The following is a 72,089-nucleotide window of genomic DNA, read 5'->3' on the forward strand; positions in this document are numbered from 1 at the left end:
CAGCCTTTCCCTTCTGCTGTCCTCCATAACAGACGAAGAGCTGCTCTGAGGTCCTGAAGCTTTGCGTTCTGTCTATGTAGGTCCACAGGGAGCGGACCGGACTGAGAAAAGCTAGGGCTGGGTCTGCCTCCTCCGAAGGCAGCGCTTTCAGGCTCACCACCTGGTCCCAGAAGGGAGTGGTGGGAACCTTGGTCACGTATCCAGGCCGGGGTCTCAGGATTACATGAGAGTTACCAGGCCCGAATTCCAGGCACGATTCGTCGACCGAAAATGCCTGCAGGTCCCCTACCCTCTTGATAGAGGCCAATGCAGTCAGGAGTACTGTCTTTAGTGACAGGACTTTTAACTCAGCTGACAGCAAAGGCTCAAAGGGCGCCCTCTGCAGTGCGTTAAGCACCAGAGTTAAGTCCCAAAAGGGTATAGAGGGAGGGCGAGGCGGATTTAGTCTCCTCGCCCCCCTCATGAACCTGACGATCAGGTTGTGCTCACCTAAGGACTTTCCATCTACTAAGTCATGATTAGCGGCAACATATACCTTGAGGGTAGAGGGAGACAGCCTTTGCTCCAACCCGCTCAGTAGAAAGGAAACCACCGAGCTGATCGTACACCTTTGGGGGTCTTCTCGGCGAGAAGAGCACCAGTCGACGAACAGGTTCCACTTCAACGCGTAGAGCCGTCTCATAGAGGGAGCTCTAGCAGAAGAGATGGTGTCTACCACGTTCTGTGGCAGGCCACCTAGAACCTCCGCGTCCCATCCAGGGACCAGACATGGAGTCTCCAGAGGTCCGGACGCGGGTGCCAGAGGGTGCCCCGTCTCTGAGTCAGGAGGTCCTTCCTCAGAGGAATGGGCCAAGGAAGTGCTGTCGCGAGGAGCATCAGTTCTGGGAACCAAGTCCGGTTGGGCCAATATGGAGCCACCACTAGGACCTGCTCCTCGTCCTCCCTGACCTTGCACAGGAACTTGCACAGGCAAACAGGTCAACCTGAGCGGGCCCGAAGCGACTCCAGATCAGCTGGGCCACCTGGGGGTGGAGTGTCCACTCTCCGGGAAGCACCTGCTGATGTGAGAGCTCGTCGGCTGCACGATTGAGCAGGCCCGGAATGTGAATGGTACGAAGCAACCTCAGATGCTTCTGACTCCACAAGAGGAGATGGCGGGCGAGTTGTGACATGCGACGGGAGCGTAGACAACCCTGTTTGTTGATGTACGCAGCGGCCGCAGTGCTGTCCGTACAGACCAGAACGTGCTTGCCTCTGAGCGGCCCCTTGAGGCGGCTGAGTGCAAGACGAACTGCTAACAACTCCAGGCAATTGATATGCCATTGTAGTTGGGGCCCCGTCCACAGACCCGAAACTGCAAGCCCGTTGTACGTGGCACCCCAGCCGGTGGATGAGGCATCCGTGGAGACAACAGCATGCCTGGACACATGTTCTAGAGGCACTCCTGCCCGTAGAAATAAAGGGTCCGACCACGGGCTGAAGGTTTGGCGGCATCTCGCCGTCACTTGGACACGGAGGGATCCGCTGTGCCACGCCCATCTCGGGACTCGATCATGTAGCCAGCGTTGAAACGGTCTCATATGAAGCAATCCGAGCGGCGTTACCACGGCTGCAGATGCCATATGCCCCAGGAGCCTCTGAAAGTGTTTCAGTGGAACCGCTGTCCTGCATTTGAATGAATTCATTGACCCGAAGTCCCAACTGGCTGAGGTGTCTGAGCACCATGTCCTTGTGTTCGCACAACTGCCCTCGTGACTGGGCAAGAATCAGCCAGTCGTCGAGGTTGTTGAGGATGCAAACGCCACGCTCTCTCATGGGAGCAATGGCCGCCTCCGCAACCTTCGTGAAGACACGGGGCGACAGGGCTAGCCTGAAGGGTAAGACTTTGTACTGATATGCTCGTCCGTCGAACGCAAAGCAAAGAAACAGTCTGTGTCGAGGGAAAATCGAGACATGAAAGTACGCGTCCTTCAGGTCGATCGCTGCAAACCAATCTTGGGGACGGATGCATCTTGAACGGCATCCTGTGAAGGGACCGGTTCAAGAACCGCAGATCCAAGATCGGCCGTAAACCGCCGTCTTTCTTGGGTACAATGAAGTACGGGCTGTAGAAGCCGGTCTTCAAATCGGCTAGAGGGACCGGCTCTATCGTGTCCTTCGCCAGTAGGACAGCAATCTCCTCCTGGAGCACAGGAGCGTTCTCCTTCGGCACAGAGGTGAAGTGAATGCCCCTGAACTTGGGGGGACACCGGGCGAACTGAATCGCATAGCCGAGTCTGATGGTACGGATGAGCCAGCGAAACGGTCTGGGAAGCGCTAGCCAGGCTCCCAGGGACCGTGCAAGCGGGACCATCGGCACCACAGACGTACCCGCAGCAGGGCAGTGAGGCGGCATGCAGGGACCCGACTCGGACTGCCTGGTGGCGGCCCGAAGTGGGGTCTGAGTGTGCTGTGCAACACTTACCTGCTTCCGCTGAGGGGGTGTGCGAGTGTGGGAAGGCCTCTGGTGTGCGTCCCCACAGCCAGCACCCCCTGCTGGCAAACAGAGAGGCGTCTGAGAGTGACAAGGCATGGGAGCGTCGAACACTGACAGGCGCGCTCTCTTGGCACCCAGAGATATTGGAAACTGCTCTTTTATTGAGAATTTGGGTACCACTGGCACTGAGGCCGGAGGAGCTCCCGGAGGAGCTCTGGGTCAGGTCTACCCTCGTGCATGTTTATGAGTGCCTGGGCCTGGTGCACCTGGAGCAAACTCATGGCATGCAAAGCGGACACGGCCTGTCCGCAGGACCTGTAAGCCTTCGCAACTAGGTTGGAAGAGAACTTACAGGCCCGGGACGGGAGACGTGGGTCACCGCGCCAGTTGGAGGCGGTCGCCGGACACAGCTGCATCGCGACGGCCCGCTCAACTTGTGGGATTCCCCACGTAACCCTTGGCCTGTCCGCCGTCGAGGGTAGTGAGGAAGGAGGAGCCGCTAGGTCTGTTTCTGGCACTGAACGGCGCCGTCCATGACCTAGTCAGCTCCTCATGCACCTCCGGGAAGAATGGTACCGGAGCGGGTTGCGCTGGTTCTGGTTCGAGAAACCAATCGTCCAACCTGGAAGGGTTTTTGTGTAGGTTTTGTGCAGCTGAGCACGCGGACACACTGATCTGTGCTTTAACGCCAACACCAGCGATCCTCTCTCTTTCGTTCTCTGGTCTGTAGTAGTTTGCTGATACAGCAGTCGAAACTCTGTGATAACGCCTGTTCGGCTCCGAAGTGAATGACAATAGTGCGCTGCTCTCGCTTCCTTTTTATACCCATGGTGCGGGGCGGAGCGCGAGATGGAAATTTCGCACCCCAATGGCCATTGATCCGTTCTTGTTTTAGATGTATTGTGATACACCAACCTTGTGATTCTTCCTCAAACTCCATCTTTACTGTCTGTAGTTTCTCCTGAAGTAATTCCTCCTGCTTGATTCTTCTTCTCCTGTGGGAAGATGGGAATATATCGTTATTATTATTAATATAATATTACTCAGGTGCAAATTATCTACTCTAATAGTAGGGTAACATGGGGGAAGATGCCCCCTTAAGAACAATGTGGATTATAACTATAATATATCCAGATATAAGTGTATCATGTGCAGGATGATGATGCATCAGCCAATGTGTTATTATAGGAAATAAACAGAAACATTTGTTAATAAAGGTGTTATACACAAAATGTCTAATTATTAAAGGGTAAGTTGGCCCCTTGTGCCAGAAGCACACAAATAAACTTTTACAGAATTTATAAATTACTTTTAATATGATTATTTTAATATTTATATATATTTTAAAGCACCATTCATGCAACATACTAAATCAACTGTTCTATTTAACTTTTTATTTTGACAATTTAGTTGAAAAATTGAATAACGGATGACAGACAAAGCAGAATCCCAGTAAAAGAGATTCATCTGAAAGGTAAAATTATTTACAGGCTTATGAATATTTACATATTTAACTGCCCATATTTTAATTGAAGATGTGTCATAATAGAAACACAGTGAAATCAAATGTAATGATCTCACTCAACTAACCTATATTTCAACATAATAAAATGTAATAAATCACTATTTTCCAGAGACACAAAATTAGACTTCAAAACTGTTTCAACTAAATCTCATAAATGGTGAAATTACAACATTAAAAAATAGTGTAGCCATTCGTCAAAAGTGCTGAGATTGTGTGTCAGGACGGGGGTTCATCTTACCCCATGTTACCATAGTTTAGAACCAGTTCTATGATTTTACTAACTTTAATGTTGAGGTGATGATTAATGATGCCAAACATCAAACGAGTGTTGTGTTTGTCTATGATAGCTGTTATTTCTTCATGGTTATTTTCTCAATATTGGTGTTATTATCAGAAATGAGCTCTATATTTCTACATATTAGCTTTTAAACTATCAGTTCTCAGAGCAGTTCAGAGAGAAGCTGAGAGAATATTGATGAGGGTTGATCGCTGTAATCAGACATCGATTAAACGCGTGAATGTGTGCAAATTACAGACAACGATCGCAAATCAGAGATGAAGATTTAACGAAAAACTCCAGTTCTTGTCGAGCTAGTTCAATGCATTAAGGATATAAGTTGTCAGATTTAGATTTCTCCTGATAAAAAATGAAATAAATGTACTCACAGTCGGATAAAACAGATTTACAGTTATGATGGAGACACGATGAAACTTCCCGAGGTAAAAGCAAATGGCGACATCTAGAGGAACATCTGTGGCGCTGCAGAACTCCCGCCGCTGAAGTGAGGGGCGGAGCTTATAGAGTCTGGACTATGACGTGTATTAACGGTCATCACCATCATGAATCCTGCTAAGCTTTTTATATTTTCTTTTTTTTAATGTATGCACATTTATAATAATATAATTTGTATAATATTACCTTTAAAAAAATAGTTAAGGTTCACTGCTGTGAGGGTGTTTCTAATCCAGCTGTAAAAATGATATCTTATCTCTTCTGACTGCCGTTATCAATCTCTCTCAGTTTTTTACTCCTTTTGAAAGTTGTGAGAACACTATTGTGGAGTTTTTCTTTTGCTACAATCCTATGCACATCATTTTATATTATATGTTTTCACAATGGAGTTTTGTTTGGATTGATATAAAAACAACAATACTTTTAAACAAGGTCACTTTATTGATTCATACATGCATAAGATAACCTGAATAAAAATTATGGATCCAAGTTTAAATGTATTAATTTTCTCCATTTGATGTTGTTTTTTCCACTGTTGTACTGAACACATCCCTGAGTTAACAATTGACTTTAAAATCAATATCGTTACACCCCTTAAATGTATTCTGGGCAGTCCTATTATTAAAAATATGACATCAGTATGATGAACAGTCTTTTAATACAGTGATTATAAGAGAGCAAAACAAACGGACAAAACTGAACAAATTACACTGTTTTGTGTAGTCTGCACTTAAACACTTGGTCAATGTTGAGAACAATGTTTACCCTTACAGAAAAAACACATGGATTTTACATTTTCCCAGTGGTGGAGAGAGTACTGAAAAAGCATACTCAAGTAAAAGTACTGTTACTTGTCAAAAAATGTAGTGCAAGTAGAGTAAAAGTTTGCCCTCATTTGTAAGTCGCTTTGGATAAAAGCGTCTGTTAAATGACTAAATGTAAATGTAAATGTAAAAGTACCGGTCCTAAATACTACTCAAAGTAGGAGTAAAAAGTAGCCCTTTTAAAAGTACTCAAGAGTAGTGAGTAGTGAGGATTTTGCTGTGAATGTTATTCCACTTTATATACCCTGCAAATAAAAAATGTAGCTTACTTTTTATGGATGATTCTCAGTAAGAACAAAAAAACCTGAGATATACAGTATTTCAGAATTTCAATATTTCTCCAAGTTTTATTTTTGACTACTAGCACTAAAAATACAGCCATGTAATATTAGAGAAAGCAACCAATCATCTGGTAACATTTATGAGAACCATTCTGTAGAGGTTTCCTTGCGGTTAATTAAAAAAGGTTCAAAGTGTTGTACATTAACAATTTTACGTTAAAAAAGCAGAGTTCTTTTTTTTTCTTGTACTGCTTTAATTTCAATGGATGTTTTCTCTGTAAAAAGAATACACTTCAGAAATCAGAATCAAGTAACTCACAATTTTCACCACTGATTATTTTTGCTTGCAAAAACATAAACCTGATTCAAATATAAATCTGATGTTTTATGAAAGTTATTTGCTATATACATGGACTACCATTTTAAATCGCCATGTGAGAACACATTACATTAAAATATGCACTTGTAACGAGTGTAAAATCAACATTATTATTTTCACTCAAAATCTTTTCTTTATTATTAAAAACTCTGATTCTCTTATTTTTAATCTATTGTTTGATTTTCATTGTATTGTCTTTTGATTTAATTATGCTGGTATGTATATTTTTGGAGTTTTATATATGTTGTAATGAAGTGTACTGCCCCTTTAAGAAACACTTAACTTTGGACGCGTTCGTTCGTTCGCTCAGTTGATGCTAAACTACGCTGAGTCTTGCTCTCCAGGATACCCGTCTCTGAGATCCGGCCTGAGGAGGACACTGCCAGTCCGCAGGACCTTAGTCTGGAGGCTCTGTTCTCAAACAGACAGGGGTGGCCAAGCCGAAGTGTCCCATGGAAGCGGCACCAGGTCAGGCCTCCCTGGTGGCATCCGGTGAAGTTTCCCGAATAGTGACTGGCTGGGGTGCCCTCGGGTCCCCTAACCACATTCCCTTAAAGGAACCCCTTCTGTTGAATTGGTTGGTTCCAGGCCTTTGAGCAGCCTGGGTAGGACCAGGTGCGGACGCACTAAGGTTCCTCATAAGGCTTATAGCTTGGGTTACGACCGTAGGGAATGCTGTCACTGACTGCCCAATGTGACCAGAGGGGGAATGGTTCAGGCATTATGCACAATAATGTGATGAAAGGGTTAGTTCATCCAAAAATGAAAATTATGTCATTAAAGCAGCACCAGGTAACTTTTCAACCTTCATAATATATTTTCAAGACTCTTGTGATGATACATCGACTTACAATAGGTTGAATGACACGTCTGCCATAGCCTGACGGGGTCTGTATCGTTTTTAATCGTACTTTTAAACTTCGGGTTTCGGGTAGTAGCCCGAGAACAAAAAGAACTACAAAATTCGACTGCTTTACGGCATATACGTCACTTCCACCACCACCCCCACTTCCTTAAATTCGGATGTGCGAGCCCAACTATCCTTTGTTTGCCGGATGTTATAGTCATGGCTGAAGCAGCACAGAAAAATCATATTTTAGGATACTTAACATGTCTGTGATATTTGTTTATTTGTCTTGCCTCAAGCTATAATGCAAATCGATTTTTCAAATTTGCTGATTCATCTAGGGTAGCGTGATATTATAATATTGACGATATATGGTTAGTACCTACCACTCAAACATTGAATTGAAGTATCATATAGATTTTGTAAAACGGTAACCAATAGACTAGGCTACTATAATGACGCTGGCTTGTAAACGTGAGCATCGCGATCATTTGGCGTTTGAAAAAAATTAAACCCATGAAATTATATTCATATGACATGCTGAAACACTGTACCTGGGATGAAGACATTTCACACATGACGCAAGCAGAACACCTGAATGTGAACTCCTGCAGTGTTCAGGGCTATTATAGTTGTCATGTCAATAAATGCACGTGCGATGCATCCCCTGATGTAGGATGACAGAGTTTACGACAGTAGTAGAGGACAATACTGTTTCCCAACTGTAGGGGGACCCCGAGAGCAAAACCTACCTGGTGCTGCTTTAATGACTTACCCTCATGTCGTTCGACACCCGTAAGACCTTTGTTCATCTTCGGAACACAAATGAAGATATTTTTGTTGAAATCCGACGGCTCAGAAAGGCCTCCATTGGCAGTCATGCTTGCACTCACAAGACCCATAAAAGGTACTAAAGACGTTGTTACAAAGTCCATCTCACTACAGTGGTTCTACAATAACTTTATGAAGCGACGAGAAACAGCAATATTGTGAAATATTATTAAAATAATGGTTTTCTATTTTAAAATATAATTTATGCCTGTGATCGCAGCTGGATTTTCAGCATCATTACTCCACTCTTCAGTGTCACATGATCATTCAGAAATCATTCTAATATGAGGATTTAATGTCAATGATGGAAACTGTGATACTATTTCAAGATTCTTTGATTATTATATATATATATATATATATATATATATATATATATATATATATATATATATATATATATATATATATATATATATATATATATATATATATATATTTACATATTGCCCCTTTTTTACATTTGAGCCTCTGCCTCTGAAGAACTCTCTGCACGGCCCTGGTCCAGAATATCAGTTAATCACATCTGTCAGATTTTACCAAGACTGACGAGTTTGTGAAAGAGATCGTAAACCCGGCCGGTGCGAGACTCTAAATGTTATCAGAATCTTGATTACTGAGTATAACACAATATAAACAATTTAAATTAATCTAAAGTTAATGATTAACAAAATCATTTAAAACATTTTTCATTAATGGAGTCAGATGAAACAAAGAGGTAAATGCATACAAAGAAATGTATTTAAATCCTGTTTTGTTGTGTAAAAGGAAAGACAGTGACACGCAGATACACCTTCCCTGTGCTATTGGAGACCGGTATTGGACCTGTGGGCTTACAGACTGTTAATTAAAAAAGGTGCGCATGACTTAAGCCACTCAACGTTTTGTTTCTTTATTCTTGTAACAAATTCTACATGCAATGCAAGTATAGATATAATGAACGCCATTAATAATAAAAACACATAAATTCCATCTTTTGATTTATCAGAATATCAAACTATTTACATGAAAGTGATCTGAACATGAACTTTGATCACTTAGGAAACTTTGGGCAACACTTTTTCTCATGAGTCAGTAGATTAGAGGAGCAGCTGAAACTCTTCCCACATGAAGAGCACTAGTGCGGCTTCTCTCCAGTGTGAATTCTCTGGTGTGTTTTTAAGTTGCCTGATGTACTGAAGGTCTTCTCACAGTCAAAGCACATGTAAGATCTCACACCAGTATGAATGCGCTCATGCACTTTTAAAGTGGTCAGTTGTGAAAAACTCTTTCCACAAAAAGAGCAAACGTGAGGCTTCACACCAGTATGAACTTTAAGGTGTTGTGTTAAATCTGATGCCACAACAAATGCTTTCTCACACTGATCACAGCTGAATGATCTCACTCCAGAGTGACGGCGCAGATGATCATCGAGAGAGCTTTTCTGACTGAAACTCTTTCCACACTGAGAGCATGTGAACGGTTTCTCTCCAGTGTGAATCCTCATGTGCACATTTAGGTTTTCTTTACGTCTGAAACTCGTTCCACACTGAGAGCAGGTGAAAGATCCTTCGACTCCAGATTTTCCAGCTTTTTTCTGTGTGAAATTCTCTTCAGTCTTTGAAGCGACTGTGTTTCCATCTTCATTTGTGAGATGATGAGGTTTCTGCTGTTTGTCTTCATTCACTTCCACCGGGTCTAAAATCAACATATTCAATAAAAGAAGAACAAATGAGAAACAAAAAGAAATTTGGTTCAATCTCAATTTAGCACAAATCCAGTTTACTACTGTGTCTGATAAACTCAGCAAAAAAGAAACATCCCCTTTTCAGGATACTGTATTTAAAAGATAATTTTGATCATGTTTGGAAGTTTTTATGTTACATCACTGCTGAGAAACCCTCAGAAAAAGTGCTGCAATTTATTGATTTGTTTGGTTATTATTGATTGACATGCTGACTAGTATACAGTCTTTATCAAGTTTGGACTTTGCAAAATCATGTTAACTACATCTGAGCCAAATTCTGGGTTGATATCTCACAGCAATCAAAAGTTATGGCATTTGGAGCCTTTTTCCAAAAGTCCAAAAACCTCTATAAACGAGATCTGAGTGTTTTACTGAACAGAAGAACCACTTACATGTATAAACGCCAACATTTTTTATTTATAAAATAATTACATAAAATAAGTAACAAGTGATAAGATCCTGGTCGATGAGTGATGATTCTTCAGCACATTTTCAGCGTGTTCTCCTATTCTACGGTGCACGGTAAATCAAGACCTGTCAGGGAGATCAGCCCAATCCAAGAGCGTCCAGCGTTAAGAGAGTGTCCGATTGCTCTCTACACATCGTCCCTGCCCACTTTACATTTGACCATTTTAATAGGATAGACAGTTGAATAGGAACCCAACCTCGTTATACTCAGGGCTCTGAACCGGTTAAAGGAACGAAAATGAAAACCGGAAACAAACTAAATTTTAAGAGGAGCAAAAACGAAAACGAAATCAAAATCAATTTGAATCGTTCTGAACAGAAACGTTAATTTGAAAAGACCATTAACCGGTTAATAACGTTATTTTATCGTTCTCTTTAATATTTTAATTTGGCAGTGACCAATAATGAATAGAGTAGTACAGCATGTGACGTCGACGGATCAAGCGTGAGTGAAATGCACCATCATCTATGAATCTACCGGTAACGCAAGTCAGCCAGAGCGCGCATTTTCATGCCTCAAGTACATTTCTTTCTTTCTGAGGTCTACAATGAAAGCGCAGGTATTGGAGGACATTCTTTTCGTATGTTTAAATAAGTACGGACTTTAAGCTCAAATAGTCTGATTTAGGCTAGTTTATGGATTCCGTTTAAGCCTATCCAAGTAGGCTACTAGCATCTATCAAACATTTTTCCTATAGTCTTTCAGATTGCCAATACAGGACAGGTCAATGTTTTCTATATAGACGGTTGATGCTTCGTATTAAATGGTATGTTATATTGCATTAAATGATCAAGCTTTATTAGCTGACTGAATTTGATTATGTGATGCAAGGACGTGTTGCGCAGTGTTTGCTTTGAAATTACCAGTTGACAGTGCATTAAAAGAGCAATGGTTATCCAGTTTATTTATTCTTTATTCATGCAATTTTTAAAACAAGTCGTGTTGGAAAAAAAGTTATGTACAAAGAATGTTATCACTCTTCTGAAAAGAATAGGCATATAGAGGGCCACTTTCCGCTCCATTAAAACAGGTCAATATTTGTCCCGCTGTTTATGCTTTGTAATTAATGCATGTATTTCTGTTGTGGTTTTAAAAATGTTATGAAATAAATATTCAAGTTTAATTATCATGCGTTATATTATTATTGAGTGAAAATAAGTCTTTACTTATACATATTTGTTTAAAGTATAGGCTAAATTAAAATAACGTTATTAACCGGTATTTTTTCAAATCAAACCGTTTTCGGAACAGTAATGTTTATTGAGGAACGCAAAAACGGAAACGCTAAAATATCGATTCTGCTCGGAGTGAACCGATTGATATTTTATTCCGTTTTTAAGCCCTGGTTATACTTAAATATATTTGCTTCTTCTTAGCCTAAGTGTTCCTGCAACTGAGTATTCTCGTCTCCGGCGTGATGACTCAGATCTTTCGAATATTCCAATCTAATATGACCCCTGACCTGTAAAGTTGCCAGAACAATAATCATATGCTGTTTGTAAATTGGCCAGAGGAGAACGTCTCGGTTACGGATGTAACCCTCGTTCCCTGAGGAGGTACGTAACGTAACGTAACGTTAGTGACTAACGAATGGGGGGTTTCTCTTAGAAGCCTATCATCTTCGAGCTTAGAGAAAACGCCCAATGGCGTGTCAATGCCATGGGCATGCGGAATTTGCATACGTGACTCCGCCTCACTGCGTGAGTATATAAGGAAGTATGTGGCAATATCGCATTATGTTACCTGCTTGAGGAGCCAAACTGAACTCCGCGTTCCAGGTAGCACAGCTGACGTGGCAAAGGGACGTTACGTCTCCGTTCCCTCCTCAGGGAACGAGGGTTACATCCGTAACCGAGACGTTCCCTTTCGTTCAGTCACTACGACGTAACGTTAGTGACTAACGAATGGGGGTCCCAATAAAATCACGCCACTCAGCTGTCTTCCAGTGCCCTGCGTAAGTGCGAGTACCCTGTCGTAAGACTAGTACGGACGAAGGACTCCCACTTAACACAGGATTACCAAGGTACACTGGGAAGCATATCCCAGTGAGGGAATGCCAAGATGCCTACCCGTGGGGAGGACTTAAGAGACACATATGACCCGATTAGGGGCTGCATATGGAGATCTCTAGGGTACCAGCCGAAGGTGGATTTTTAACCCTAGGGTTGGCGGGGGACACGCCAAGGGAAGAAACCCGCTCACTGCGGAGGCTTACGGTGAAATACACGTGTGGGGGTCGCCGGAGGGGAACCATGCACACGGGGCACCTGGCCGGAGACGAGGGTCTGGGCTCGCTTAGAGGGCAGACACACAGGTATCGGCGTAGGCAGTGCTGGAGGAACTCAGGGCTCTCTGGGAGCTCACCTGAGGGAAAAAATCGCACGTATCCAGTCCGAGGAGTGGAGTGGCGAGCAAGCGAAGACACCAGAGCCTGGTCCATTACCGGCCCCTCGGGGGGGCGAGTACATAGTCGGACACTGGCTCCACTCGGAGATTATAGAATCTGGCGAATGTGTTAGGTGTCGCCCAGCCTGCAGCTCTGCAGATGTCTGTTAGCGAGGCGCCATGCGCTAAAGCCCAAGAGGAGGCAACACTCCGAGTGGAGTGTGCCCTCACACCAAGGGGACATGGTCGACCTTGCTGCTGGTAAGCCAAAACAATGGTGTCCACTATCCAGTGAGACAACCTTTGCTTTGAGAGAGCACTTCCCTTCCGCTCTCCACCATGACAGACAAAGAGCTGGTCTGAGGTCCTGAAACACTGCGTCATGTCTACATAGGCGCGGAGAGCGCGTACTGGACAGAGCCAAGGCTGGGTCTGCCTCCTCCAAAGGCAGCGCTTGCAGGTTCACTACCTGGTCTCTGAAGGGAGTGGTAGGAACCTTGGGCACATATCCAGGCCGGGGTCTCAGGATCACGTGAGAGTTAGCCGGCCCGAACTCCAGGCACGCTTCGTCAACCGAAAATGCCTGCAGGTCCCCGACCCTCTTAAGAGAGGCCAATGCGGTCAGCAGAGCCGTCTTCATCGACAGGAACTTAATATCAACCGACCGCAAAGGCTCAAAGGGAGGCCTCTGCAGAGCACTTAGAACTACTGAGAGGTCCCAAGAGGGTACGAGAGGAGAGTGAGGAGGATTCAGTCTCCTGGCTCCCCTCAGGAACCTGATGATCAGGTCGTGCTGACTTACCTTTTTGTCCTCCAAGATATCGTGGTGGGCAGAAATAGCGGCCACATAAACTTTAACGGTGGAGGGAGACAGCCTTCGCTCCAACCCCTCTTGGAGGAACTCAAGCACGGACCCGATCTGGCATTTCCAGGGGTCTTCTTGGCGGGAAGAGCACCAGGTGACGAAGAGGTTCCACTTCAACGCATAGGCATGCCGAGTGGACTCTGCCCTAGCGGAAGTGATGGTGGCGACTACCGTAGGTGGTAGGCCACTCAAACCTGTCGCGTCCCGTCTAGGAGCCACACGTGGAGGTTCCAGAGGTCGGGACGCGGGTGCCATAGGGTGCCCCATCTCTGAGTAAGGAGGTCCGGTCTCAGAGGAATAGGCCAGGGAGGGGCTGTCGCAAGGAGTAAGAGTTCGGGGAACCAGGTCCGGCCGTGCCAGTACGGGGCGACCAAGAGGACCTGCTCCTTGTCCTCCCTGATCTTGCACAGGAGCTGTGCGAGTAGGCTCACTCGGGGGAACGCATATTTGCGTAGGCCCCGCGGCCAGCTGTGCGCCAGTGCATCCGAGCCGAGCGTGCCCTCGGTCAGGGAATAAAACAGGCTGCAGTGGGAAGAGTCGTGGGAGGCAAACAGATCTACCTGTGCGTCGCCGAACTGTTCCCAAATCAGCTGGACCGTCTGGGGATGGAGTCTCCATTCTCCCGGGAGAGGCTGAAACCGCGAGAGCTCGTCGGCTGCGTGGTTCAGGACTCCTGGAATATGGGCAGCACGAAGGGACCTCAGGCGCTTCTGACTCCATCGGACAAGATGGCGGGCGAGTTGAGACATACGGCGGGAGCGTAGACCGCCCTGGTGGTTGATGTACACTACTACGGCCGTGTTGTCTGACCGGACAAGCACATGTTGACCCTTCAGCAACGCTCGGAAGCGGTGCAGGGTGAACCGTACTGCCAGCAACTCGAGGCAATTGATTGGGAGGAGGCGCTGGGGTCCTGTCCAGGAGCCCGCGGCTGCTTGTCCATTGCACATGGCACCCCACCCCGTGGCAGAGGCATCCGTCGATACGACAACATGCCTGGAAACTCGTTCTAAGGGGACACCTGCCCGTAGAAAACTGAGGTTCGACCACGGGGTGAGCGTCTGTAGGCAGGGCCGAGTCACTTGGACCCGGAGCGTGCCAGACTGCCATGCCCATCTCGGGACTCGATCGCGAAGCCAATGCTGAAGCGGTCTCATATGTAGCAATCCGAGCGGCGTTACCGCGGCTGCAGAAGCCATATGCCCCAGGAGCCTCTGAAATAGTTTCAGTGCAACCGCACACTTGCTCTCGATTTGACGGAGGCAAGTCAGCAGAGACTGCGCACGCTCGCTCGAAAGCTGCGCGTACATGGCGACCGAGTCGATGTCCATACCGAGAAAAGAGATCCTCTGCGCCGGGCAGAGTTTGCTCTTCTCCCAGTTGACCCGAAGGCCCAGACGGGCTAGGTGTTGGAGCACCCGATCTCTGTGTCCGCAAACCTGCTCCCGAGAGTGGCCCAGTATGAGCCAGTCGTCGAGATAGTTCAGGATGCGAACCCCGTGCTGCCGAAGGGGCGCAAAAGCTGCCTCGGCAATCTTCGTAAAGACGCGAGGGGACAGAGATAGCCCGAATGGGAGGACCGCGTACTGATATGCCCTCCCCTCGAAAGCAAACCGTAGGCGTCCTTCAGGTCGATCGCTGCAAACCAATCGTGAGGACGAACGCATTCAAAAAGGCATTTCGCAGTCAACATCTTGAACGGAAGCCGGTGAAGGGATCGGTTCAAGATGCGAAGGTCCAGGATTGGCCGTAACCCACCGTTTTCTTGGGTACAATGAAGTAGGGGCTGTAGAACCCCGACTCCATCTTGGCTGGAGGGACAGGCTCGATTGCACCCTTCGCCAGCAGGGTGGCAATCTCCGCACGCATGACAGGGGCATGGGCCCCGGTCACGGTATAGCGGACTCCCCTGAAGCGGGGAGGAGCCTGCGCGAACTGAATCGCGTAGCCGCGCCTGACGGTCCGCGCGACCCAGCGGGACAGCCCCGGAAGCTGAAGCCAGGCTTCCAGAAACTGCACCAACGGGGTCACGTACCCAGGGGCAGCGTTACCGGCCCGGACATGGGAGGCTGTGGGGCGTCCCGGTGTGGGGGCACGGTTAACGGCTGCGTCCTGACAGAGGAGACCAGGGAAGGACGCACGTTCCACTGGGGTCTGCTCTGAAAGGAGGCTGGCGACAGAGAGGGATGCGAGTGGCAGGACCCGGGGGTGGCGCGCACTGTCATCACCGATCTCTGGGTGCTCAGGGATGGGATTGTCAGTTCTTTCTTTAACCACATTAGGGTGCTGCTGACCCGGGGGCCAGCAGCTGAACAAAAGATTCTCCCCCGGCCCTCCACCGGGGGAAGGAGCGGCCCTGCTGCCGTCTCCTGGAAAGAACTGCCCATCCCTGAGCTGTCCGCATCAGGAGCGCCGCTTAGCCTGGCGTTTCTTCGCGGGCTGCGGGGCTGGAGCGGACTGGGACGCCTTCCTGCGGCTACCTCTGCGTGGCCCGGGTGGAGGCTGCTGCTTGGGTGGCGCAGAGGTTGAGGGAGCCGCGGGAGGGCACCCTCGGCAGCGAGCAGACTGAGGCACCTGTGCGGGCGGTGGTGTGGAGGCAGCAGCTGACCGCCGGGGCAGGATATGTTTTATCGCCTCAGTCTGCTTCTGAGCGGCCGAGAACTGTTGGGCGAAGCTCTCGACCGCCCCGCCGAATAGCCCATCCTGGGATATGTGTGCGTCGAGGAACCGGGTTCGCTCGCCGTCCCGCATATCGGCCAGGGTGAGCCATAGGTGTCTCTCCTGGACCACAGTAGTGGACATCACCTGACCCAGGGAGCGTGCGGTCACCTTCGTCACCTGGAGAGCGAGGTCGGTGGCGGCACACAACTCATTGCTGAGTCCTGGATCAGCTCTACCCTCGTGCATGTCGCACAGCAACTGGGCTTGGTAAGCCTGGAGGGTTGCCATGGCATGCAGCGAAGCGGCGGCCTGCCCCGCAGCTCTATAGGTCTTCGCCGCCAGGGACGACGAAAACCTACAGGCCTTGGAGGGGTGCTTTGGGTCACCACGCCAGGTCGAAACACTCTGAGGACACAGTTGCATCGCAACAGAGCGTTGGACTGGGGGAACCCCAGTGTACCCTTGAGCCGCGGCTCCATCGAGGGAGGTGAAGGCGGAAGAGTTCGCCAAACGGTCGCGGGAAGACAACGGGTTCTTCCAGGACCGCGCGATCTCTTCATGCACCTCGGGAAAGAAAGGTATTGGAGGGGTGGCCGGACGGGTGTCCGGACGCGCCGCCCCCAAAAACCAATCATGCAGCCGCGAGCGCTCAGGTCGGGCGGAGGGTTCCACTCCAACCCAAGCGTCGTGGCGGCCCGAGAGAGCATGGCAGTCAATTCTGGGTCAGACTCTGACAATGCTGGCGCACCCAGAGAGGAAACTTCGCAGTCGATGCCGAAGCGCCCAGGGAAACGCACACCAGCTGTCAAACGGACCACTGCGCAGATCAGCAGGCAGGAAGTATGCGATCACTGGAACGCGCCGTAACACCAACACTGACTGGAAAGTTGCTCGTCTCGAAGAAGCTGACAGAGTCTCAGAAGGCTGTAGGAGTGAAGAGGTAGGTACCCTTGGCTCCGAAAGCAGAACATAATGCGATATTGCCACGTACTTCCTTATATACTCACGCAGTGAGGCGGAGTCACGTATGCAAATTCCGCATGCCCATGGCATTGGCACGCCATTGGGCGTTTTCTCTAAGCTCGAAGATGATAGGCTTCTAAGCGAAACCCCCCATTCGTTAGTCACTAACGTTACGTCGTAGTGACTGAACGAAAGGGAACTGCCCCCCCGACTGAGCCTGGTTTCTCCCAAGGTTCACTTCCACCGGGTCTAAAATCAACATATTCAATAAAAGAGGAGCAAATGAGAAACAAAAAGAAATATGGTTCAATTTCAATTTAGCACAAATCCAGTTTACTACTGAGTCTGATAAACTCAGCAAAAAAGAAACATCCCCTTTTCAGGATACTGTATTTAAAAGATAATTTTGATCATGTTTGGAAGTTTTTATGTTACATCACTGCTGAGAAACCCTCAGAAAAAGTGATGCAATTTATTGATTTGTTTGGTTATTATTGATTGACATGCTGACTAGTATAAAGTCTTTATCAAGTTTGGACTTTGCAAAATCATGTTAACTACATCTGAGCCAAATTTTGGGTTGATATCTCACAGCAATCAAAAGTTATGGTATTTGGAACCAAGGTAGCCTTTTTCCAAAAGTCCAAAAACCTCTATAAACGAGATCTGAGTGTTTTACTGAACATAAGAACTACTTACATGTGTAAACGCCAACATTTTTTATTTATAAAATAATTACATAAAATAAGTAACAAGTGATAAGATCCTGGTCGATGAGTGATGATTCTTCAGCACATTTTCAGCGTGTTCTCCTATTCTACGGAGCACGGTAAATCAAGACCTGTCAGGGAGATCAGCCCAATCCAAGAGCGTCCAGCGTTAAGAGAGTGTCCGATTGCTCTCTACACATCGTCCCTGCCCACTTTACATTTGACCATTTTAATAGGATAGACAGTTGAATAGGAACCCAACCTCGTTATACTTAATAAATATATTTGCTTCTTCTTAGCCTAAGTGTTCCTGCAACGGAGTATTCTTGTCTCCGGCTTGATGACTCAGATCTTTCAAATATTCCGATCTAATATGACCCCTGACCTGTAAAGTTGCCAGATCAATAATCATACGCTGTTTGTTAATTGGCCAGAGGAGAACTGCCCCCCCGACTGAGCCTGGTTTCTCCCAAGGTTTATTTTTCTCCATTATGCCCCTGATGGAGTTTTGGTTTCCTTGCCACTGTCGCCTTTGGCTTGGCTTGCTCAGTTGGGGACACTACATTTTCAACTAAATATCCAAATAAATCTAATTAGTAAACTAAATTAACCATATAAACTAAATTACTGATCTGCCCGCATTGTCACTGTATGATAGTTGAAATTAATATGCAAATTACACATTTCTGAGCGTGACTTAAAGAGAATGACACATTTAATATTTAAAAAATTCTTTTATTTACAACACGGAAACGCCTGGAACTCAAGGAAGTGTTGTGACGCATGACAAAAAATAAAAGACTGACACTAAGGGTGTAACTGTACACAAAACTGACGGTTCGGTACCTCGGTTTTGAAATCACGGTTCGGTACGAGTTCGGTACAGCAGTTTTACAAAATTACTAAATTTAACAGTGGTTTACTGAAGAAGAATAAAAGTGTCTGTCCTTGAATGAATTTAATTATATCTAAAAGTTTATTGAAGATATTTCTGTGAACTATATAGGGAGCCCTTACTTGCACATTAATATTAAAGGTTAACAAAATAGAGCCCAAACTATTAGCACCAAAATAGACCCCAAACTATTAGCTTAAATTCAGTTGCAATTTATTTTTAGGTATAATAATCAACACTCAAATAACACATTGTATGCAAACATGTAAACTTCACATAAGGCAGTTTTTGCATTAACTTCTAAATCTAATTATAAAATAGTTTTTTCTCCAATTCGTTGTTGAAATATAATAATTTATACACAGTGTCTGTCACTTTCATGACAGGTTTATTTAACATGCATGAAATAATCAAGACATCACTAACAGGTTAAGTAGAATATAATGAGTATATAGGCTAATATAGAGCATAGTGAAAGAGTTCATCTCTCTAATGAATACAATTCTGTGGGCACTGAATGACTGCCTGAGGTAAATGTGATGCTAACGTTACATGACATTGTTTAGTTTACAAGCAGTTAAACTGACGTCTTTCCGCCGTTGAAACACTGATTTAGCGATTACACCACATATTTACATGACAGTAAGTTCCCTTTCGAGAGTACTCTCGTATTGCGTTTAGCTAAATGCTAGGGGAATTTCCTTTCCTCGAGATTTTGAAGCACATTTTTATCATAAAAATACCATGTAAAACGCAGTGCAACTGCACAGCTGTCAGCAGGAAGCAGCTCTAATATTCCCTCTAATATTCTCGCCACAAGGGGCAGCAGAATTTGCATAGCCAAGGGTATAAAAGACCCTGTCTCGCCAGGTTCGTCAGATTATTTCTTCTTCAGCGACTTACCTCGCTGAGCTCTGGATTGAAGCCTGCCGTCGACACGCACCCAGCAGAACTCCCTGCAGCCTTGAGGACGTCGGACTCTCCGCCTTCAGCCTGCCTTCCAGCTGCGCCATCCGGCACATATCCTTTAATACCAATCTGTGTGTTTGCCGTTGCTACACACTCACGAAAAGAGCTGAGACGTTGTTTCAAATGTCTCGTTCCTCCTGCGCCTCGTGTAGAGGTTTTCTCCCAGACGAGGATCGGCACATCAGCTGCGTCTCATGTCTCGGACGAGACCACGCGCAGGCCGCACTCAACCAGGGGCGGCTGCCCGGAGTGCGACGAACTAGCGCTGCAGACCCTTCGGGCTCGGCTCGCCAGTTTTGATCGGCTCGCCAGTTTTGTAAGAAGAAACGCTGCGACCAGAGGCCCCCGGAGCGCTCTGACGAGCACACGCCGGCCATTTCCTTCGTCTGGCGGCTGCTACTGTTTCCTTCAGCGGACCAGAAGAGGAGGAGGATGACAGCCTTTCGCTTGCTGCATCTGAAAGCGGGTGGTCGGACACCGTCTCGGAGCACGACACTTCGACGCGGACTGCCATGGGCGGCAAAACCTCAGTGGACGCTGAGCTTATGCGCCTGCTCACTAAGGCCGTGGACGACCTCGGTATTGACTGGTCTCAGCCCCAGGAGCCCACGAGAAGCAAACTGGACGAGTGGTTTTTCGAGAACCGCCGCCACCCGGCCACTAAAAAACCTACTCCCTTCTTCCCAGAAGTCCACGAGGAACTATCCAAGTCGTCGAAGGCGCCATTTTCATCTTGCGCCAAATCCTCTTTTTCTCCCGTGCTCTTGGTGGTCGGTGGTGCTCAGGAAAAGGGATATCACGCTCTTCCTCCCCTCGAGGAAGCCGTCGCTGCACACCTTTGCCCGCCCTCCGCCAGGGGATGGCAGTCAAAGGCTGTACACCCATCTAAGGCCTGCCGCACTACTTCCAGCCTCGCCGGTCGAGTATACGCCTCCGCCGGCCAAGCGGCCTCAGCGCTACACTCTATGGCGGTGCTTCAGGTCTTCCAGCCCAAACTCCTCCACTCCCTGGATGAGTCTGTCCCTGATACCGAGGCTCTGAGGGACCTGCGCGCGACTAAGGCCAACGCTCAGGCGATCGGCAGATGCATGGCCAACTTGACGGTGTTGGAGCGCCATTTGTGACTCAACCTAACCGAGATGAAAGACTCGGACAAGACCGCTTTCCTGGACGCACCCATGTCGCCTTCAGGATTATTCGGTCCCTCTGTGGTTGGGTTCACAGAACGCTTCACCGAGGCACAAAAGGCCTCAGAGGCAATGCGACATTTCCTGCCCAAGCGTTCCAGCTCCTCCGCTAGCCGTCACGCTAAGGCTGGACCAGTCCGGCCCACCAAGGTGGCGCCACCAGCTCACCAGCCTCGCACGGCTTCTAAGCCTGGACAGCGTTCCCGCTCTACGAGCCGCAGCAGACCGCCGGAGCGTTGAGGTCCCGACCCAGCAATGTGTCGAAACACGAGCCGCCGAAGCCGTCCTAGCCAGAGGCACAAAGAGAAGGTGGATAATACCACCTCGCTCTCTTCCAAAACGTTCCCCAGCTCCCTTCAATCAGGTGGCTGGGCACATTACATACACAGCCAACGAGCCCGCAAACAAACGCGCTCGCCTGTACACAAACACCAATATTCTATGTCCCCCGGCCATAGAATATTGTGAGAGAATTGTTTCTCAAAGAGCCCGTGAACAAACGCGCTCCGATGAGTGCCACTTTAACACAATATGATTGGGCCACCGAGTCCCTGTTACTCAGCGACAGGACCCACAAATGAATTCAGCCCCTGGCTTCGAAGGCCGAGGCCTGGCAGGCCATTCCCGGCATTTCAAAATGGGTATTGAACATAATAGAACAAGGTTACTCGCTACAGTTTGCTCACAGATCACCGCGCTTTCGCGCCGTGGAAGAGACAACGGTGAGAAGCGACACAAGTCATGTGCTTCGAACCGAAATATCAAAACTGTTAATGAAAGGGGCGGTGGAAGCCGTACACCCCTCACAGAGCGAGTCAGGCTTTTACAGTCGTTACTTCCTTGTACCAAAAAAAGGACTCAGTGGTCTCAGGCCCATTCTAGATCTCAGACATCTGAACAAGGCCCTTAAGAAGCGCCCGTTCAAAATGTTGTAAATGAAACAAATCCTTGCGCACATTCACCCAGGAGATTGGTTTTTCACTGTAGATCTAGAGGATGCCTATTTCCACATACAAATAGCTAGGACTGTAGCGATACACTAATCTCACGATACGATACACGATATTCAGCTCACGATACGATATATATCACGATATTCAGCCAACGATACGATTCGATTCGATATAATTCAATACACTTACATCATTTTCTGAAAGATTTAAAGGGGACAGAGTGATTTTGGTGACATCTTGTGAGTGTTTCATTTACTTGGATTGAATTAACTGAACTGAAAACTAAAATCATCAATTACACAATATATGTCTCTGACGGGACAGAGAGTCTACAGCTTGCAAATGCTGGACAAAATGAATCAAAGATGTGTTGAGAAAATTAGTTCCATTTATCGAAACAGTGCAAACTGTAGCTTACAAGCCTTTGAAAAGTAAATAAAGTGCAGTATTGCAATTAACAATGGAGTTTTAAAAATTGCAGCAAGTGGCCTGTTCTGAACAGTTTCTTTGACAGCTTTTTTAGCTTGACACTGACATTTGGTAGTATTTCCAGAGTATTTCACGTTTGTGTCACACAGCTTGCAAACCAAACGCGATGCTTTGTCTAAGTCAAGGGTCTCCAACCTTTTTTCATTTGAGAGCTACTTTTTAAAAAAGAAAGTCAAAGAGAGCTACTCATGTTATATAATACTTAAAACTCTTAAATAATGCATCATAATTCTCATATTAACAACTATCCAAACTGTTTTACACCTGAAAGAGTATAGTAGTAGTTCCAGTAGTCGGTACAATACCACTATTTTTTTTTTAAATAAATGTTTTATTATATATGATGATAATCATTATAAGTAAATAATACATAAACATGTAAAGGCTGTATGCTGTTTAAAAGTAAACATTGTTTATAAATGAAAGATCAAGTGAAAAATAAGCAACCATTAATAATTATATAATTAGTATTATTTATTTCATAATTATTATTATTAGTAGAGACGTATTGATTATTATTATATAGAGACGTAGCTAAATTTACTGTAGGCTACAATCTGAAGTCAATCTCTTCACGTTAAACCGAACTTTTATTTTGACGGGTTGCCGTGATTACCAGTGTCTGTGTTCATGATGATATGACAGTGGGTGCGCGTCTCAGTCATTCAGCTCCCTAGTTCAGTCAGGGATCAGCCCATTGACTCATGTCCTGATCAGTGCCCTGACTACTGAACCAGGAGCAGAATGAGACGCACCCAGTTTTCTCAAATGAAACGGTAAATTCTCATGAAGTGACGGTTTATGCGTTCGTGTCGACAGAGACTACAAGAGCGAGTGCGCGCGCGGCGCTCGTCATCCACACAGACGCAGAACATGCAGGAGTAATATTTAAATAGTATCTTGCAGTTTATTATTTACAGACACTAGTATATATTCGGCTTCAGTCTAGAGCCCTGCGCTTAAATGAACACGGAAGCGACTGAACGCAGCTGCTATGGTGAGCTATTTTTAGAACAGACCCACGGGCAACTCCTGTGGTCCTTGCGGGCGACTCGTGTTGTTGACCCCTGAGTCTAAGTCGTCGCTTTCCTTCTTCTTTTTAAACCCAAAGTGCTCCCACACATCTGCTTTTAAGCATGAAGGCGCTGGATTTATATTCGCCGCCATTTTTTTGAATCTCCTCGCTCTGACTCCGTAAACAAGAAGAGGTAGACGTCGGCGTTTTAAGTTAGTAGTACGGGTAACTTGCTCTACAGCGATACTAGCGGCTGGCTGACCAAATCGCTCTTCCTGCAACGCAAATGGGGGTAAACACGGGGATTTGAATGGGACTTATGTATCGATACTCGCGGCTTAAAAATCGATAATTTCTTGGGAGAAAAAATATCGATTTATATCGCAGAATCGATAAAATTGCCCAGCCCTACAAATAGCCCCTCATCACAGGCCATTCTTGAGATTCGCCTTCGAGGGGAAAGTTTATCAATACAGGGTGCTACCCTTTGGTCTATCTCTGGCTCCCCGCACGTTTACGAAGTGCATGGAAGCGGCGCTAACCCCGCTGAGGCTTCGGGGAATGAGAATTCTCAACTATCTCGACGACTGGCTCATAATAGCTCAGTCAGAGATACAGTTATTGAACCACAGATCTTGGCTTCTTAACCATTTGAAATGCTTGGGACTCAGAATCAATGTGGCAAAGAGCTCATTGTCTCCCACACAGAACGTTTCGTTTCTGGGAATAGTGATAGACTCACTGCAGATGAACGTGTGACTGACGTCAAAGCGTGCGCTCTCTGTTCGGAACCGAGCGGTTTCCCTCAGGTCCGGTGCATACACTCCTCTCAAACACTTTCAGAAGATGTTGGGTCTCATGGCCTCGGCGGCGCCAGTTCTCAGACTAGGTCTGTTACACATGCGCCCCCTACAGCGCTGGCTGAATCGCCGCGTTCCAGCTCACGCATGGCTCTCGGGCCAATTAAAAATCAAGGTAGACCACAGCTGTGTGTTGGCTCTGGCTCCTTGGAAAAATTCTGTCTGGTATCAGACGGGCGTGAGTTTGGGCACTGTTACGAAGTGGAAAGTTATCTCGACAGATGCATCCAACCAAGGTTGGGGAGCCCTTCATGAGGGCAGGCCAGTCTCCGGTCTCTGGTCAGACTCGGAAAAGAGCCTTCACATAAACTGTCTAGAGATAAAAGCGGTCACACTATCGCTAAGAGCTTTCCTTCCGTACATAAAGCACCACCATGTCCTGATCCGAATGGACAGCAGGTCAGTGGTAGCCTATATAAATCGCCAGGGCGGTCTAAGATCTTTTGGTCTACACACAAGGGCGGAAAAAGTCCTAATATGGACAGAGCGCAACCTGAGCTCTCTGAGAGCGACTCATGTGCCAGGCATTCTGAATTTGGGTCCGGACATGCTGTCCAGGGGCAAAGTGTCCCCTGCGCAGTGGTCTCTTCACCCACAAACGATTGAGACAATTTGGGGCATGTTTGGAAAGGCAAAAGTGGATCTTTTCGCCTCGCAAGACAATGCTCAATGACTAATATATTTCTCCAAGCACAAGGATGTGTTGGCCCACGAATGGCCCAACCTTCCTCTTTATGCTTTTCCCCCAATCTCAATGTTACCTCAGGTCATAGAGAGGATCAGGGAGAGCAAATGCGCTGTGCTTTTAATAGCCCCGCTTTGGAGAAATTAACCATGGTTCTCACTGCTAAGTCGGATGTCAGATACAGCCCTGTGGCCAATTCCGCTGAGGAGAAACCTCCTCATGCAGGCGAAACGGCAGATCTGGCATCCCCGTCCCAATCTATGGGCGCTTAATGTCTGGCCCATCAACGGGTACATGAGAACCTCTCTGAAAATGTATTAAACACTATATCTGAAGCTAGAGCCCCCGCGACCAGGCGGCTCTATTCAGGCAAATGGTCAGTCTTTTCGGACTGGTGTAAAGCACGAAGCCTGACCCCACATTATTGTGAAGTGTCAGAAGTGCTCACTTTTTTACAAGAGCTACTGGACGCGGGTCGTTCCCCCTCCACGCTCAAAGTTTATGTGGCTGCTATAGCAGCATATCACATTCAAGTGAATTGACTGTCACTGGGGAAGAACGATCTTATCGTACGCTTCCTTAAAGGGGCTAGAAGGCTTCACCCACCTCACCCCCCTTCAGTCCCTATATGGGACCTGTCCACGGTCCTGGATGCTATGAAAGGCTCAACATTCGAGCCTCTGCATTCGGTGAGCTTAAAGCTCCTATCACTAAAGACCGCTTTTCTGCTAGCGATCGCATCAGTTAAGCGAGTGGGTGATCTGCACGCGCTCTCAGTGAGCGCCTCTTGTCTGGAATTTGGGCCAAACGACTCTAAAGTCGTCCTCAAACCAAGACATGGATATGTACCTAAGGTGCTTTCAACTTCATTCAGAGCACAGGTCATTTCACTTTCAGCACTCTCATCATCGTTAGATGAGGAAGATGCTAATTTGCTCTGTCCTGTCAGAGCGCTGAGAATATACATAGAGCGTTCCGCTGCTTTCAGGCAAACTGAACAGCTCTTTGTGTGCTTTGGTGCACGGTTACAAAGCAGACCTTGTCACGATGGATAGTGGATGCTATCTCGCTGGCTTATGAGTCCAAAGATCTCAGCTGCCCTATAGGCATCAAAGCCCATTCTACTAGAGGCATACTGGTCCACTGGCATTTCTCTGAATGATATCTGTGTGGCGGCAGGCTGGGCCTCCCCGTCCACTTTTATCAGGTTTTATAATTTGGATGTCCCTGCCTTACAGGCTGGGCTTCTCGCTGTGTAATACATATTAACCCCTTAAGGCTCGACAGTCTGGTCTGGGTTAAGTATTTGTATAAGTCATAAGCACATTCCTTATATGACTCAAATTGTCTAGTCATTCAATATTCTTTGGCCCGACTATGTCTGGTCTATACATATATATATACTACACGTATCTTTGCGTGTTATTCTCATTAAATGAGAGATGGTGGTCCAATGGGTTAAACCATGGAACTGGTACACAGAAGGTTGCTGGTTCGATACCAGCGGTCACCACCAGTGTGTCCTTGAGCAAGGCACTTTACTCCATGTTGCTCCAGGGGGATTGGCACTGTAAGTCGCTTTGGATAAAAGCGTCTGCCAAATGCATAAAATACTAAAATACTAAATGGTCTGGCTCATATTGGGGACTTCTATAATATCATATTTACAGGCCCACTTAGGTCGGCCTGGGTATGGTGTCTCCAGGCTTTCAGAGCCGTTAAGCGAGCACAGCGTTTTGCATTAGGTCCCCTAGCGTTTAGCTAAACGCAATACGGGAGTACTCTCGAAAGGGAACGCTTCGGTTACTAACGTAACCTCGGTTTCCTGAGAAGAGGGAACGAGTATTGCGTTTGCTTGCATATTGCTGATATTGTTGCCCTTCGACTGCTCTAGCTGCTTCTATTGCCCTCATTTGTAAGTCGCTTTGGATAAAAGCGTCTGCTAAATGACTAAATGTAAATGTAAATGTAAATGCTTGCCGTGCTTCGCTTGCTCAGGGAGTCGCTTCAGTCGATTAACCTGACGAACCTGGCGAGACAGGGTCTTTTATACCCTCGGCTATGCAAATTCTGCTGCCCCTTGTGGCGGGAATATTAGAAAGAGAATTCCCCTAGCGTTTAGCTAAACGCAATACTCGTTCCCTCTTCTCAGGGAACCAAGGTTACGTTAGTAACCGAAGCGTTGTAATGTATCCTCAACATACCTTCAGATGGTCATTAATGTTTATTCTTTAGTAAGAGATGATCGATCACCTTCACAGATGATCGCGTTCACGTGCGTGCGCTTGATCAGTGACCAGTCACGCCACATAGAGCGTCAAAACGGCATTTATTTTTGAATTTCGTGATAAAATGGACTGAATACTTTATGTTCGTGTGGGAAATCGGATTGAAGTGTGTTCCGCGCTTAAAACAAGCCGACTGTGAACTGTTAAAGATTGCACCCGGAAACCGTCCGGTAACGTTACACACGTTCACCGAATCTACCCCCCCCCCCCCCCCAAAAAAAAACAAAAACTCTCTGGTTCTACGCGATTCACGTAAATTACCCAATTGCCCAAGAAAACGCAGATTGTCGCCGAAAAGCGACAAGTTTTCAGGTGTGTAAAAAGCATCCCCCTTCGTTTTTTTTTCTTCACAAATCACACCCTGATAATAATAATAATAATAATAATAATGATAAAGGAATTTAATAATTAAAGGATTAAAGGGATTTAAGGGAATAAATAAATAAATATGAATGTTAAAGTTCTAGGTCTAATTGTAGCCTAGTTTTTGAAGTAATCAATTTAAACTATTTTCAAATATTTTATTTTAAAAGAGTACACTTTTATTCATATGTCTAATAGGGCTATGTAGAAAATGCAAACATTTTTTGACTCGTCGTCACATTCATTTGTTAATTACATTAATCATGATTGCATTTTTTCAATTCAAAATAGCGAAATATCACAAAAAGTTGAGTAGTTTGCAGTCTATTACTGTCGGTAGCTGAACATTTCTATCATAAAACAGTTGTCTGAGACTTGCATCTGATTACATCTTCCACAAACTCTCGTTGCGTGTGAAAGTGACAGTATGACAGTAAGCCCCGCCTTCTTTAATTTGATTGGCCATCTCGATCATTCTGACATTGACGAGCACTGTTAGACAACTGAGGTAGAGCAGCCTAAGAAAATTAATCATCCTTTTAGTCATCCTTAAAACAATCGGCTTTACTCATTCTACACTAAAAGGATAAGACAAATAAAATGAGAAAATATTAATTATATCATTTTTAATTTTTTTATTCATAGCTCAGACAAAATCACAAAATCAACCCCCCCCCCCCCTTATCTGCCACGCCCATTTCAGGTCTTTGAGTCTCCACTAATAAGATCATCATTTGAATCAGGTGTGTTTGATTAGGGACACATGCAAAATGTGCAGTGTTGGTGTGCCTCCAGGATCGTGGTTGGGAAACACTGGCTTAAGCATTACATAACCAACTGTCACTTGAACTGACATTGACCTCATTTTGTTTTTGACATTAAAAATACACGAAAGAGAGCTCCCAATTCACTTTTTTGTCTGTGTTTTAAAAACATCTATATAGTTTTTATAACTTTGTATTTCTGTTTTAGTTAGTTGGCCATATCAGGTTAAGCCAAAGCTTCAAATAAGTAATTTTTTTTAATTTCAGTTAACATTTATTTAATTTCAAGTAATTAAGTTTTTTTAAATGGTTTTAGTGAACTATTATAACCCTGATACTTTATTGAATGTGTGTCTAATACTGGTCTTTCCTCCTGACTATGAATTAAATGGGAATGAAATTAAATCCAGTTTATTGTGTAAGCAAAAACGAATATATAATGCGTGACTTTTAATGATAAACAAGCTCAAAATACACATTGACTCTTATTTTGAAATGTATGTGCCTTACTATTGCAGTTGCAGGAGCTCATTCAAGTTCAGGAGATAAAATATGCATTGTTACAACGATCTAAAACATATTACTATATAAACATCGTAAAGTAAACATTGTCATTATTCATCAGCATTAGTTCATAAACAATATCCTGGCATAAATGTGCGCTATTCATTGATTGTGAGGCGCTCTGGAGCGCTGGATTGGGGATGAGCCTGTAGGCCGTGTGTTTTTATTAAACGATTATTTTGCTTCTCTTTTTTGCTTTCCTTTTTTTTGCCCTTACAGTTCACTGCTAAGGTTTGTACCATAAATATGTTTAACTATTAGAGGTGGGATATTTTTTTTCTAATGAAAAAGTGCATTTCTTGTTGATTTTAAAATACTTGAAGGAAACAGCTTCAGCAGTTATTGTCCATGGGTCGTAACATTTCTTACAGATTTCTGTTTGTTATAACTGTTACATCAGATAGGTAAATTAGCACAGTAGGCCTACATTAGCCTACATTTATTTGAATGTGATTGTGTGTGTGAATTAGCGTCTGTATTAATTATGAAGCTGTGGTGTGTAGTTACTTCAAAGGTAGATAAAAATCTATGCTATAACGGTTGAGTTTCTAAGCTACTTTAGTGATGAATCACAGGACAGCGTTGACAATGAGTTTCTGCTCCTCTCTGCGCGCGATCTTCACGTGATGTGTGAGCTACTGCCTGCGAGTGTGTCACAATATATCAGCGCAGTATAGCTCAATATAATGACACACATCCGATGGCCTAAAATCGCTTCAATGTTCAAACGGGCAGGCAACTTATCTGTGTAAACTGTGTAAAACATACAATTACCATAGTAATTCTGAGCATCCAGATTGTATAAACAAAGATAAATACTCCTGAATTTTTCTGTGTGCCTGCAAACTGCACTTGATGTGACTGACGGGGCGGAGTCACGTGACTAAAACCGAAATAACCGACATGGGGAAATTACGTCGGTTAGAGGTTATACATTTCGGTTTCGATTACTTTTCGATTAATCGTCCAGCCCTAACGCAAGTGTTTTGAACTGGGGGAGGCGTAACACTTTCTGCGTAAGTTGAATACGGAAGGTGGTCATTCATTGCCATTATAATGCTTGGATTAGCCAGAACATTTTTTTATATAACTCAGATTGTATTTGTCTGAAAGAAGAACGTCATATACATCTAGGATGGATATGAGGGTGAGTAAATCATGGGATCATTTTCATTTTTGGGTGAACTATCCCTTTAAGAAGAGATGCACTGCAGCATTTAAAGCATAATGACTGCTACTTACTGACGGCTGCTTTTGATATTGAGCCCCGCTCTGTTCAGGGACTCATTATTACATTTCTGTTCCTCGAATGTCTGTGAAATTTGTTCTCAGTTGTTGAATCGTTTTATGTTCATACAGATATTTACACATAATTAGAAATTTGCTGGAAAAAAAGCAGTTGAAAGTTTGAGGACGTTTCTTTTTTTGCTGAGTTTAGGATCTAGTTTTAGATGTATTGTGATACACCAACCTTGTGATTCTTCCTCAAACTCCATCTTTACTGTCTGTAGTTTCTCCTGGAGTAATTCCTCCTGCTTGATTCTTCTTCTCCTGTGGGAAGATGGGAATATATTGTTATTATTATTAATATAATATTACTCAGGTGCAGATGTTTTACTCTAATGGTAGGGGAACATAGGGGAAGATGCCCCCTCATGAACAATGTGGATTTACTTTTAAACCGTAACGTATTCAGATATAAGTGTATCATGTGCAGGATGATGATGCATCAGCCAATGTGTTATTATAGGAAATAAGAAAAAAAATTTAATAAAGGTGTTATAGCACAAAATGTCTAATTATTAAAGGGTAAGATGGCCCCTGGTGTCAGAAGCACACAAATAAACTTTACAGAATTTATCAATTACTTTTGATATAATTATTGTAATATTTATATATATTTAAAAGCATCATTAATGTAAAATACTAAATCAACTGTTCTATTTAACATATTATTTAAACAATTTAGTTGAATAATTGAATAACTGATGACAGACAAAGCAGAATCCCAGTAAAAGAGTTTCATCTGAAAGATAAAATTATGTAATGCATGTTTATTTAATCCATATTTTAATTTAAGATATGTCATAATATTTACACAGTGAAATCAAATGTAATGATACTTAATTCTTAATTTCACAATTAATTGAATTTGTAAACGTGATTACAATTACGGGTGCCACAGTTATGTAATCATTCAATAAAATGTAATCGCAATTACATAAAAAGTCCACTTACTGTATATTATTCTGTGTACTTAAAATAACCTGTAGAAAGAAAAAAAACACTATTTTTTTCCCTATTGTTTTTATCTTTATTAAAACATTACAATACCATGCATTTTTACTTGTATGTATATTTGACTTTTGAGGCTTAATGCTATATAATCGTAATTAATAATTGTACAATTTCATGGGAATAATCGACAATTATGATTTTTGTCATAATCGTGCAGCCCTAATTTCACTCAACTAACCTAAAGGTTTTAATGAAAGTGACGATGTCTGAAATATACATCTAATTCATGGAATACTGAATAATAACTCTAATAACATTAATTATATTGTTTACATTTAAAAATAATAACACAAGTAACAACAGGCCACTATAGTTTGTCTACTATAGCTGTTATTTCTTCATGGTATTAAGTGTTTATTTTCTCAATAGTGGTCAGGGCCGGCCCGTGGCATAGGCGGAATAGGCAAATGCTAGGGGCGCCACTCATCCATAGGGGCGCCAAAATGTATTACTGATACTATGTTATTAATATTAATTTGAAATATTACCAAATAAAGCGCAAAAAAAACGTAACTAAGTCCCCCGCCTCTTTCCGGTGCGCCTCATCAATGCCGATCTACTTGAAGTGCGTCAGAAATACAACGCGCGATCAGTTTATCGTTAGGGGAATTTGTTGTGTCGCGTCGCCTCTCGCCGCATCTAACGCAGACAGGATTGCTTTCATTTTTTAGGGTGCTTGGCCGTTCGCGCCAGGTGTTGATACGGTGTAAGTTGCCTGATTTTATGACGGATGGCCGAATTGAAGTGTCTAAAAAAAAGACAGAAGCCCTCTGATGCAGGGAAGATAAGGGATACACTGCTCTTCTTACGTAGTAGGCTATTTGTTTCTTGTTTCTAGTCTAAATATCTAAAATTCATAAATCAAGGTTGAAGGTGCATTTACTAGATAAGTTAAATGACAGAAGATAGTTTTCTTGTTTTCTTGAAAATAAAATCAAAATGAAGTGAGTTTTTGCTTAAAACAAGCAAAATTATCTGCCAATGGAGTGGAAAAATAATCTTGTTTCTGATTGAAATCTTGTTTCTGTCCCACAGAATTAAGATTATTTTTCTCACCCCATTGACGGATAATTTTGCTTGTTTTAAGCAAAAACTCAAGACATTTTTCTTGTTTACTTGAAAATAAAATCAAAATGTAGTATGTAATTTTACTCATCTAGTAAATGCACCTTGATTTAAGAATTTTTAGATATTTGGACTGGAAACAAGAAAAAGATTCTAAATAAGAAGAGCATTTTTTGCTGTGTAAAGACAGAAGTAAAGGGATGTAGGCAAATTAGTTGAACAGTTAATGAACAGTTTATTTAATTGCATAGTAGTAAAATACTAATGTTTGCTAATTAATTCCAGTTATTTTTACCTTAAACTTTATGCAAGCAGCTGTTCTGGGTTCTCCAGAGGTCACAGCCAGTGTGATTTTGTAAAAAATAAATAATATAAAAATATTAAACGCATGTAATATCACTTTTTTAATAGCCTAATGTTTTTACTCTGCAGTTGTGCAGTTTTAAGGGGGTGTATAGCAATGTATAGCTAAAATGTATTTGCCGAAATTAGTAATGATATTTATATACAGGTTTATTTAAAATGGCAACATTTTATGTAAAATTCACATTAAATATCAACATTTCTCAGTTGAATTCCTGGTGAAAGCATGAATGCTCATAGTTTAGTGGAAGATTGCTGCCATCTACTGGAAAACAAACACTTTTGCTAGTTCTCAATGAACAGTTTGTGCATGAATGTTGGATGCAATTACTCTTGCTATTTGTGTTTAGGCTGTAATGTGGCATAGGTGTAATATTTGTACAGTTTTACTATCATCAGCCTTTAACAAATAAAAAAATATCATGAACATAATGATGGGGTAGAATGGACTGGACATCATATAAAACAACAACAACAATAAAAATAAAACATCAATGCATTACAAAAATAAAACAGTGTTTCCACAACTTAGAATGATAATGTGTAGTGCTAAACCTTGATACAAGGGGCACCAAGTAAAATCTTGCCTAGGGCAGCAAATTGGTCAGGGCCGGCCCTGATAGTGGTGTTATTATCAGAAATGAGCTCTATATTTCTACATTAGCTATTAAACTATCAGTTCTCACAGCAGTTCAGAGAGAAGCTGAGAGAATATTGATGAGGGTTGATCGCTGTAATCAGACATCGTTTAAACGCGTGAATGTGTGCAAATTACAGACAACGGTCGCAAATCAGAGATGAAGATTTAACGAAAAAGTCCAGTTCTTGTCGAGCTAGTTCAATGCATGTAGGATATAAGTTGTCAGATTTAGATTTCTCCTGATAAAAACTGAAATAAATGTACTCACAGACGGATAAACCAGATTTACAGTTGTGATGGAGACACGATGAAACTTCACGAGGTAAAAGCTTATAGAGTCTGGACTGTGATGACGCGTTTTAACGGTTATCAGCATTGCAAAGTTTTTTTTATATTTTTAATTTGTGTGAAAATAATGTCGTTATGCAAATTTATAGCAATAGACTTTGTATGATCTTAAAATAAAAAAAAATAGAATAGTTAAATACTGCTGTGAGGGTGTTTCCCTTTTCACAGACTGTGATGACACGTTTAAGGTCATCAATATTGTAAACCCTGCAACGTATTTTGTATTTTCATTTAAAAAAAATTATGTACATTTATAACACTAATACTTTGTATCAAATTACAAAAACAAGTTACCGCTGCTGTGAGGGTGTTTCTAATAGTGTCTATGGGAGTAAGGGTAAAAATTGACATATTTCTCTCTTTTCACTCCCGTTATCAATCTCACTCTATTTTTTCCCTCTTTTTGAAAGTTGTGAAATCACTATTGTGGCGTTTTTCTTTTGCTATTTAAGCAAATGGGCATACAAAAAATATTGAATGTAGCTGGATGGCACAGCAGAAGGCAGTGATGCCCACAGATGGCTTCATAACACAACTGATTGATTTCATGCTTTTCAACATGTTCTTAATGCATCATATATGCACAATTAATGAGATTAACTCCTCAAAATAAACAAAACACATCCTTTCATAAATTGTTGCCATTTGTGAACTATTATTTTGACCTTAAATTATCAGACTTCACCTTTTTAGCATTTGTACAGTTTCTCTCCAGTATGAATTCTCTGGTGTGTTTTTTAGCCACTCTGGCTTTTCATTTTCATTAAAAATATATATTAAACATATTATAGCCACACAAATGTGGTTCAGGCAACGCATAGCCTACAATGATTATTTTCACTGCATGGATATTTATAACAAAACGAAATATAAAACACAACCCTGCCTATTTTCGTTTACATTAAAACAATTATTAAACATTAATATGTGGTTTAGACAATAAGTGTGCATATATATGATTATCAATGTAATAAAATTAAATATGACATAAAACAGAACCCAGTCTCTTTTTGGTAAATGTCAGTTTATGTGTGATCAATAATAGCCATTATAAAAGTATAAGTAAAAGGTATAAGAAGCCATACAATAAATAAAGCAAACAATTCAGTCAAAAAAAGTCAGCGCTAGTAGGCTAGGCTACAATGGCTTAAAAATAGCTCATATAGCCTAAAAAATAAAGTTATGAAATTTTATTTTGCCCCCAGACAAATTTTTTTGTCAGGAAACAAATTATAGATTCACGAGACCAAAGAACGGCCGTTAGATATAAACAAGATGAATCATATCTCGTGTTTAACCACTGCAGAGACATCAGAGCCAGCGGCAAACGTCAGAAGGATCTCACAACTCCAAAAACGCTATGAGAAAACTAGAAACACCGCTGTGTGTTGCTCTGAGACGCACAACAGTTCTGCTGTGACTTTATAGGTAATATTTTCATTTGCAAAACTGAGCAAAAACAGACAGTACTGTCTAAAATATAACACAATATTAACTTCTTATTTATTGAACTGTTGTATAAAATCAATATCACATTTGCACTCTTGCTATTCAGGACAAAACCGCACTCGTGTGATTCTCGTTTCTCATGTGATATTGCTTATTGAAACCTTTTTATGACTTTGTTAATTAAAAAAAATGACTCTATGCATGTTACAAACAGAGGTGACACGGATAACAGAGGCGGGTGAAAGCAGAGTTTATTTGCAGAACCATGATGTGAGCAGATGAGGTGAGAGTCAGATATGGCAGTTCAGGTGAATGCTGGATATGAAGGTGATACGATACGTTTATTGATAGTAGAACAGCGGGACAATGAATCGAATGAGACGAGGACCAGGAGACAGGACGAGACGAGGAGACACTCAGGAGACGAAGGAGATCAGGTAAGTTGTCAGGTGAGTCAGAGGAAGCAAGCATGAGTAGTAGCATGTGCAAACGATACCGGATAGTGACGGAGTGTGAGCGTGGGGCTTAAGTGCAGGTGGTGATTGCTGTGATGATGACGTGCAGGTGTGTGTGCTCAGTACTCAGGTGATTGGGATCGTTGTGGTTGTGAGAGGGTGGAGCCTGGCGTGCTTGTAACATTACCCCCCCCCCCCCCTCCACGGCCATCTCCTGAGGGACGAGGACCCCGACGCCGTGGTGGTCGACCTCTACCCCGAGGTGCCGGCCGGTCAGGGCGGGTAGCGCGGAATGTCTCCAGTAGGTTCGGGTCAAGGATGTCATGCCTGGGTACCCAAGATCGTTCCTCTGGGTCGTACCCCTCCCAATCCACTAGGTATTGGAGTTGACCACCACGACGCCGGGAGTCCAAGATGTCCTGGACCTGGTATGCTGCGCCGTCGTCAACGAGGAGAGGAGGAGGCTCAGGGGTAACGCCAGGCTCTGGGGAAACAGAAACAGAAGGGAAGTGAGGCTTCAGGAGAGACACGTGGAAAGTGGGGTGAATCCGGTACTGAGGAGGTAACTGGAGTTTATACGTGACCGGATTGATCTGCTGCAGGATGGTGAAGGGGCCAATGAATCTGGGACTCAACTTCTTGCACTGCAGACGCAGTCTGATGTCCCGGTCAGACAGCCAGACCTTCTGCCCAACCTGGAAAGTAGGTGCTTCTGAGCGGCGAAGGTCGGCTGTCATCCTGCGTCTGCAGAGGGCCCGTTGAAGCTGATGGTGGGCTGAGTCCCAGACCCTCTCACTCTCCCGGAACCAGTAATCCACCGCAAATCTGCTCAAAGGACTTGAAAGTTAAACGAATGTGTTCAGTACAGTACAGTAGAGGTGTTTTAATGTATAATAAATGTGAAATATCATCTATAAGCATTGTGTCCGTGGACCAGTTATCTGGCGGGTCTAAATAAATGTGAAATGGGACGTCTTTGTGTTTCCAGCGGCCGTTCGGAGCAGAAGGCGCCGAATCACTTGAAAGTTAGATGACTATGTTCGGTTGAGTGTGCCCAGTACAGTAGAGGTGTTTTCATCAATAAAAACTGTGATATGGCATCTATAAACACTGTGTTAGTGGACCAGTTAACTGGAGGCTCTAAATAAATGTGAAATGGGACGTCTTTTAGTTTTTTCAAACTCTGCTGCACTGTGCTTCACTGAAACCTGGCTGAGTGAAGCCATACCGGACAACGCACTATATCTGCTGGGCTTCCAGCTGTTCCGAGCGGATTGCATCGCGGAACTAACAGGGAAAACGAGAGGTGCTGGATTGTGTTTCTACATTAACGAAAGTTGGTGTTCAGATGTAACAACGCTGAAGAAGATGTGCTCTCCTAATCTAGAGGCGCACTTCATAAACTGCAAACCTTTCTACTCGCCGCGGGAGTTTTCCTCGTTCATTCTCGTGAATGTTTACATCCCTCCAGACGCGTGTGTGAGCGCGGCGTTACAACAGCTGGCTGAACAAATAGCTGAAACTGAACAAAGGTATCCAGACTCTCTTTTAATCATTCTTGGGGATTTTAACAGAGCAAATCTCTCCTGTGAACTGACGAAATACAGACAGCACGTTACATGTCCCACCAGAGACAGTAATATACTGGACCACTGTTACACAACAATAAAGAATGCATATCACTCCATCCCACGGGCAGCTTTGGGGCTCTCTGATCACTGTGTGGTTCATCTTATACCGACCTACAGGCAGAAACTGAAATCAGCTAAACCGGTAATAAGGACTGTAAAAAGATGGACTAATGAAGCAGAGCTGGACTTGCAAGCCTGCTTCGATTGCACTGATTGGACTGTTTTTGAAGCTGCTACCACTGATCTGGACGAGCTCACAGATACTGTAACATCATACATCAGTTTCTGTATGCATTCCTACCAGGACATTCTTATCATTCACTAATGATAAACCATGGTTTACTGGGAAACTCAAAAAGCTCCGTCATGCCAAAGAGGATGCTTACAGAAGTGGGGACAAAGTCTTGTATAACCAGGCCAAAAACAGACTGACAAAGGAGATTTCAGCTACTCAGAAACCAGTTTTCAGCCAACGACCCTGCCTCAGTCTGGACAGGCCTGAGAAACACAAGTCACCATCCCCCCGATCTGTAGAGAATCAACAACTGGCAGATTTTTATTTCTCTTCTCGCAAGCCCTTTTGGAAAGGAGAAAGCAGCGCGGCCGCGCTATCCACGTGTTCCACGCTAACACCCCTAATATAATGCCAATATAAACACTACTTATAGGTGTACCATAGTGATTCAGGATAAGACAAAAATACGGTTTGGAAAATGGATTCATGATGCACTCGCTCATTATATAAATTTTGTACATTTTAAATAGGCTACAAAAAAGTTACGGATTTAATAATAATATTAATAATAAGGACAATAATATTGTGAATAATATACATATTATTATTATTACAACAGAATAATAATTAGCATACATAGCTCTTTTTTGGTTGGTGTGTGTGTGTGTGTGTGTGTGTGTGTGTGGAGGAGGGGAGGGGGGAGGGGGGAGGCGCGTAAAGGGACCTGGATAATGGATAGGGGGCGCTGGCCCAAAAAAGGTTGAGAACCACTGCTGTACACCAATGACTGCACTTCTAAAGACCCACGCTCAAAACGGTGGAGATGATAGTGGACTTCAGGAGGAACAGACCAGCTCTCCCCCACTCACCATCATGAACAGCACTGTGGAAGCAGTGGAGTCATTCAGGTTCCTGGGCACCACCATCTCTCAGGACCTGAAGTGGGACAATCACATTGACTCCATTGTGAAAAAGGCCCAGAAGAGACTGTACTTCCTTCGTCAGCTGAGGAAGTTCAAACTCCCACAGGAGCTGCTGTTTCAGTTCTACTCGGCTGTCATTGAGTCTGTTTTATGCACTTCCATCACTGTCGGGTTTGGTTCAGTTACCAAATCTGACATCAGGAGACTACAACGCACAATCCGGACTGGGGAGAGGATTATTGGTGCCTCCCTGCCAACCCTCCAGGACCTGTACTCTTCCAGAGTGAGGAAGAGAGCAGGGAAAATCATCACAGACTCCGCTCACCCTGGACACCGCCTGTTTGAACTGTTACCATCAGGACGGCGACTCCGATCACTGGCCAACCAGAACATCTAGGCACAGGAACAGTTTCTTCCCACAGGCCATTTCCCTCTTGAACAGTTAAAATACCCCCCCCCCCCCCCAATATAATTTCTGTCTCATTCTGTGATGTGAAGCCTGTCAGATTACAAAAGTAGCTTATTTCAAAGACTCGATTAAATGTTCTCTTTTGTTGGACAACAGGTTTGTAAACGCTTCTCATTACAAGTTTGGAAAGAGGTTGATGCTTTTTTCTAATGCACATTAAGGGGGCTTTAACACTGGGCACGTTTGCTGTGGTCATGTCCAAACGCGATTGTTCCCGGCGCCCCCCCCGCAGCTCTGGTCTGGTTTCACACTCAACTTGATTCTATCGAACCCTGGTGCACTTGTTCATCTTACGTCATCAAAAATGTGCACGGCGGATGATAGAAAACACACTGCCGTAAATATATTGTGTTTTTATTAATTTGGTGCTATTATGCGCAGCTGAGTAAACGACTCTTGGGTTTACTGTATGTGCGTCGCATGAAGTTGTTGCCCTGATTGCACGCATATGCACGAAGACACGCGTATCCAAGGTAAATCATCAACACCATCATCCCTTACATGTGTTTTATTGAACTAAATATTCAATATGCTGAAACACATATGCAGGTTCCGTTTCTTCCTGAACAAGTGCGCACCCGAGTCCGTGTTGCTTTCACATTCACTTGAATCGCGGGACAGTTCGAGGTCCACCTCCTTCAGATAGTCTCGCGTACCCCGGTGCGCACCGAGCCCGCGATTGACAGCTTTTACATGAGCAATTTTTCATGCAAACCGTGCCGCTTTTCGAACTAAAATGCCAGTGACTCCATCTCACAGTGCATGCAGAGATAGAGCAGCGTTTATTGCGAACCGATCGCCCTGAACAGTGCTGCGCATCATCTACACATATATTTTTATTATTTAAAAAGTATAAGCGATTTTCTTAATTTCACAAAGACAAATCTCGATTTTGGTTTAATTTCAGTCAATCGTGCAGCCCTAGATTAACCTCACACGAGCACAAAACAAATTCTGCCTTCACTCAAACGAGCTCTGTCTCGCATGCTAAACTGTAGGCTATTGCACGCGTGCTACTGGGGTAAAAATATTCATCGCACAGACCGATTTTTTTGTAGCACGTGCAACATATATGTCGCACTGTACAGCCCTGCTTACAGCAGAGTAAACACTAAACACACTTGTTGTCATCAGTGAATCTGGCCAATCGTGGAACAGCTGTGTCGTCATCAGAGCTCAATGGTTAGTTCACCTGAAAGATTCACTCAAAATGCGGATTCATTCAGAAATGAAACACCGCTGTGTGTTGCTCTGAGACGCACAACAGTTCTGCTGTGACTTTATAGGTAATATTTTCATTTGCAAAACTGAGCAAAAAGACACTTCTGTGTCTAAAATATAACACAATATTAACTTCTTATTTATTGAACTGTTGTATAAAATCAATATCACGTTTACAGTCTTGCTATTCAGGACAAAACTGCACTCGTGTGATTCTCGTTGCTCATGTGATATTACTTAATTTAAAAAAAAAATTACTCATGACTTAAGCCACTCAAAGTTTTGTTTCTTTATTCTTGTAACAAACTCTATGCAATGCAATATAATGAATGACATTAATAATAAAAACACATCTTAACATTCTCTGATTTCGCTAAGTTACAATAAATAATATCTTTTGATTGATCAGAATATCAAACTATTTACATGACAATGATCCGAACATGAACTTTGATCATTTAGACGCCTTTGGGCAAAACTTTTTCTCATGTCTCAGTAGATTAGAGGAGCGGCTGAAACTTTTCCCACATGAAGAGCACTGGTGCGGCTTCTCTCCAGTGTGAACTCTCTCATGAGCTTTCAATGTTCTTGACTGAGAGAAACTCTTCCCACAGTGTGAGCACTTGTACGGTTTCTCTCCAGTGTGAACTCTCTCATGAGCTTTCAATGTTCTTGACTGAGAGAAACTCTTCCCACAGTGTGAGCACTAGTGCGGCTTCTCTCCAGTGTGAACTCTCTCATGTTTTTTCAGGTTTCCTGAATCAGAGAAACTCTTCCCACATGAAGAGCACTGGTGCGGCTTCTCTCCAGTGTGAACTCTCTCATGAGCTTTCAATGTTCCTGACTGAGAGAAACTCTTCCCACAGTGTGAGCACTTGTACGGTTTCTCTCCAGTGTGAACTCTCTGGTGTGTTTTTAAGTGGCCTGATGTACTGAAGATCTTCTCACAGTCAAAGCACATATAAGGTCTCACACCAGTATGAATGCGCTCATGCACTTTTAAAGTCTTCAGTTGTGAAAAACTCTTTCCACAAAAAGAACAAACGTGAGGCTTCACACCAGTATGAACTTTAAGGTGTTTTCTTAAGTCTGATGCCACAACAAATGCTTTCTCACACTGATCACAGCTGAATGATCTCACTCCTGAGTGACGGCGCAGATGATCATCGAGATTGCTTTTGAGACTGAAACTCTTTCCACACTGAGAGCATGTGAACGGTTTCTCTCCAGTGTGAATCCTCATGTGTCTGTTTAGGTTTTCTTTACATCTGAAACTCGTTCCACACTGAGAGCAGGTGAAAGATCCTTCGACTCCAGATTTTCCAGCTTTTTTCTGTGTGAAATTCTCTTCAGTCTTTGAAGCGACTGTGTTTCCATCTTCATTTGTGAGATGATGAGGTTTCTTCTGTTTGTCTTCATTCACTTCCACCGGGTCTAAAATCAACATATTCAATAAAAGAAGAACAAATGAGAAACAAAAAGAAATTTGGTTTAATCTCATTTTAGCACAAATCCAGTTTACTACTGAGTCTGATAAACTCAGCAAAAAAGAAACATCCACTTTTCAGGATACTGTATTTAAAAGATAATTTTGTAAAATCCAGCTTTACAGATCCTTATTGGACAGTGTTTAACCACTTACACCCCTGAAGGTATTTTTTAAATTTCACATCTAAGTGACATGGGTATATACAGAACTTCTTAAGTTGAATTTAATACCTTTTACTACCTTTTTTAATACCTTAAAAGTATTTTTTAATACCAGCGCGACTTCAAGCGGCAACTATAGTAGCGTAAATGAAATATCTTTCCAAATGAAATAACATATTGTATCACAATGTAATGAGGTCATTATAACTTAACATCAACTGCCCAGAGATGAGAATAGAAATAAAGACAGAAGTGGAAGGAGACATCTTCTTCATAGTTCATGCAGTGTACAGAGGGAAACGAGAGCAATTTTCACGGCGCAATATAGATTTTTTTTATTTTTCGTTTTAAATCATGAAGGCGAGTCAGTGGATATCACACAAAAATGCAATGTGTGCGAGAGTCAGTGGAGTCTCAAACCTGGTCAATTATTCCCTACAGAAAGTGAAAGTAAAATCTGACAAGCTTTCGGTGCATATTCTCACAGAGACAAGAGATATCTCGTTATTTATATAAATCTGCCTAAACATATGCTGATAACGTAAATATTAATTAAAAAGTAGTAAAAAGTAGTAAACGTCATCTGACGAGGTATTAAAATTTCGAGCCCAATTTTTTTTTAGATAAATTTTCAATTTGTGTTAAAGGGTTAGTTCACACAAAAATGAAAATTCTGTCATTAATTACTCACCCTCATGTCGTTCGACACCCGTAAGACCTGGCTCTACAATAATTTTACGATGCGACGATAATAGTTTTTGTGCGCAAAAAAAAATCAAAATAACACCTTTATCCAGCTTGTTATTGTCTTCCGTGTGTGCCTCCACGACGCATGCGCGAGAATATGACGCAGATCCGGCGTTCGGACACATGACCCAGAAGGGATTTGTTTACAAGCAGAGGAAGACGCGCGTGTCTAAGCTGTTGAATTCTACATTGATCGTGCTTTAGGTCTCGGTGTAGTGCTCAAAATGGGGCTGAAGTGTGCATTTCATGGATTCCCGAACGCCGGCGCTACGTCATATTCTCGTGCATGCGTCGTGGAGGCACACACGGAAGACAATAACAAGCTGGATAAAGGTGTTATTTTGATTTTTTTTTGCGCACAAAAACTATTGTCGTCGCATCGTAAAATTATTGTAGAGTCACTGTGGTGAGATGGACTTTGTAACGATGTTTTAAGTGCCTTTTATGGGTCTTGGGAGTATTAATGTACTGAAGGCCAATGGAGGCCTATCTGAAGCCTTTCTCAGCCATCAGCTTTCAACAAAAATAGCTCCCATTTGTGTTCCGAATATGAACGGAGGTCTTACGGGTGTCGAACGACATGAGGGTGAGTAATTAATGACAGAATTTTCATTTTTGTGTGAACTAACCCTTTAACACAAATTGAAAATTTATCTAAAAAAAAATTGGGCTCGAAATTTTAATACCTCGTCAGATGACGTTTACTACTTTTTACTACTTTTTAATGCCCTTAATTTTGGCTAATTTCATTTACTACCTTTTACAACCCTGCATACACCCTGCATGCTTAAAAGTAAAGGCTTGTAGCTCTACAAAAAACAAAACAAGAAATATACAAGTGCATGGTTTCATTTGATAGAAAACCTTTCAAATTTTGAAAAAATATATATGTTGATCATGTTTGGAAGTTCTTATGTTACATCACTGCTGAGAAACCCTCAGAAAAAGTGATGCAATTTATTGATTTGTTTGGTTATTATTGATTGACATGCTGACTAGTATAAAGTCTTTATCAAGTTTGGACTTTGCAAAATCATGTTAACTACATCTGAGCCACATTTTGTGTTGATATCTCACAGCAACCAAAAGTTATTGCATTTATAGTCTTTCAGATTGCCAATACAGGACAGGTCAATGTTTTCTATATAGACGGTTGATGCTTCGTATTAAATGGTATGTTACATTGCATTAAATGATCAAGCTTTATTAGCTGACTGAATTTGATTATGTGATGCAAGGACGTGTTGCGCAGTGTTTGCTTTGAAATTACCAGTTGACAGTGCATTAAAAGAGCAATGGTTATCCAGTTTATTTATTCTTTATTCATGCAATTTTTAAAACAAGTCGTGTTGGAAAAAAAGTTATGTACAAAGAATGTTATCACTCTTCTGAAAAGAATAGGCATATAGAGGCCACTTTCCGCTCCATTAAATCAGGTCAATATTTGTCCCGCTGTTTATGCTTTGTAATTAATGCATGTATTTCTGTTGTGGTTCTAAAAATGTTATGAAATAAATATTCAAGTTTAATTATCATGCGTTATATTATTATTGAGTGAAAATAAGTCTTTACTTATACATATTTGTTTAAAGTATAGGCTAAATTAAAATAACGGTATTAACCGGTATTTTTTCAAATCAAACCGTTTTCGGAACAGTAATGTTTATTGAGGAACGCAAAAACGGAAACGCTAAAATATCGATTCTGCTCGGAGTGAACCGATTGATATTTTTTTCCGTTTTTAAGCCCTGGTTATACTTAAATATATTTGCTTCTTTTTAGCCTAAGTGTTCCTGCAACTGAGTATTCTCGTCTCCGGCGTGATGACTCAGATCTTTCGAATATTCCAATCTAATATGACCCCTGACCTGTAAAGTTGCCAGAACAATAATCATATGCTGTTTGTAAATTGGCCAGAGGAGAACGTCTCGGTTACGGATGTAACCCTCGTTCCCTGAGGAGGGAACGGAGACGTAATGTTAGTGACTAACGAATGGGGGGTTTCGCTTAGAAGCCTATCATCTTCGAGCTTAGAGAAAACGCCCAATGGCGTGCCAATGCCATGGGCATGCGGAATTTGCATACGTGACTCCGCCTCACTGCGTGAGTATATAAGGAAGTACGTGGCAATATCGCATTATGTTACCTGCTTGAGGAGCCAAACTGAACTCCGCGTTCCAGGTAGCACAGCTGACGTGGCAAAGGGACGTTACGTCTCCATTCCCTCCTCAGGGAACGAGGGTTACATCGGTAACCGAGACGTTCCCTTTCGTTCAGTCACTACGACGTAACGTTAGTGACTAACGAATGGGGGTCCCAATAAAATCACACCACTCAGCTGTCTTCCAGTGCCCTGCGTAAGTGCGAGTACCCTGTCGTAAGACTAGTACGGACGAAGGACTCCCACTTAACACAGGATTACCAAGGTACACTGGGAAGCATATCCCAGTGAGGGAATGCCAAGATGCCTACCCGTGGGGAGGACTTAAGAGACACATATGACCCGATTAGGGGCTGCATATGGAGATCTCTAGGGTACCAGCCGAAGGTGGATTTTTAACCCTAGGGTTGGGGGGGGACACGCCAAGGGAAGAAACCCGCTCGCTGCGGAGACTTACAGTGAAATACACGTGTGGGGGTCGCCGGAGGGGAACCATGCACATGGGGCACCTGGCCGGAGACGAGGGTCTGGGCTCGCTTAGAGGGCAGACACACAGGTATCGGCGTAGGCAGTGCTGGAGGAACTCAGGGCTCTCTGGGAGCTCACCTGAGGGAAAAAATCGCACGTATCCAGTCCGAGGAGTGGAGTGTCGAGCAAGCGAAGACACCAGAGCCTGGTCCATTACCGGCCCCTCGGGGGGGCGAGTACATAGTCGGACACTGGCTCCACTCGGAGATTATAGAATCTGGCGAATGTGTTAGGTGTCGCCCAGCCTGCAGCTCTGCAGATGTCTGTTAGCGAGGCGCCATGCGCTAAAGCCCAAGAGGAGGCCACACTCCGAGTGGAGTGTGCCCTCACACCAAGGGGACATGGTCGACCTTGCTGCTGGTAAGCCAAAACAATGGTGTCCACTATCCAGTGAGACAACCTTTGCTTTGAGAGAGCACTTCCCTTCCGCTCTCCACCATGACAGACAAAGAGCTGGTCTGAGGTCCTGAAACACTGCGTCATGTCTACATAGGCGCGGAGAGCGCGTACTGGACAGAGCCAAGGCTGGGTCTGCCTCCTCCAAAGGCAGCGCTTGCAGGTTCACTACCTGGTCTCTGAAGGGAGTGGTAGGAACCTTGGGCACATATCCAGGCCGGGGTCTCAGGATCACGTGAGAGTTAGCCGGCCCGAACTCCAGGCACGCTTCGTCAACCGAAAATGCCTGCAGGTCCCCGACCCTCTTAAGAGAGGCCAATGCGGTCAGCAGAGCCGTCTTCATCGACAGGAACTTAATATCAACCGACCGCAAAGGCTCAAAGGGAGGCCTCTGCAGAGCACTTAGAACTACTGAGAGGTCCCAAGAGGGTACGAGAGGAGAGCGAGGAGGATTCAGTCTCCTGGCTCCCCTCAGGAACCTGATGATCAGGTCGTGCTGACTTACCTTTTTGTCCTCCAAGATATCGTGGTGGGCAGAAATAGCGGCCACATAAACTTTAAGGGTGGAGGGAGACAGCCTTCGCTCCAACCCCTCTTGGAGGAACTCAAGCACGGACCCGATCTGGCATTTCCAGGGGTCTTCTTGGCGGGAAGAGCACCAGGTGACGAAGAGGTTCCACTTCGACGCATAGGCATGCCGAGTGGACTCTGCCCTAGCGGAAGTGATGTAAGAGTAAGAGTTCGGGGAACCAGGTCCGGCCGTGCCAGTACGGGGCGACCAAGAGGACCTGCTCCTTGTCCTCCCTGATCTTGCACAGGAGCTGTGCGAGTAGGCTCACTGGGGGGAACGCATATTTGCGTAGGCCCCGCGGCCAGCTGTGCGCCAGTGCATCCGAGCCGAGCGTGCCCTCGGTCAGGGAATAAAACAGGCTGCAGTGGGAAGAGTCGTGGGAGGCAAACAGATCTACCTGTGCGTCGCCGAACTGTTCCCAAATCAGCTGGACCGTCTGGGGATGGAGTCTCCATTCTCCCGGGAGAGGCTGAAACCGCGAGAGCTCGTCGGCTGCGTGGTTCAGGACTCCTGGAATATGGGCAGCACGAAGGGACCTCAGGCGCTTCTGACTCCATCGGACGAGATGGCGGGCGAGTTGAGACATACGGCGGGAGCGTAGACCGCCCTGGTGGTTGATGTACACTACTACGGCCGTGTTGTCTGACCGGACAAGCACATGTTGACCCTTCAGCAACGCTCGGAAGCGGTGCAGGGTGAACCGTACTGCCAGCAACTCGAGGCAATTGACATGCAGGAGGCGCTGGGGTCCTGTCCAGGAGCCCGCGGCTGCTTGTCCATTGCACATGGCACCCCACCCCGTGGCAGAGGCATCCGTCGATACGACAACATGCCTGGAAACTCGTTCTAAGGAGACACCTGCCCTTAGAAAACTGAGGTTCGACCACGGGGTGAGCGTCTGTAGGCAGGGCCGAGTCACTTGGACCCGGAGCGTGCCAGACTGCCATGCCCATCTCGGGACTCGATCGCGAAGCCAATGCTGAAGCGGTCTCATATGTAGCAATCCGAGCGGCGTTACCGCGGCTGCAGAAGCCATATGCCCCAGGAGCCTCTGAAATAGTTTCAGTGGAAACCGCACACTTGCTCTCGATTTGACGGAGGCAAGTCAGCAGAGACTGCGCGCGCTCGCTCGAAAGCTGCGCGTACATGGCGACCGAGTCGATGTCCATACCGAGAAAAGAGATCCTCTGCGCTGGGCAGAGTTTGCTCTTCTCCCAGTTGACCCGAAGGCCCAGACGGGCTAGGTGTTGGAGCACCCGATCTCTGTGTCCGCAAACCTGCTCCCGAGAGTGGCCCAGTATGAGCCAGTCGTCGAGATAGTTCAGGATGCGAACCCCGTGCTGCCGAAGGGCGTAAAGACGCGAGGGGACAGAGATAGCCCGAATGGGAGGACCGCGTACTGATATGCCCTCCCCTCGAAAGCAAACCGTAGGAACGGTCTGTGTCGAGGAAGGATGGAGACATGAAAGTAGGCGTCCTTCAGGTCGATCGCTGCAAACCAATCGTGAGGACGAACGCATTCAAAAAGGCGTTTCGCAGTCAACATCTTGAACGGAAGCCGGTGAAGGGATCGGTTCAAGATGCGAAGGTCCAGGATTGGCCGTAACCCACCGGTTTTCTTGGGTACAATGAAGTAGGGGCTGTAGAACCCCGACTCCATCTTGGCTGGAGGGACAGGCTCGATCGCACCCTTCGCCAGCAGGGTGGCAATCTCCGCACGCATGACGGGGGCATGGGCCCCGGTCACGGTATAGCGGACTCCCCTGAAGCGGGGAGGAGCCTGCGCGAACTGAATCGCGTAGCCGCGCCTGACAGCCCCGGAAGCTGAAGCCAGGCTTCCAGAAACTGCACCAACGGGGTCATACGGACGGTCGACGTACCCAGGGTGGGGCAGCGAGGCAGCGTTACCGGCCCGGACATGGGAGGCTGTGGGGCGTCCCGGTGTGGGGGCACGGTTAACGGCTGCGTCCTGACAGAGGAGACCAGGGAAGGACGCACGTTCCACTGGGGTCTGCTCTGAAAGGAGGCTGGCGACAGAGAGGGATGCGAGTGGCGGGACCCGGGGGTGGCGCGCACTGTCATCACCGATCTCTGGGTGCTCAGGGATGGGATTGTCAGTTCTTTCTTTAACCACATTAGGGTGCTGCTGACCCGGGGGCCAGCAGCTGAACAAAAGATTCTCCCCCGGCCCTCCACCGGGGGAAGGAGCGGCCCTGCTGCCGTCTCCTGGAAAGAACTGCCCATCCCTGAGCTGTCCGCATCAGGAGCGCCGCTTAGCCTGGCGTTTCTTCGCGGGCTGCGGGGCTGGAGCGGACTGGGGCGCCTTCCTGCGGCTACCTCTGCGTGGCCCGGGTGGAGGCTGCTGCTTGGGTGGCGCAGAGGTTGAGGGAGGGCGCCCTCGGCGGCGAGCAGACTGAGGCACCTGTGCGGGCGGTGGTGTGGAGGCAGCAGCTGACCGCCGGGGCAGGATATGTTTTATCGCCTCAGTCTGCTTCTGAGTGGCCGAGAACTGTTGGGCGAAGATCTCGACCGCCCCGCCGAATAGCCCATCCTGGGATATGGGTGCGTCGAGGAACCGGGTTCGCTCGCCGTCCCGCATATCGGCCAGGGTGAGCCATAGGTGTCTCTCCTGGACCACAGTAGTGGACATCACCTGACCCAGGGAGCGTGCGGTCACCTTCGTCGCCCGGAGAGCGAGGTCGGTGGCGGCACGCAACTCATTGCTGAGTCCTGGATCAGCTCTACCCTCGTGCATGTCGCACAGCAACTGGGCTTGGTAAGCCTGGAGGGTTGCCATGGCATGCAGCGAAGCGGCGGCCTGCCCCGCAGCTCTATAGGTCTTCGCCGCCAGGGACGACGAAAACCTACAGGCCTTGGAGGGGTGCTTTGGGTCACCACGCCAGGTCGAAACACTCTGAGGACACAGTTGCATCGCAACAGAGCGTTGGACTGGGGGAACCCCAGTGTACCCTTTAGCCGCGGCTCCATCAAGGGCAGAGAAGGCGGAAGAACTCGCCAAACGGTCGCGGGAAGACAACGGGTTCTTCCAGGACCGCGCGATCTCTTCATGCACCTCGGGAAAGAAAGGTATTGGAGGGGTGGCCGGACGGGTGTCCGGACGCGCCACCCCCAAAAACCAATCATCCAGCCGCGAGCGCTCAGGTCGGGGCGGAGGGTTCCACTCCAACCCAAGCGTTGTGGCGGCCCGAGAGAGCATGGCTGTCAATTCTGGGTCCGACTCGGGCAATGCTGGCGCACCCGAAGGTGGCAGCACAGCCGAGTCATCATCCTCAGATGACTCCAGCCCACCTTGTGATGCGGCGATAGACATTTCCTCGTCTTCCGCCGCGCCAAACGCCACAGTCGGGACAGCAGGAGCTGGCCCCGATGTAGACGCTTGAACACGGGGCGGGTCAAGTGTATGAGAGGGGGGTGTGGGCCGAGGCACGAGCGTCGGAGCTTTATTCCACACCGTCACCCTCAGGTCACCCTGGCCACCAGCCAAAGTGCCGCCTCCGGTGGAGACCGCAGATTGGGGTGTGGCAGAGGGGACTCTCGCTCCGGCATCAGCGCGGAGGTCACGGAGTCTCGACCGTAACACTGAGATGATCATGTTCCCGCAGTGAGAACATGAATCATCCACGAGCGCTGCCTGAGCGTGCTGAAAGCCCAAACACGTCACACAGCGCTCGTGCCCATCAGAAGGCGAGAGAAATCTACCGCACCCAGAAGAGCACGGGCGAGACATCCTGAAAAGGACGTGCCACGTGCAAGCTCTTTTGTGAGAGGAAACTTCGCAGTCGATGCCGAAGCGCCCAGGGAAACGCACACCAGCTGTCAAACGGACCACTGCGCAGATCAGCAGGCAGGAAGTATGCGATCACTGGAACGCGCCGTAACACCAACACCGACTGGAAAGCTGCTCGTCTCGAAGAAGCTGACAGAGTCTCAGAAGGCTGTAGGAGTGAAGAGGTAGGTACCCTTGGCTCCGAAAGCAGAACATAATGCGATATTGCCACGTACTTCCTTATATACTCACGCAGTGAGGCGGAGTCACGTATGCAAATTCCGCATGCCCATGGCATTGCGCACGCCATTGGGCGTTTTCTCTAAGCTCGAAGATGATAGGCTTCTAAGTGAAACCCCCCATTCGTTAGTCACTAACGTTACGTCGTAGTGACTGAACGAAAGGGAACTGCCCCCCCGACTGAGCCTGGTTTCTCCCAAGGTTTATTTTTCTCCATTATGCCCCTGATGGAGTTTTGGTTTCCTTGCCACTTTCGCCTTTGGCTTGGCTTGCTCAGTTGGGGACACTACATTTTCAACTAAATATCCAAATAAATCTAATTAGTAAACTATTAGGCTGTATGGCCGAATACAATTCTGTTGCATTATTTTCCTGTTTAACACTGTGACTCTGCTTTGAAACAATCTGCATTGTAAAAAGCGCTATATAAATAAAGTTGACTTGACTTGACTAGAGCACAACTGCATGAGCTTAAATGCCTGTGCTTGCATTCTGGGTTAACCCCTTGGAGTCTGAGCTGTTTTGATGCCCTTTAGAAGTTTTGACATGCTCTGACATTTGTGTTTTTTTTTCAGTTGCTTATAAACACATTAATGCCAAAAGTGTAATTACACTGTATTCAGCACAAACTGGGCTATCAGAATATGTGAGCAACTTGTATGTACATGCTTGTAATTTTGATAGAAAATGTTTATGCACCGATTTTGAAAAAACAAAAAAAATTATTTTAAAATTAAGGCCTCAAAACACAATAGATATCTGTTCCCAAGATTTTTGACTCCTGTCTTTATTTGCATATAGTTTTTTCTTTATACTGATGTGAGAATCATTGAGCCTACTCATTCATATAAAACAATACACTGATTTAAAATTTGTAAGACAGTTTCTCTTCACAAAGCCAATATGCGAGGAGGCGTGATATCTAATGAATAATGATGAGATAACACCTGAGATAACGTCTCGGGTTATGACTATAACCCTTGTTCCCCGAGAAGGGAACGAGACACTGCGTCGTCGAGTGACGACACTCTGGGGAACGCCCACAGCGTTACGCATCTGAAGTATGAATGAAATCAAGCCAATCTGATTGGTGGTGCGTCGTGACGTAGTAGATGACGGCATACCCGGAAGATGCAAAAAGGAAGCTGATGCAAACACACACTAGCTCTTTTGCGATGAAGCAAGCGCTCTAGCCGGGATAGGTGTGGCGATGAGACGCAGTGTCTCGTTCCCTTCTCGGGGAACAAGGGTTATAGTCATAACCCGAGACGTTCCCCTTCGAGGGAACTCGCACTGCGTCATCGAGTGATGACACTCTGGGAACGTTAATACCCACTAGGCCACACCAAATCACCCCACGTCCCAGTCTGAAGCTGGGTACCCAGGCACACTTAGGACGCAAGAACTCGAGCACCAGGCGTCACCGGGAGGTGCAGACTGTAGAATCTTATGAAAGTGTGCGGGGTGGCCCACCCGGCCGCCTCGCATTCTTCTTGAAACGAGACGCCAGAAAGGAGGGCCACTGAGGAAGCCATGCTCCTGGTGGAATGGGCCCTCACGGCCATGGGTGAAGGCAAATTGCGCACCCTATAAGCCGTGGCTATAGCCTGGACGATCCAGTTACTGATCGTCTGAGTTGACGCAGGCAGCCCCTTCTTGGGTGAGCCAAAGCACACCAACAACTGGTCTGACCTTCTCCAATGGGAAGACTTCTCTAGATAAATACTCAGGGTTCTGACCGGGCAGAGCAGATGAAGTCTCCCGTCTTCCGCCGTCAGGTGGGGAGGGGGATGGAAAGCCTGAAGAACCAGAGACCGGGCTCCCTGAGATGGAACCTTGGGAATGTAACCCGGTCTAGGGTGAAGGATGGCACTTACTCTGCCGGGGGCAAACTCCAGGCAGGTTGGCGTGACCGCCAAGGCCTGGAGATCTCCCACTCTCCTCAGAGAGGTAATGGCGAGTAGAAAGGCCACCTTCAGGGTCAGGTTCTTAGGCTCAGCCAGCTCCATTGGCTCGAAGGGGGCCTCAGCCAGCCCTTCCAGAACCACCGCCAGGTCCCAGGTTGGGACTCTGGAGCGAGCTACCGGCCTCATCCTCCGAGCCCCACGGAGGAACTGTACAACCAGGTGGTGCTTCCCCAAGGGTCCATCACCTAGAGGTGCGTGGAAAGCCCCAAGGGCAGCCACGTACACCTTCAGGGTGGACGGGGTAAGACCAGCGGAGAAGCGATCTTGGAGGAACTCCAGCACTGAAGCCACTGGGCAGTTAACTGGATCCACCTCACGCTCTCTACACCAAGTGGAAAATACATTCCACTTGAGGCTGTACAGTCTCCTGGTAGAAGGAGCCCTGGAGCTGAGTAAGGTCTCGACTACCTCTGCTGACAGGCCCGCCTCTAGGTACTGAGCCCCCTCAGGGGCCAGACCCAGAGGCTCCACAACTCTGGCCGGGGGTGGTGTATTGTGCCCCCTGCCTGAGAGAGCAGATCCCTCCTCAGAGGAACCTGCCATGAAGGGCCGTCTAGCAGAGCTATGATGTCCGAGAATCATACTCGAGTGGGCCACCGGGGTGCTACTAAGAGCAGGCTGATGCCCTCCTGGCGGACCCGCTCCAGAACTCCCGGGAGCAGAGCGATCGGGGGAAATGCGTACAGACGCAGCCTCGGCCACGTCTGCATCATGGCATCCAGCCCTAACGGAGCTGGATGCCTGAGAGAAAACCACAGTGGACAGTGGGACGTCTCTCGAGACGCGAAAAGGTCCACTTCCACTGGGCCGAATCTCTCGCACATGGCCTCCACCACCTCTGGGTGGAGTCGCCACTACCCGGCCCTCAGCCCCTGCCTCGACAGGATGTCTGCTCCCTGATTTTGGTCCCCGGGAATGTATATCGCCCTGAGGGACGATAACTTCCCCTGGGACCACAGGAGGATTTGATGCGCCAGTCTGCATAGAGGGCGCGACCTCAAACCCCCCTGGTGATTCAGATACGCGACAATTGATGTGGCAGTTGATGTGCCATGAAGAATGCCGGGTCTCCCACAGACCTCTCGCAAACCGGCCTTCCATGACCGCGCCCCAACCAGTGAGGGAAGCATCTGTTGAAACGGCTTTCCGGCAACATGATGCTCCCAGCACTGGTCCTTGGGACAGGAACCAAGGTTTCCGCCATATGATGAGGGAACGAAGGCATTAGCGCGTTACCCTGATCATACGAAACGGATTTCCCCGCGGGGAAAACCCCTTGGCCCTCAGCCACCACTGTAGGGATCTCATGTGCAGCAGGCCAAAAGGTATCACGTTGGACGCTGCTGCCCTGAGCCCCAGCAGTCTCTGGAACTGCTTCACAGTGAGGCTGCTCTAGAGACCGACGCCAGTATGGATTCCACACGCGCGGGGGACATTTGTGCCCGCATCGACGTGGAATCCCATACAACTCCCAGGAACGTAGTCCGCTGGGAGGGCGTCAACACGCTCTTTTTCGTGTTGAGTCTCAGCCCCAAGCACCTTATGTGGGCTAGAACGACATCTCGATGCCGAACCGCCACATCGCGCGACCTGGCCAGAATGAGTCAGTCGTCGATGTAATTTAGTATACGGATGCCCTGGAGTCTCAGTGGAGCCAGTGCTGCATCCATACACTTGGTGAAGGTGCGAGGGGAGAGTGCCAGGCCGAAGGGAAGAACCCGATATTGGTACGCTTCGCCCCCGAAAGCGAACCTCAGGAACTTCCTGTGGGTTGGAAGGATGGAAATGTGGAAGTATGCGTCCTTTAGATCTATCGTGACGAACCAGTCCTCGGACTGGATCTGACTCACGATGGCTGGAATTGTGAGCATCCTGAACCTGAATCTCCTCAGAGACAGATTCAGGAGCCTGAGATCTATTATCGGACGCAACCCGCCATCCTTCTTGGGAACTATGAAGTACCGGCTGTAGAACCCGGAGTCCCTGTCCACCAAAGGAACCCGCTCTATGGCTTCCTTGGCTAACAGGGCTTGTACTTCTTGTTCCATAACCCGAACCTGCTCTGGGCCGACCACAGTCCGGACCACCCCGTTGAAACTCGGGGGAGGAGAACCGAACTGCAGCCTGTAACCCAGCTCTACAGTCTGCAGGACCCATGTAGATACACTCGGAAGGCATTTCCATGCGCCAAGATTATCTACTAAGGGAACCAGCCTCTCGAGGCTGGCCTCGGGTGTCAACCGAGCCTCGTTCCTGAAGCGGCTGACCGGCAGGGAGAAGTCGGGAACGATTTTCGGTGGGTGCACACGTTTGCTGTCCAGCCACAAGTCCTGTTGGAGGCAGCGAAGACAGCACGCGCGTGCGGGAGATCAGTGAGGCCCGAAGCGTCAGTGACGGCGGGAACACAGCACTGATCTCCCGAGAGCTCCAGCTGGGGGGGCAGCTCTCAGCGATCCAGCCGCAGCTAGGACCGCTTGGTGGCAGCCTTCTTCGCCTGAAGGATGGTCCTCAGATCGGCCTTAGGCTCGAAAGGCTTACCACGAGAGCGCCGCCTCTTTTGCCAAGCTCCCTCAGGAGGGGCGCGAGAAGCAACGCTCTCTTTCTGCACCTGCCGGTGCGAGGAGCTAGTAGATGGCCGAGACTGTCCCTTTGAGACAGCCTTCCCCGAGGAGCTGGACCGACGAGGGAGGTATTGCTGGAAGGCCGCCACCTGTTTTCTCACCTCCTGGAACCTCTCGACGACGGTGTTAACCGCGCCGCCGAAAAGTCCAGAAGGCGAGACCGGGGAGTATAGGAGAAAGTGTTTCTCTCTCTCCTTCATCCCCGACAGGTTTAACCAGAGATGTCTCTCCACACAAACCATGCCCGCCATGGAGCGGCCGATGGAACGGGCCGTCTCCTTGGCAATGCGGAGAGACAAATCGGTGGCATTCCTTAATTCGAGGACATCATCCGGAGACGGGCCCTCGCCCTCATCGAGCTCCTTGAGGAGGTCGGCCTGGTAGGCCTGCAACACCGCCATAGTGTGCAGGCAGCTACCAGCCCGCCCAGCCGCCATATATGCCCTACCCACCAGCGCAGATGTATCGCGCGCTGGTTTGGTAGGCAACAACGGGGCCTTCAGGGACGAAGCGGCCTCGGGAGAGAGGTAGCTCGCGAGAGACTCCTCTACCCTTGGCAGCGTCCCATAACCCTGTTCGGCCGCCCCCAGTACGTTACCGTAGTCGAGTACTGGAGGGCTGGTAAGTCTGGCCGAATAGGGTTTGTCCCAAGACCTACACAACTCATTGTGTAGGTCCGGGAAAAAAGGCAGACCCCGGCGTGGAGGTTGAGACCTGCGCCTGAAGAACCGTTCATCCAGCTTACTGGGCGGCTGGATTTCAGGTTCTTCTTGTGGCCAATCGATGTTCAACTTGGCCACAGCGCGGGTCAAAACCTCCACTAGCTCCTCTGGAGCGGGTGTGTGAAGCGATGGCTCAGGCTCCACATCACCCGCCTCGACACTCAGCACATCCGACTCCTCAGAGCCGGATAGCTGCAGCATCGGGTTCTCCGCCCCGCGGGAAGAAGCCGCCTCGCGGGCTTCCTCACGGGGCGGGAGAACATCGGACTCCTCGGACGAGGATGGGGAAAGTGCCTCAGCAGTCCCGTATCCTGTCACGAGGTCCCGTTGCGAGCCCCATGATCTACGGCGCCGCTGTGCCTCAGCAACAGCGGGCCCAGAACCCTGGGGCTCGCGGGCTTGGCCGGCCTCATTGAACACGGCCAGCCGTGAGCGCAACACTTTGAGCGGCAGCTTTTCACATTCGCCACAGGCGGCTCCCTCGAGAGCCGCCTTAGCGTGCTGCACACCCAGGCATTGCACACACAAAAGGTGTGTGTCCTTGCCCGAAAGGAATCGCGGACACGGATGCACACACCTCGTGAACTGTTGCCCACTAGCCATACTTTCTGTGATATATTTTGTGACAAACAACACCAAATAGACAGACAAAATGACATATAGCGCTTCGCTGAAGAGCAAAAAGCTAGTGTGTGTTTGCATCAGCTTCCTTTTTGTATCTTCCGGGTATGCCGTCATCTACTACGTCACGACGCAACACCAATCAGATTGGCTTGATTTCATTCATGCTTCAGATGCGTAACGCTGAGGGCGTTCCCAGAGTGTCATCACTCGATGACGCAGTGCGAGTTCCCTCGAAGGGGAACAAAGGACTCGCATTGATGAGCTGCATAATAAATGAGCTTCAGGTAGGCCTATGTGACAGAGAGCAACAGAGCAGAGGAAATATATATTTTTTGTAGTTTATTTTATTTGGAATGTAATCAACAAAGGCCTATTATATTTTAAATGATCAGAAGATTTGACTACACGGCAAAAAATGCTCTTCTTATTTTGTATTTTTTCTTGTTTCCAGTCCAAATATTTAAAATTCTTAAATCAAGAATAATTTACTAGATAAGTACAAATTCTGGGGGGAAAATCAAAATGTTTTTGCTTAGTTAGTTAACTTTATTGTCCCAAGGGGAAATTCTGCTTAGGCACAGTGCAGAGTTGCTTCATAAAGGTGGACCAGATAACTTAAAACAATCTATATTCTCTGCCACAACAATTTATGATTTATTAAACTATAATTTATGATTTATTACACCAATTGTTTTAAATAACCTTATGTGATCTCATTTGGCTTTGGATCAAAAAATCTGACAGAAAATATATTTTACAATATTCTGCATTGCATTATAATTCAAAATTGCTTTATTGGCATGAATGTAAATCATACAATATTGCCAAAGCTAGGAATATATGAACATAAATGATAATACATATATGAACATAAATAAATATTATTATAAATATTATGAGCATTATAAATATAATCTATTATGAAAACACCCAACATGGTATAAATAACACAGATAAGCCATATATTGTCGCGATTGTGTGAGTGATAGTTTCGCTTTTGAGCTGAGCCATTGACAGGCTGTTGCCTTGATTGTTTGGGCGAATTACAAAGGTGGACAGAACATATATAAGCTCAGGTCGGTCAGTTAGTTGTTAGGAGAAGCGTGCAGAGAGTGAAGGAGGCATTGAAGCCATGTGTAATGGCTTGATCCTTTCCTTACTCACCTCCTTCAGGCCATTTCTTCTTCTGTTACTCCTGCACTCACTAGCATTGTCAACACCTCTCTTCACACCGGGACTTTCCCCACAGCATTTAAGCAGGCTCGGGTAACCCCACTGCTTAAGAAACCCTCTCTGAACCCAGCACTTTTAGAAAACTACAGACCGTATCCCTTCTGCCTTTCATTGCAAAGACACTTGAGCGAGTGGTGTTTAACCAGCTCTCCACGTTTCTTGAACAGAACAACCTCCTGGACATCAACCAATCCGGCTTCAAAAGCAGCCACTCAACTGAGACTGCCCTGCTCTCGGTTACGGAGACACTGAGACAGGCAAGAGCAGCTTCCAAATCCACAGTACTTATCTTAATGGATTTGTCTGCTGCTTTTGACACAGTTAACCACCAGATCCTCCTGTCAACTCTCATGAAGATGGGCATCTCAGGAACTGCTCTCCAGTGGTTCAAGTCTTACCTCTCAGGTAGGTCCTTCAGGGTGTCATGGAGCGGTGAAGTGTCTAAGTCACATCATCTAGCCACTGGAGTTCCCCAGGGCTCAGTGCTTAGACCACTCCTCTTCTCCATCTACATGTCATCACTGGGATCTGTCATTCAGAAACATGACTTTTCCTATCACTGCTATGCCAACGACACTCAACTCTACTTCTCATTTCAACCAGATGATCCCACGGTTGGTGTGCGTATCGCTGCCTGTCTAACAGACATTTCTGCCTGGATGAAGGAACATCACCTGCAACTCAACCTTGCAAAGACAGAACTGCTTGTGGTATCTGCCAACCCAGCACTTCACCACAATCTCTCCATTCAGCTAGGATCATCAACCATAACTCCGTCCAGGACAGCCAGGAACCTTGGAGTTGTGATTGATGATCAGCTAAAATTCACTGACCACATCACTGCAACAACCCGGTCCTGCAGATTTGCTTTTTACAACATTAGGAAGATTAGACCCTTCCTATCAGAGCAGGCCACACAACTCCTGGTCCAAGCTCTTGTTCTCTCCAGACTGGACTACTGTAATGCTCTTCTAGTGGGCCTTCCGGCATGCACTATCAAACCCTTGCAACTGATCCAGAATGTAGCGGCGATGGTGGTCTTTAATGAGCCGAAGAGAGCGCACGTCACGCCCCTCTTCATCAGTCTGCACTGGCTACCAATAGCCGCTCGCATCAAATTCAAGGCACTGGTGCTCGCCTTCGAAGCAACCACTGGCTCTGCACCAATAAACTCGCTCGTTCAGACTTACACACCCTCCAGGAACTTACGTTCTGCCAGTGAACGACGCCTCGTGGTGCCATTCCAAAGAGGCATGAAATCGCTCTCACAGACCTTTTCCTGGACCGTTCCCACCTGGTGGAATGACCTGCCTATCTCAATTCGTGCGGCCGAGTCTGTAGCCAGGGTTTTTCCTGCATAGAGAATTATGAGGCGGCCGCCTCCGTCAAATTGCGTGCCGCCTCCGTCTGTCGACAAAATTCAGACAGGCAATCACTTGCTCAGATTAGGCCTGTCGTGATAATTAAATAATCATCAGAAATATATATCGTCACATGATCCTTCAGCAATCATTATTATATTATGATTTGCTGGTACAAAGTCATCTAAAGCCATTCCATAGCTGAATGTGAGGAACAGAATAATATTTACATCGTTATGTTAAAGTTCACAGAAACTCATCTTCCCTCTGCTGTAGCTGTCAATCATTCTCCGTTCAGCATTCAAACTGCCCGTCGCGTTCGGTTTCAACAGTCAGCAACAGCACGGTAAAACTCTCTCTAAGATGATATATTCATTATAATACTTGATCTGTAGATAAAGGGCTGTTTGCATAAAATGACTTTATCTTGCTGGAGTTAATCTAGCGGTTTCTGAACTATGTTGTACTCGCTACCGGGTGACAACACAAGGGCTATTAATTAGCATCACACGCACAATAACTGGAATTTAAAGCTGTGGGAGGCGTAGCGTCCCGGTGTGGGGGAACAGTCAGCAGCTGCGTCATGACAGAGGAGACCAGGGAAGGACGCACGCTCCACTGGGGTCTGCTCTGAGAGGAGGCTGGCGAGAGAGAGGGACGAGAGCGGCGCGGCCCGGAGGCGGCGCACACTGCCATCACCGGTCTCTGGGTCCTCAGAGACAGGGACATGGCTGCCGGGGCAGTACATGTTACAGCCACAGTCTGCTTTCGGGCAGCCGAGAACCGTTGGGCGCAGTTCTCAGCCGCACCGCCGAAGAGGCCAGCTCAACGTCCTCCACATCACCAGGTAAGGCCAGGTGTATCTCCTGGACCACAGCTGTGGACAATCGCCTTCACACTTCAGCTTATGATTCTTATTTAGTGGGGGTCATTTTTTAGGATTCTTTACCTAACTGAAGTCTCTGAGATCCTGACACTTTGCACTTCTGGAGACTCCAGGTAGGTTGCAGCTCTGGAAAATGGTGGCGCTGGAGACTAAAGGGTTCCTGATGGTTTCACCCTTAATTCTTCACCTTAATTCTTCATTCTTTTGCAGTTAACAGGTGTCTTTTCTTCACCACCAGTTTTTGTCAGATCCTGCTGACCCAACGAGCATTTCACTGTCCAATGGTCATGCCTTAACTGCAATGTCTAGTATTGCATTAGTATTGCATCCTTCTCATGGGCATTTAATACTTTTTGACTTTTCAGTCTGAGTTAAATCTCTTTTTTGGCTCAATTTATCTGTAAAAGAAAACATGCCTAATAATTCTGCACACCTGAATATAAGGTGATTTTCATTTCCAGCCTTCATGAACAATTATATATCACTTATACATTATTAAATACTAAATCAATAGTAGTTATTAGGATTACTGTGGTTTGGAATTGGTCAAATGTGCCTGGAAAAAAATATGATCAGAAAATCAACGTGCCTAATAATTCTGCACTCCCTGTATTAAGTGTTGAGTGTGTCACAAAATATCAGCACAGTATAGCTCAATATAATGACACGCATCCGATGGCCTAAAATCGCTTCAATGTTCAAACGGGCAGGCCTTAAAACACATACAATTGACAAAGTTTTGTGAGGACGCAAGTGAAAGTGATCTGGCCTCAGGGCGTGCGCTGTCAGAGACTCGACACACCTCGGCTCTGTGTCACAGCTTCAGCCGTCTGTGTGTGTGTATCAGCGCATATAAGAACAACTATTAACTTATCTGTGTAAACTGTGTAAAGCATACAATTACCATAGTAATTCTGAGCATCCAGATTGTATAAACAAAGATAAATACTCCTGAATTTTTCTGTGTGCCTGCAAACTGCACTTGATGTGACTGACGGGGCGGAGTCACGTGACTAAAACCGAAATAACCGACATGGGGAAATTACGTCGGTTAGAGGTTATACATTTCGGTTTCGATTACTTTTCGATTAATCGTCCAGCCCTAACGCAAGTGTTTTGAACTGCGGGAGGCGTTACACTTTCTGCGTAAGTTGAATACGGAAGGTGGTCATTCATTGCCATTATAATGCTTGGATTAGCCAGAACATTTTTTTATATAACTCAGATTGTATTTGTCTGGAAGAAGAACGTCATATACATCTAGGATGGATATGAGGGTGAGTAAATCATGGGATCATTTTCATTTTTGGGTGAACTATCCCTTTAAGAAGAGATGCACTGTAGCATTTAAAGCATAATGACTGCTACTTACTGACGGCTGCTTTTGATATTGAGCCCCGCTCTGTTCAGGGACTCATTATTACATTTCTGTTCCTCGAATGTCTGTGAAATTTGTTCTCAGTTGTTGAATCGTTTTATGTTCATACAGATATTTACACATAATTAGAAATTTGCTGGAATAAAAGCAGTTGAAAGTTTGAGGACGTTTCTTTTTTTGCTGAGTTTAGGATCTAGTTTTAGATGTATTGTGATACACCAACCTTGTGATTCTTCCTCAAACTCCATCTTTACTGGCTGTAGTTTCTCCTGGAGTAATTCCTCCTGCTTGATTCTTCTTCTCCTGTGGGAAGATGTGAATATATCGTTATTATTATTAATATAATATTACTCAGGTGCAGATGTTTTACTCTAATAGTAGGGTAACATAGGGGAAGATGCCCCCCTTTTGAACAATGTGGATTTACTTTTAAACCATAACATATTCAGATATAAGTGTATCATGTGCAGGATGATGATGCATCAGCCAATGTGTTATTATAGGAAATAAGAAACATTTGTTAATAAAGGTGTTATAGCACAAAATGTCTAATTATTAAAATTATATAAATCCTAAATAAACTTTACAGAATTTATCAATTACTTTGATATAATTATTGTAATATTTATATATATTTAAAAGCATCTTTAATGTAAAATACTAAATCAACTGTTCTATTTAACATATTATTTAAACAATTTAGTTGAATAATTGAATAACTGATGACAGACAAAGCAGAATCTGAAAGGTAAAATTATGTACAGACTTATGCATGTTTATTTAATCCATATTTTAATTTAAGATATGTCATAATATTTACACAGTGAAATCAAATGTAATGATAATTAATTCTTAATTTCTGAATTCATTGAATTTGTAAACGTGATTACAGTTACGGGTGCCACAGTTATGTAATCGTTCAATAAAATGTAATCGCAATTACAAAAAAAGTCCACTTACTGTATATTATTCTGTGTACTTAAGATAACCTGTAGAAAGAAAAAAACCACAAGTTTTTTCCCTATTGTTTTATCTTTAGTAAAACATCATAATACCATGCATTTTTACTTGTATTTATATTTGACTTTTGAGGCTTAATGCTATATAATCGTAATTAATAATTGTACAATTTCAAAGGAAATAATCGACAATTATGATTTTTGTCATAATTGTGCAGCCCTAATTTCACTCAACTAAACTAAAGGTTTTAATGAAAGTGACGATGTCTGAAATGTACATCTAATTCATGGAATACTGAATAATAACCCCATTAATTATATTGTTTACATTTAAAAATAATAACACTAGTAACAACAGGCCACTTGGCGTCTAGTCTACTATGCTAATTCTGGGTTGCTCATCTTACCCCAAGGGTCTACTTTTATCTTTTTACTTCAAAATAAAAGCTATAACTTTTACTCTACGAATAAAAAGAACATTAATGTGTCCACAAATCCCTCATTCAACTTTGATAATCAACATAATAAATCACTATTTTCCAGAGACACAAAATTAGATCACGTGACTTCAAAACTGTTTCAACTAAATCTCATAAATGGTGAAATTACTAAATTAAAAAATAGTGTAGCCATTCATCAAAACTGCTGAGATTTTGTGTCAGGATGGGGGTTCATCTTACCCCATATTACCATAGTTTAGAACCAGTTCTATGATTTTACTAACTTTAATGTTGAGGTGATATGATTAAATGATGCCAAACATCAAACGAGTGTTGTGTTTGTCTACTAGAGCTGTTATTTCTTCATGGTATTTATTGTTTATTTTCTCAATAGTGGTGTTATTATCAGAAATGAGCTCTATATTTCTACATTAGCTATTAAACTATCAGTTCTCACAGCAGTTCAGAGAGAAGCTGAGAGAATATTGATGAGGGTTGATCGCTGTAATCAGACATCGATTAAACGCGTGAATGTGTGCAAATTACAGACAACGGTCGCAAATCAGAGATGAAGATTTAACGAAAAACTCCAGTTCTTGTCGAGCTAGTTCAATGCATGTAGGATATAAGTTGTCAGATTTAGATTTCTCCTGATAAAAACTGAAATAAATGTACTCACAGTCGGATAAACAGCAGATTTACAGTTATGATGGAGACACGATGAAACTTCACGAGGTAAAAGCAAATGGCGACATCTAGAGGAACATCTGTGGCGCTGCAGAACTCCCGCCGCTGAAGTGAGGGGCGGAGCTTATAGAGTCTGCACTGTGATGACGTGTTTTAACGGTTATCAGCATTGCAAAGTTTTTTTTATATTTTTCATTTGTGTGAAAATAATGTCATTATGCACATTTATATCAATAGACTTTGTATGATCTTAAAATAAATTTAAAAAAATAGTTAAATACTGCTGTGAGTGTGTTTCCCTTTTCACAGACTGTGATGACACGTTTAAGGTCATCAATATTGTAAACCCTGCAACGTATTTTGTATTTTCATTTAAAAAAATTGTTATGTACATTTATAACACTAATACTTTGTATCAAATTACAAAAACAAGTTACCGCTGCTGTGAGGGTGTTTCTAATAGTGTCTATCGGAGTGAGGGTAAAAATTTACATATTTCTCTCCTTTCACTGCCGTTATCAATCTCACTCTATTTTTTCCCTCTTTTTGAAAGTTGTGAAATCACTATTGTGGCGTTTTTCTTTTGCTATTCAAGCAAATGGGCACACAAAACATGTTTAATGTAGCTGGCACAGCAGCAGGCAGTGATGCCCACAGATGGCTTCACATCACAACTGATTGATTTCATGCTTTTCAACATGTTCTTGATGCATCATATATGCACAATTAATGAGATTAACTCCTCAAAATAAACAAAACACATCCTTTCATAAATTGTTGCCATTTCTGAACTATTATTTTGACCTTAAATGACCAGACTTCACCTTTTTAGCATTTGTACGGTTTCTCTCCAGTATGAATTCTCTGGTGTGTTTTTTAGCCACTCTGGCTCTTTTCATTTTCATTAAAAATATATATTAAACATATTAAAGCCACACAAATGTGGTTCAGGCAACGCATAGCCTACAATGATTATCTTCACTGCATGGATATTTATAACAAAACGAAATATAAAACACAACCCTGCCTATTTTCGTTTATATTAAAACAATTATTAAACATTAATATGTGGTTCAGACAATAAGTGTGCATATAAATATGATTATCAATGTAATAAAATTAAATATGACATAAAACAGAACCCAGTCTCTTTTTGGTAAATGTCAGTTTATGTGTGATCAATAATAGCCATTATAAAAGTATAAGTAAAAGGTATAAAAAGCTTTACAATAAATAAAGCAAAAAATTCAGTCAAACAAAGTCAGCGCTAGTAGGCTAGTGTCAGGTTAACTGGAAGAGAGACAGATGAATCCAATAGCGATTAAGCAAACTCTTTTATTATCGTACTCGTTGAGAGTATAAACAGAAATAGTCCGTAGACTACAATAAACACGATGACATCGAGGCAGGAAGTAGATAGCGATATCGTCCAGCTGATCCTCATCCGGTACAGGCAATCCTCAGGAGAAGACACAAACTCAAACAAGTAGAACAGGCACGGGTGGTGACGCAGGGAAGCAGCGGACAACCCAGATCGGTGGAATCCAGAAACCGGAACGGAGAGATCACCCAGGAACCAGAGGGGAACAAACACACACGACCAGCACCGGGAAACAGCCTGAAACGATCTGACAAACAGTGAGGGTGAGAGGCAGGTATATGAAGGCTGGTTAATGAGGTGTGGCAGGTGGAGGTGATGAGCTCGGTAATCAGAGACCACGCCCCCAACACAACCGCACGAACATAGAGAGAAGGAGACAGAGAATTGATGAACCGTGACAGTACCCCTCCCCCTAGGAGCTCCTCCTGGAGCTCCCAGGAGGACCTACCTGTTGATTGTAATCATCAATAAGGGAGTGATCCAGTATGTCCCTAGCAGGAACCCAACTTCTCTCCTCCGGACCGTAACCTTCCCAGTCCACCAAGTACTGAAATCCGCGTCCCCTCCGTCTAGAGTCCAGAATACGATTTACCGTATAAGTTGGTTCCCCGTCTACGAGACGCGGCGGGCAAGGAACCGGAGTAGGCGGATTAATACGAGCATGAAAAACGGGCTTTAATTTGGAAACATGAAAGGCGGGGTGAATCCTCCCGTACGCAGGAGGTAGTTTGAGGCGGACTGCCACCGGACTAATGATTTTAGAGACAGTAAACGGGCCAATGAATTTGGGAGCCAGTTTATTACTTACGGAGCGAAGAGGAATATTCTTAGAGGAAAGACACACTTTCTGACCCACGACGTAGATGGGAGGCTTAGACTGGTGGCGATCGGCTTGGGCCTTGGTGCGTCTGCCCACCTGGAGCAGAGTCTCACGGGCTCTGCTCCATGTGTTACGACACCTCTGGACAAAAGGCGTGAGCGGTAGGGCTGTACTAGAATAATCGAATATTCGTTCGGTGAGGTGGCATTCGATTTTCAGTTTTGAGATTCGAAAATTCTTTTTTTTTTTTTTCAACACGTGACTTCCGTCGCGGACTCATTCTCACTCATGCTTGAACCACCCGTTGGCGAACGTAGGGATTCATTTCATCTCATACTGAATAGGTACAAAATGCCCAAGACCTCAGCTGTTTGGGAGCACTTTAAATTAAGTGAGGATGACAAGACAAAGGCAGTGTGTCAAATATGCGATTTGAAACTGGCTTACCACAACAGCACCACAAGTTTGAAAAATCACCTGAGTTCTGTAAGTAGCACGCGGCAAAAAAAAAAAAAAAACCTGCTTTTATGCGCTTAATTTGCTATGATAAATAGGCTAATTGCAAATACGACACTATTTAAAAACATACAGCAGCACAGGCTAATAATAATTTGTTTATAGGTACATCCACAGGTATCGCAGCCATCAACATGCTCAACAAAACCCAAAACTTCACAGCAGATCCTGCAATTCCGAAAACCGTTAACAGAGAAAAGAAAGAGAGAGATAACAGATGCCATAGTGGAGTTTGTCGCTATGGATATGAGGCCCGTTAATGTAGTTGAAGGCGAAGGCTTCAGAAAATTAATGAAGATAATGGAGCCAGACTACACTGTCCCAAACCGTTCCAGTATTTCAAACACCCTGTCTCTTAAATACAGCGATCTGCGAGGCCAAATTTATGCTCTCGTTGAAAAAGCTACGGCCTTAAGTTTCACAACGGACATCTGGACTTCCGTGAGTATGGAGGCGTATATGGCTGTCACCTGTCACTTTATAACTCAGGAGTGGGAACTCTCTGCCTTCGTTTTGGAAACCAAAGCATTTGAGTCAAGCCATACAGGAGCCAACATTGCACAACAGCTTGGAGACGCGGCAGATGCATTCGCAATTCCAAATTACAAGCGAATAGCTGTTGTTCACGACAATGCCAGCAATATGAAGCTGTGCACCGAGACGCTGAATAAAGAACCGGAGAAATGGGGAACCGTTCAAGGACACACGCTGCAACTATGCATAAATGAAGCTCTGAAACTGGACCGAATCCGTCGCAGTTTCAGCTGCCAGGAATCTCGTAGGGCACTTCAAAAAAAGTGCCAAGGCTACAGCTGCTTTGAAAGAGAAACAAACGCAGCAGAACGTTGTACAACACAAACTCATTCAAGATGTTGCTACTCGTTGGAACTCTACGTATGAAATGCTTAACCGACTGGTGGAGCAGCGATGGCCAGTGACAGCTGTTTTGTCAGATCCCAGCATCACTAAGAAAGGAAATCGCACCCTTGACTTGACAGGAGACCAGTGGAAACTGGCACAAGAGACATCAGAATTACTTGGGCCCCTGCTCACACTCACAGAACTACTATCACAGGAGGCAAACTTGTCGTTGTCGGCAACAGTGCCAATGCTCTTTAACCTGAAGAAACGCCACCTGTCACCAGAAGAGGATGACAGCCCTGCCATCAGAGAAATGAAGAATACCCTTGTCAAGGAGATCGACAGCAGATGGGAACTGTTAAATTTGGAACCGACCAGCATCTATCTCCTTTCTTCAGCACTAGACGTGAGATTTAAGCACCTTAAATTCCTTGAGGATGAGAAGAAGGACCTGGTATACATTGAGGTTAGACTTATATTTTTATTATATAATAGTAAATAATTAAAATGTATTGTGATTATGCCACTAAGATTATTGTGTGCACTAGGCATTGATTAGACTAAGAAAATGCTATTTGTTTAGGTTGTCAGACTAGCTGAACATCTGCATCAGCAACAGATCGTTCGCAAGGGAGAAGAGCTGTCAGCAAGCCACGGAGAAGAGGAGACGGATGCGCCACCACCCGCCAAAAAAAAACAGCAGGAGATTTCAATGCTGATGCAGGCTGATGACGAAGAGGAAGACGAACGCGGAGACAGCGCAAAGACAGAGATGGAGTATTTGAGAGATGCTACTAAATTACAGTCGGGCCCACTGGCATGGTGGAAGCAAAACAGTGATCGCTACCCTAAACTGGCATTTGCAGCCAAACACCTTCTTTGCGTTCCGGCCACTTCAACTCCATCAGAGCGCATTTTCTCAAAAGCTGGCTACATCGTCAACAAGACCCGAAGTTCCCTTTTACCAGAAAATGTGGACAAACTCATCTTCCTCGCACACAACATGAAACGAGTATAGGTAGTTTCACAATAGTTTCCAACCACTGGGTTGCGATTTATATAGGCTAAGTGTTTGAAAGAGCCTAAATATTTTTGTCATTGAAATGTGAGCTGTCTAGCTAGGCTAACATTACCTTGTTCTATTTAACCTATTACAGTTTATTCTATATAAGGGAGTGAATAAAATTTATTACAATTACTTTAAATTTAAATAGCCAACCCGTTACGGTGTCAGTAATTATTACATTTACGAATAATAAATTAATGTAGTTCAACGAACTGCAGGCTAATAATAATAAATAAAAAAAACACCGCAACATGCTTTCAATAAAAGCATCGCGCATTTTAAAGATTTAAATGAACAAAAAGTCAGAATAAGACAAAATAAATCCCTTATATAGAATAAAACTAATTGTAATAGATATTACATTTTGTGTCATTTTAAAAACAATTAATTTATTCTTATTCAACTGTTTATAAGCATGCTACCATGTTTTTTTTTATTTATTACAGTTCGTTGAAATCACTGTGTGTTACTAATTTAATTTCTGTTTTGGGATTCATTTGTTTTAAAGAAATGTTCGTTATTAATACCTTATTAAAGTTCTTGCTCTCAACAGACTTTGTGTTTTGTATCACTTGTGCAATGTCCGTTTTCGGAGCATAAACCTGCCCGTGTAATGCGTACCGGAAACTGTTCTATTTAAAAGATTATTAAATGTTTATTAATATTTAAAGAATGTGTGCCACCTGATCATATTGCACCAAATGCAACACTGCACTCCACTGGGTCTGCCGCAACACATTTACGATGCCGAAGAGTGAAACGTGAAGTCGTGAAAGATGATACAAATGCAAACCGACACTATTATTATATATTTAGCCCCACCCACCGAAGCTTCGAATATTCGATATTGATTGCCACCTAAGCTTCGAAGCTCAAAAAATGGCATTCGAAACAGCCCTAGTGAGCGGAGGGGACGGCGACTTCGGATTCCAGGCTGGGAAAAATTGGTGGCTGGTACCCTAAACTACACTCAAACGGTGAAAGGCCCGTACCTGACACTGGCAACGAATTATGTGCGTACTCAATCCATGAGATTTGTTGGCTCCAGGATGAAGGATTCTTGGAAACCAAAAATCGTAAACCTCTCTCAAGATCCTGGTTGGCCCGCTCAGTCTGACCATTACTCTGGGGATGGAAACCCGAAGACAGACTAACCGTCGCCCCCAGTAATCTACAAATTTCCCGCCAAAATTTGGACACAAATTGGGGCCCCCTGTCGGAAACCACGTCCATCGGAAGGCCATGTAAACGAAAGACGTGGTCAACGACAGCTACCGCTGTCTCCTTGGCAGAAGGTAATTTAGGCAAGGGAATAAAATGAACCATTTTCGAGAACCGGTCCACGACGGTTAAAACCACCGTCTTGCCCTGGGAGGGCGGGAGGTAATAAAATCGAGAGCGATGTGGGACCAGGGTCTCGAAGGAACCGACAGCGGTTGGAGTAACCCATCGGGAGGGCGATTAGACGACTTACCCATGGCACAGACTGAACAGGCCAAAACAGAATCCCGGATGTCACGAGCCATCCCTGGCCACCAGAATCGTTGCTTGACCAGAAACTTGGTTCTATTAACTCCAGGGTGACAAGCTACATTGGAGCAGTGACCCCATCGGACTACATCGGACCGAACTCCCTCAGGCACAAATAACCGACTCGGTGGTCCGCCGGGCGGAGGCGTTACCCCTTCTAAGGCTGACTTAACCTTCGATTCGACCTCCCATATGAGTGTAGAGACCCTCAGTCTGTCTGGTAAACTGCACTCGGGAGTAGATGGGCGTTCGGAGCGGTCAAAAACGCGCGACAAAGCATCGGGTTTGATGTTTTTAGAACCCGGGCGGTACGAAAGAGAAAAGTCAAAACGTCCGAAAAAAAGGGACCACCGAGCCTGCCTAGAGTTGAGTCTTTTAGCTGATCTGATGTACTCTAGATTCTTGTGATCGGTCCATACGATAAAAGGAACCCCCGATCCCTCTAGCCAATGCCGCCACTCCTCCAATGCAAGCTTAACTGCCAACAATTCCCTGTTGCCAATGTCATAGTTGCGTTCGGCAGGTGACAAACGGTGAGAAAAAAACGCGCAAGGATGCATCTTGTCATCCGAGGGAGAGCGCTGGGAAAGAACTGCTCCTACCCCCACCTCAGACGCGTCCACCTCCACCACGAACTGGCGTGATGAATCAGGGGTAACGAGAATGGGAGCCGAAACGAAGCGGCTCTTAAGTTTGACAAATGCAGTCTCGGCTGCACCAGACCACCTGAACACCGTTCTGGAGGAGGTCAACGCAGTCAGAGGGGCGGCTAGTTGGCTAAAGTTGGGAATAAAACGGCGATAAAAATTGGCAAAACCCAAAAACCTCTGCAGGGCCTTACGAGAATCTGGGCTTGGCCAATCTATCACAGCCTTAACTTTGTCAGGATCCATGCGCATTCCCTCGGATGAAACGATATAACCCAGAAATGAAACTGACAGTGCATGAAACGCGCATTTCTCCGCCTTGACAAAAAGCCCATTCTCTAGCAACCTCTGGAGCACTAGTCTGACGTGCTGGACATGTTCCTGGAGAGAAGAAGAAAAAATCAATATGTCATCCAGGTAAACATAGAGAAACTGATCGACCATGTCTCCCAGCACGTCGTTGACTAGTGCCTGGAAGACTGCTGGGGAGTTGGACAGCCCGAAGGGCATGACCGAGTATTCAAAATGGCCCCTGGGGGTATTAAAAGCAGTCTTCCATTCATCCCCCTCCCTTATGCGCACCAAATGATAAGCATTACGTAGATCCAATTTCGTGAATATGGATGCTCCCTGTAGCCTCTCGAAGGCTGAAGACATCAACGGCAAAGGATAAGTATTCTTTACCGTGATGTTATTCAACCCTCGGTAGTCAATACAAGGCCGCAGAGATCCATCCTTCTTACCCACGAAAAAGAACCCCGCCCCCGCTGGAGATGAGGAAGGACGAATGAACCCGGAAGCTAGAGAATCAGAAATGTATTTCTCCATGGCCTCCCTCTCAGGAGTAGAAAGTGAGTATAACTTGCCCTTGGGCGGAGACTTGCCTGGCAGTAGATCTATCGCACAGTCATAGGGACGATGAGGAGGAAGAGAAGCAGCCCGGGACTTACTGAACACTTCCTTCAGGTCGAGATACTCCTCTGGCACGTTAGATAAATTCACCGTCTCCTCCTGAAACACAAAACTAGACACAGACGAACGAGCAGACACAAGACAAGAGGCATAGCACTGATTACTCCAAACTGCAACCGAGTTGTGTCCCCAGTCAACCCTGGGATTATGCTTCGCCAACCAGGGATGACCGAGGACGATGGGTGCGTGAGGTGAGTCTATGAGGAGGAAACTGATGGATTCCGTGTGGTTGCCAGAGATAGTCAATGTGATCGTGTCAGTGATGTGAGTGATGTTGGGAAGTGCTTGACCGTTGAGTGCGTGAACCGTGATGGTGTTGGACAGGGGAGTGATAGGAATCTGGAGCTGTGTTGCTAGAGAACAGTCAATGAAGTTACCCTCCGCTCCGGAATCCACAAGAGCTTGGCAGTGGTGGGATCCGGTTGCCCACTGCAATCTTCCCGGGAGGAGGGTGGCCAACGAGGATTTCCCCAACGAAGCCCCACCCGACAGTAACCTCTGACCTACTGTCGGGCTCGATCTTTTAATGGACAGTGGTGGAAGAAATGCCCCGCCGCACCACAGTACAGACATAGTCCTCCTGTCCTCCGACGCTCTCTCTCCTCCCGGGAAAGCCGAGCTCTGCCCACCTGCATGGGCTCGGGATCGTTGGGTGGGCTGATCGTGTCAGCCCCAAGAAACTCATGAAACACAGGGGTTCCTCTCGAACGGATACGTCGGTCTCGTAGCTCAAGTCGCGAGTCCACGCGAATCGCTAATTCCATTAGTCCATTGAGGTTAGACGGTAGATCCATAGCATAAATCTCCTGTTGGACACGGTCAGCCAGCCCATGCAGGAATCGATCCCACTGCGCCTCCTCGTTCCACCTGCACTCTGCGGCCAAAGTCCGAAAATCAATGAGGTAGTCGGAGACGGATCTACTGCCTTGGTGGAGTTCGGCGAGTTTCCGAGCCGCCTCACGACCTACCGCTGTCCGTTCAAAGACCCGTTTCATCTCTGCCGAGAGTGCCAGGAACGAGGAACAGCACGGTTCGTTGTTCTCGTAGACCGCCGTTCCCCAACGTGCCGCACGCCCCGTCAATAGATTAATCACCAGAGCGACTTTGGAAATCTCTGTAGAAAAGGAAACGGGTTGCAACGTGAAAAATAGTGCACATCTCGTTAAAAAAGGTCTGCATAGCTCAGCCTCACCCGCGTAACGCTCTGGCGTGGGTATCCGGGGCTCGTGCTGGCCGTTGCTGTTGATAGGTGGTTGGGGAACGGTTGGCGGTGTGGGCGCAGTGGGCGATCTTAGTTCTTGAATCTGGGACGAGAGCTCGGACACCTGCGCCACCAGTGCCTGCATCGCCTGAGCCGTGGCGGTCACCTGTTGGTCCTGCCGCTCCATTCTCTGATTGCTTGTGGTCAAGTAATCCTGCAGCTCTGCCATCCTCGCTGGATCCATGATATGGTCAGATCGTTCTGTCAGGTTAACTGGAAGAGAGACAGATGAATCCAATAGCGATTAAGCAAACTCTTTTATTATCGTACTCG

This window comes from Gobio gobio (assembly GCF_949357685.1).
Source record: "Gobio gobio genome assembly, chromosome: 14".
NCBI classification, from domain to species: domain Eukaryota; kingdom Metazoa; phylum Chordata; class Actinopteri; order Cypriniformes; family Gobionidae; genus Gobio; species Gobio gobio.